At 43.8% G+C, this 72,089-nt stretch overlaps 1 protein-coding gene across 1 annotated transcript; it reads left to right on the top strand.

The window, feature by feature from the left end:
- The first annotated feature begins 13,150 nt into the window (after positions 1-13,150).
- Positions 13,151-65,924, top strand: spock2 (SPARC (osteonectin), cwcv and kazal like domains proteoglycan 2). Its single transcript, XM_014206411.3, has 10 exons — positions 13,151-13,481; positions 34,713-34,761; positions 54,151-54,265; positions 55,048-55,153; positions 55,624-55,735; positions 55,914-56,051; positions 56,498-56,716; positions 57,877-57,939; positions 64,490-64,627; positions 65,615-65,924. Exons 1-10 carry the CDS (start codon positions 13,293-13,295, stop codon positions 65,740-65,742), a joined length of 1,257 nt encoding a protein of 418 aa, XP_014061886.1. The 5' UTR covers positions 13,151-13,292; the 3' UTR covers positions 65,743-65,924.
- The last annotated feature ends 6,165 nt before the right edge of the window (positions 65,925-72,089 follow it).

The following is a 72,089-nucleotide window of genomic DNA, read 5'->3' as shown; positions in this document are numbered from 1 at the left end:
GCGTGGCCGCTGCCACTCTAACCTGGTGGTCCCAGTGCGCACGACCCACGTGGAGTTCCAGGTCTCCGGCAGCCTCTGGAACTGCCGGTCTGCAGCCAACAAGGCAGAGTTCATCTCAGCCTATGCTACCCTCCAGTCCCTCGACTTCTTGGCGCTGACGGAAACATGGATTACCACAGAAAACACTGCTACTCCTACTGCTCTCTCCTCGTCTGACCACGTGTTCTCGCACACCCCAAGAGCATCTGGTCAGCGGGGTGGTGGCACTGGAATCCTCATCTGTCCCAAGTGGACATTCTCTCTTTCTCCCCTGACCCATCTGTCTATCTCCTCATTTGAATTCCATGCTGTCACTATCACTAGCCCATTCAAGCTTAACATCCTTACCATTTATCGCCCTCCAGGTTCCCTTGGAGAGTTCATCAATGAGCTTGACGCCTTGATAAGTTCCTTTCCTGAGGATGGCTCACCCCTCACAGTTCTGGGTGACTTTAACCTCCCTACGTCTACCTTTGACTCATTTCTCTCTGCCTCCTTCTTTCCACTCCTCTCCTCTTTTGACCTCACCCTCTCACCGTCCCCCCCTACTCACAAGGCAGGCAATACGCTTGACCTCATCTCCACTAGATGCTGTTCTTCTACTAATCTCACTGCAACTCCCCTCCAAGTCTCCGATCACTACCTTGTATCCTTTTCCCTCTCGCTCTCCTCCAACACTACTCACTCTGCCCCTACTCAGATGGTATTGCGCCGTCGCAACCTTCGCTCTCTCTCTCCTGCTACTCTCCCCTCTTCCATCCTATCATCTCTTCCCTCTGCTCAATCCTTCTCCAACCAATCTCCTGATTCTGCCTCCTCAACCCTCCTCTCCTCCCTTTCTGCATCCTTTGACTCTCTATGTCCCCTATCCTCCCGACCGGCTCGGTCCTCCCCTCCTGCTCCGTGGCTTGACGACTCATTGCGAGCTCACAGAACAGGGCTCCGGGCAGCCGAGCGGAAATGGAGGAAAACTAGCCTCCCTGCGGACCTGGCATCTTTTCACTTCCTCCTCTCTACATTTTCCTCCTCTGTTTCTGCTGCTAAAGCCTCTTTCTACCACTCTAACTTCCAAGCATCTGCCTCTAACCCTAGGAAGCTCTTTGCCACCTTCTCCTCCCTCCTGAATCCTCCTCCCCCTCCCCCCCCCTCCTCCCTCTCTGCGGATGACTTCGTCAACCATTTTGAAAAGAAGGTCGACGACATCCGATCCTCATTTGTTAAGTCAAACGACACCGCTGGTCCTGCTCACATTGCCCTACCCTATGCTTTGACCTCTTTCTCCCCTCTCTCTCCAGATGAAATCTTGCATCTTGTGATGGCCGGCCGCCCAACAACCTGCCCGCTTGACCCTATCCCCTCCTCTCTTCTCCAGACCATTTCCGGAGACCTTCTCCCTTACCTCATCTCGCTCATCAACTCATCCTTGACCGCTGGCTACGTCCCTTCCGTCTTCAAGAGAGCGAGAGTTGCACCCCTTCTCAAAAAATCTACACTCGATCCCTCCGATGTCAACAACTACAGATCAGTATCCCTTCTTTCTTTTCTCTCCAAAACTCTTGAACGTGCCGTCCTTGGCCAGCTCTCCTGCTATCTCTCTCAGAATGACCTTCTCGATCCAAATCAGTCAGGTTTCAAGACTGGTCATTCAACTGAGACTGCTCTTCTCTGTGTCACAGAGGCTCTCCGCACTGCTAAAGCTAACTCTCTCTCCTCTGCTCTCATCCTTCTAGACCTATCTGCTGCCTTTGATACTGTGAACCATCAGATCCTCCTCTCCACCCTCTCCGAGCTGGGTATCTCCGGCGTGGCTCACTCTTGGATTGCGTCCTACCTGACAGGTCGCTCCTACCAGGTGGCGTGGCGAGAATCCGTCTCCGCACCACGTGCTCTCACCACTGGTGTCCCCCAGGGCTCAGTTCTAGGCCCTCTCCTATTCTCGCTATACACCAAGTCACTTGGCTCTGTCATATCCTCACATGGTCTCTCCTATCATTGCTACGCAGACAACACACAATTCATGTTCTCCTTTCCCCCTTCTGATAACCAGGTGGTGAATCGCATCTCTGCATGTCTGGCAGACATATCAGTGTGGTTGACGAATCACCACCACCTCACCACTGAACCTCGGCAAGACGGAGCTGCTCTTCCTCCCGGGGAAGGACTGCCCTTTCCATGATCTCGCCATCACGGTGGACAACTCCATTGTGTCCTCTTCCCAGAGTGCTAAGAGCCTCGGCGTGACCCTGGACAACACCCTGTCGTTCTCCGCTAACATCAAGGCGGTGACCCGATCCTGTAGGTTCATGCTATACAAATCAAATCAAATCAAACCAAATGTATTTATATAGCCCTTCGTACATCAGCTGATATCTCAAAGTGCTGTACAGAAACCCAGCTTAAAACCCCAAACAGCAAGCAATGCATGTGAAAGAAGCACGGTGGCTAGGAAAAACTCCCTAGAAAAAACTCCCTAGAAAGGCCAAAAACCTAGGAAGAAACCTAGAGAGGAACCAGGCTATGAGGGGTGGCCAGTCCTCTTCTGGCTGTGCCGGGTGGATATTATAATAGAACATGGTCAAGATGTTAAAATGTTCATAAATGACCAGCATGGTCAAATAATAATAATAATAGTAGTTGTCGAGGGTGCAACAAGCACGTCCGGTGAACAGGTCAGGGTTCCATAGCCGCAGGCAGAACAGTTGAAACTGGAGCAGCAGCATGGCCAGGTGGACTGGGGACAGCAAGGAGTCATCATGCCAGGTAGTCCTGAGGCATGGTCCTAGGGCTCAGGTCCTCCGAGAGAAAGAAAGAAAGAAAGAGAGAAAGAGAGAATTAGAGAGAGCATATTTAAATTCACACAGGACACCGGATAAGACAAGAGAAATACTCCAGATGTAAGAGACTGACCCTAGCCCCCCGACACATAAACTACTGCAGCATAAGTACTGGAGGCTGAGACAACATTCGCAGAGTACGACCCTGCCTTACACAGGAAGCGGCGCAGGTCCTAATCCAGGCACTTGTCATCTCCCGTCTGGATTACTGCAACTCCCTGTTGGCGGGGCTCCCTGCCTGTGCCATTAAACCCCTACAACTCATCCAGAACGCCGCAGCCCGTCTGGTGTTCAACCTTCCCAAGTTCTCTCACGTCACCCCGCTCCTCCGCACACTCCACTGGCTTCCAGTTGAAGCTTGCATCTGCTACAAGACCATGGTGCTTGCCTACGGAGCTGTGAGGGGAACGGCACCTCTGTACCTTCAGGCTCTGATCAGGCCCTACACCCAAACAAGGACACTGCGTTCATCCACCTCTGGCCTGCTGGCCCCCCTACCTCTGCGGAAGCACAGTTCCCGCTCAGCCCCGTCAAAACTGTTCGCTGCTCTGGCACCCCAAGCTCCCTCACGACGCCAGGACAGCGGAGTCAATCACCACCTTCCATAGACACCTGAAACCCCACCTCTTTAAGGAATACCTGGGATATAATATAGTAATCCTTCTAACCCCCCCCCCCCAAAAAAAGATATAGATGTACTATTGTAAAGTGGTTGTTCCACTGGATATCATAAGGTGAATGCACCAATTTGTAAGTCGCTCTGGATAAGAGCGTCTGCTAAATGACGTAAATGTAATTGTAATTATTTATATATATATATATATATATATATATATATATATATTTATTTTTTTCTTGGTGAATTTTCTGGGGGAAGCCTAGGAAGCTTCCCTTGGCATCCATGAATACACGCCACTGCTCTATACAAACAGTGACTTCAGAAAGTATTCATGTATAATAGAGCAAGATGGCGCCGACAGAGATGGGTCCCTCGATTCGAGTCCTTAGGAAACTATGCAGTATTTAGTTTTTTGTAATACATTATTTCTTACATTGTTAGCCCAGAAGATCTTAATTGTTACTACATACAGCCAGGAAGAACTATTGGCTATAAGAGTGATGTCAACTTACCAACATTACGATCCTTTGTTCGGACCACCACCCAGGACTTTGGATCTAATCCCAGAGGCCGACCCAAAACAACGTCACCGCAGAAGAGGTAGACGGAGCGGCCTCCTTGTCAGACTTCGAAGGCCCACCGCTTCCGAGTATATTACTCGCCAATGTCCAGTCTCTAGACAACTGATAAGGGAATTTATATGTTTAAGGTAATGTCTAAAGAATTTCACCCTGAAACGTAATTATTAGATTATGTAACATGTATTATGAATAATTAGACAACTTAACTATTAGTAATGATTAGATTATGTAACATGTATTATGAATAATTAGAGTGATAAACTTAAGTCCAATAAGGTTTGGTCGAGACTAGTAAGGGAGATAAATGTGTGTGTGTGACTAAGAAAATACAGAGGACAATTAAACTATTCATGACCTAACCTGGTTAGAACTCTAAGAAACTTACGACAGGAAAGGGAGTCCTGTCAAGGTCCCTCTAATCTCGGGAGGATAGAACTGCCAGCTTGGTAGTGATAGACGAGGAATGCGGACTGTGGGGAAAGATACAGCCCACCTACTGTTTGTGTGTGTGCGTGGAAATAGGTGGGGGTGAGAGTTATAAAAAGACATGTCTTTGCATTCTTGACTTTAGAACATTCTCTGAATAAACTGTACGGACCTTTTGCAAAAGAGTCTTTGCCTAATTATTATTAAACCCAGGGTCTTACAAACCTCGGGGATTGGTCAAAGCTTAAATAATTGTTAGTTATCATCATTGGGATTGAAAATTCTCGTGACAACAACAAGGTAGATAAAATAAGGGCAAGGGTTGCGTTCCAGAGAGACATCAGAGATTGTAACATTCTCTGTTTCATGGAAACATGGCTCTCTCGGGATATGTTGTCGGAGACGGTACAGCCACCTGGTTTCTTCATGCATCGTGCTAACAGAAATCCAAATCTCTCTGGGAAGAAGAAGGGCTTCATGATTAACGACTCATGGTATAATCATAACAACATACAGGAATTCAAGTTCTTTTGTTCACCTGACCTAGAATTCCTTACAATCAAATGTCGACCATATTATATCCCAAGAGAATTCTCACCGGTTATCGTCACAGCCGTGTATATCCCCTTTAAGCAGATCCCACGACTTCACTGGACTCTACGTAAACTGGAAACCATATATCCTGAGGCTGCATTTATTGTAGCTGGGGATCTTAAAAAAGCAAATTTGTGAACAAGGGTATCAGCACATTGATTGTAGCACTCGCGCGGGCAATACACTGGACCACTGCTACTCTAACTTCCGCGATGCATACAAGGCCATCCCCCACCCTCCCTTTGGCAAATCCGACCACGACTCCATTTTGCTCCTACCGTCCTATAGGCAGAAACTCAAACAGGATGTACCCGTGACAAGAACCATTCAACGCTGGTCTGACCAATCGGAATCCACGCTCCAAGATTGTTTTGATCACGTGGACTGGGAAATGTTCCGGGCAACCTCAGAGAATAACATCGATTTATACGCTGATTCGGTGAGTGAGTTTATAAGGAAGTGCATTGGAGATGTGGTACCCACTGTGACTATTAAAACATACCCTAACCAGAATGTGTGGATAGATGGTGGCATTCGTGCAAAACGCGAATCACTGCATTTAACCATGGAAAGATGACTGAGAATATGGCCTGAATATAAACAGTGTAGTTATTCCCCCCAAGGCAATCAAACAAGCGAAATGTCGGTGTAGGGACAAAGTGGAGTTGCAATTCAACGGCTTCTACACGAGACGTACTGTATGTGTCAGGGTCTACAGGCAATTACAGACTACAAAAAGAAAACCAGCCACGTCATAGACATTGACGTCTTGCTTCCAGACAAACCTAACATCTTCTTTGCCCTCTTCGAGGATAATACAGTGCCAGCGACACGGCCCACTACCAAGGACTGCGGGCCCCCCCTCTCCTTCTCCGTGGCCGATGTAAGACATTTAAACGTGTTAACCCTCGCTTTGCTGCTGGCCACGACGGAATCCCTAGTCGCGTCCTCAGAGCATGCGCAAACCAGCTGGCTGGTGTGTTTACAGACATATTCAATCGCTCCCTATCCCAGTCTGCTGTCCCCACATGCTTCAAGATGGTCACCATTATTCCTGTACCCAAGAAGGCAAAGATAACTGAACTCAATTACTATCGCCCCGTAGCACTCACTTCTGTCATCATGAAGTGCTTTGAGAGACTAGTCAAGGAACATATCACCTCCACCTTTCCTGCCACCCTAGACCCACTTCAGTTTGCATACCGCCCCAACAGGTCCACAAACGAAACAATCGCCATCACACTGCCCTATCCCATCTGGACAAGAGGAATACCTATGTAAGAATGCCGTTAATTGACTACAGCTCAGCATTCAACACCATAGTACCCTCCAAGCTTATAATTAAGCTTGAGGCCCTAGATCTCAACCCCACCCTGTGCAATTGGGTTCTGGACTTTCTGACAGGCCGCCCCCAGGTGGTAAAGGTAGGAAACAACATCTCCACTTCGCTGATCTTCAACACTGGGGCCCCACAAGGGTGTGTGCTCAGCCCCCTCCTGTACTCACTGTTCACCCACGACTTTGTGGCCATGCACGCCTCCAACTCAATCATCAAGTTTGCAGATGTCACAACAGTAGAGGGCTTGATTACCAACAACGACAAGACAGCCTACAGGGAGGAGGTGAGGGCACTCGGAGTGTGGTGTTAGGAAAACAATCTCTCACTCAATGTCAACAAAACAAAGGAGATGATCGTGGACTTCAGGAAACAGCAGAGGGAGCACCCCCATATCCACATCGATGGGACAGCAGTGGAGAAGGTGGAACGTTTTACGTTCCTCAGCGTACACATCACAGACAAACTGAAATGGTCCACCCACACAGACAGTGTGGTGAAGAATGTGCAACAATACCTCTTCAACCTCAGGAGGCTGAATTAATTTGGCTTGTCACCTAAAACCCTCACAAACTTTTACAGATGCACAATTGAGAGCATCCTGTGGGGCTGTATCACCACCTGGTACGGCAACTGCACCACCCTCAACCGCAAGGCTCTCCAGAGGGTGGTGCGGTCTGCACAACGCATCACTGGGGGCAAACTACCTGCCCTCCAGGAGACCTACAGCGCCTGATGTCACATGAAGACCAAAAACATCTTCAAGGACAACAACCACCCGAGCCACTGCCTGTTCACCCCACTACCATCCAGAAGGCAAGGTCAGTACAGGTGCATCAAAGCTGGGACCAAGAGACTGAAAAACAACTTCTATCTCAAGGACATCAGACTGTTGAACAGCCATCACTAACACAGAGAGGCTGCTGCCTACATACAGACTCGAATCATTGGCCACTTTAATAAATGGATCACTAGTTGCATTAAATAATGCCACTTTAAGAATGTTTACATATCTTACATTACTCATCGCATATGTATATACTGTATTTTATACCATCTATTGTATCTTGGCTCTGCCGCTCGGCCATCGCTCATCCATATATTTACATGTACATTCTTATTCCATCCCTTTAGATTTGTGTGTATTAGGTAGTTGTTGTGGAATTGTTAGATTACTTGTTAGATATTACTGCACTGTCAGAACTAGAAGCACAAGCATTTCGCTATACTCGCATTAACATCTGCTAACCATGTGTATGTGACCAATAGAATTTGATTTGATTTGATACCCCTTTTTCCACATTTTGTTACAGCCTTCATTTAAAAATAGATTCAATTGAGATTTTTTTCTCACTGGCCTACTCACAATACCCCATAATGTCAAAGTGGAATTATGTTTTTTTTATACATTTGTACTAATTTTATTCAAAATGAAAAGCTGAAATGTCTTGAGTCAATAAGTATTCAGTGCTTTTGTTATGGCAAGCTGTCCAGAGTAGTGATGCTGGATGGGCGAGCAGGTGCGGGCAGTGATCGATTTAATAGCATGCATTTAGTTTTACCTGCGTTTAAGAGCAGTTGGAGGCCACGGAAGGAGAGTTGTATGGCATTGAAGCTCGTCTGGAGGTTAGTTAACACAATGTCCAAAGAGGGGCCAGAGGTACACAGAATGGTGTCGTCTGCGTAGAGGTGGATCAGAGAATCACCAGCAGCAAGAGCAACATCATTGATGTATACAGAGAAGAGAGTCGGCCCGAGAATTGAACCCTGTGGCACACCCATAGAGACTGCCAGAGGTCCGGACAACAGGCCCTCCGATTTGACACACTGAACTCTATCAGAGAAGTAGTTGGTAAACCAGGCAAGGCAATCATTTGAGAAACCAAGGCTGTCGAGTCTGCCAATAAGAATGTGGTGATTGACAGAGTCGAAAGCCTTGGCCAGGTCGATGAATACGGCTGCACAGTAATGTCTCTTATCGATGGCGGTTATGATATCATTTAGGACCTTGAGCGTGGCTGAGGTGCACCCATGACCAGCTCTGAAACCAGATTGCATAGCGGAGAAGGTACGGTGGGATTCGAAATGGTCGGTAATCTGTTTGTTAACTTGGCTTTCGAAGACCTTAGAAAGACAGGGTAGGATGGATATAGGTCTGTAGCAGTTTGGGTCTAGAGTGTCACCCCCTTTGAAGAGGGGGATGACCGCGGCAGCTTTCCAATCTTTGGGAATCTCAGACGATATGAAAAAGAGGTTGAACAGGCTAGTAATAGGGGTTGCAACAATTTCAGCAGAACATTTTTGAAAGAGAGGGTCCAGATTGTCTAGCCCGGCTGATTTGTAGGGGTCCAGATTTTGCAGCTCTTTCAGAACATCAGCTATCTGGATTTGGGTGAAGGAGAAATGGTGGGGGCTTTGGCGGGTTGCTGTGGAGGGTGCCGGGCAGTTGACCGGGGTAGGGGTAGCCAGGTGGAAAGCATGGCCAGCCATAGAGAAATGCTTATTGAAATTCTCAATTATAGTGGATTTATCGGTGGTAACAGTGTTTCCTAGCCTCAGAGCAGTGGGCAGCTGGGAGGAGGTGCTCTTATTCTCCATGGACTTTACTGTGTCCCAGAACTTTTTTGAGTTAGTACTACAGGATGCACATTTCTGTGAAAAAGCTAGCCTTAGCTTTTCTAACTGCCTGTGTATATTTGTTCCTAACTTCCCTGACAAGTTGCATATCACGGGGGCTATTCGATGCTAATGCAGAACGCCACAGGATGTTTTTGTGCTGGTCAAGGGCAGACAGGTCTGGAGTGAACCAAGGACTATATCTATTCATAGTTCTACATTTTTTTGAGTGGGGCATGCTTATTTAAGATGCTGAGGAAGGCACTTTTAAAGAATAGCCAGGCATCATCTACTGACAGGATGAGGTCAATGTCATTCCAGGATACCCCGGCCAGGTCGATTAGAAAGGCCTGCTCGCAGAAGTGTTTTAGGGAGCATTTGACAGTGATGAGGGGTGGTCGTTTGGTCGCAGACCCATTATTGATGCAGGCAATGAGGCAGTGATCGCTGAGATCTTGATTGAAAACAGCAGAGCTGTATTTGGAGGGCGAGTTAGTTAGGATGACATCTATGAGGGTGCCCATGTTTACGGATTTGGGGTTGTACCTGGTAGGTTCATTGATCATTTGTGTGAGATTGAGGGCATCAAGCTTAGATTGTAGGATGGCCGGGGTGTTAAGCATAACCCAGTTTAGGTCACCTAGTAGCACGAGCTCAGAAGATAGATGGGGGGCAATCAATTCACATATGGTATCGAGGGCACAGCTGGGGGCAGTGGGAGGTCTATAGCAAGTGGCAACAGTGAGAGACTTGTTTCTGGAAAGGTGAATTTTTACATTTACATTTACGTCATTTAGCAGACGCTCTTATCCAGAGCGACTTACAAATTGGTGCATTCACCTTACGATATCCAGAATTTTTTTAAGTAAAAGCTCGAATTGTTTGGGTACAGACTTGGATAGCCTGCAGAGTTCTGTATTACTATCTTTGCAGTAGATTGCAACACCGCCCCCTTTGGCAGTTCTATCTTGGAGGAAAATGTTATAGTTAGCGATGGAGATTTCAGGGTTTTTGGTGGTTTTCCTAAGCCAGGATTCAGACATGGCTAAGACATCCGGGTTGACAGAGTATGCTAAAGCAATGAGTAAAACAAACTTAGGGAGTAGGCTTCTAATGTTAGCATGCATGAAACCAAGGCTTTTACGGTTACAGAAGTCAACAAATGAGAGCACCTGGGGAGTGGAGCTAGGCACTGCAGGACCTGGATTAACCTCCACATCACCAGAGGAACAGAGCAGAAGTAGGATAAGGGTACGGCTAAAGGCTATACGAACTGGCCGTCTAGCACGTTTGGAACAGAGAGTAAAAGGAGCAGGTTTCTGGGCTCACGATAGCATAGATTCAAGGCATAGTTTTCAGACAAAGGTAAGGTAGGATGTGAATACATTGGAGGTAAATCTAGGCATTGAGTAATGATGAGAGAGATATAGCCTCTAGAGATGTTTAAACCAGGTGATGTCATCGCATATGTAGGAGGTGGAACAACATGGTTGGTTAAGGCATATTGAGCAGGGCTAGAGGCTCTACAGTGAAATAAGACAGTAATCACTAACCAGGACAGTAATGAACGAGGCATATTGATATTAGAGAGAGGTATGCGTAGCCAAGTGAACATATAGGTCCAGTGATTGGTTGGGCTGACTGGGGACACGGCGATTCAGACAGTTAGCAGGCCGATGCTAACAAGCTAACAGTTACAAGCTAGCAATTAGCAGACCGGGGCTGGCAAGCTAGCAGTTAGCAGACCGGGTTAGCAAGCAGTTGGCAGACCAGGGCAGGCAAGATAGCAGTTAGCAGACCTGGGCTAGCAAGTTAGCCTTTGGGGGACGTCGCGATGGGGCTAAGTCTGTTTTTGCCTCCTCGTGCGGTGACGTCGATAGACCAGTCGTGGAATTAGTAGGGTTCCAAGTAGCTCTAGATAGCTAGCAGGCCGGTTAGCAGAATGGGCCTTCAGCGGACGTCGCGCCTGAGGGGCCTGTTGGAATACTCGGGCAGATTATGTCGGTATTCCAGTCGTAGAGGATCGGCGGGGTTCCGTGCCCCGTACCGGCACGCAAAAATATATTTTACAGTGGTTTAGATGGTACAATGATTCTCTACACTATACTTGCTTGTTTTGTCACATAAACTGAAATTAGGCGTACGATTAGAATTTTAGCAACCAGATGTTGGAGCAATTTCTGCATAGTGCACCTTTAATGGCTGTAATAGGAGAAAACTGAGGATGGATCAACAACATTGTAGTTACTCTATAATACTAACCTAAATAACAGGGTGAAAATAAGAAAGCTTGTACAGAATAAAATATTCCAGAACATGCATCCTGTTTGCAATAAGGCACCAAAGTAAAACTGCAAAAAAATTGACAAAGAACTTTATGTCCTTAATACAAAGCGTTATGTTTATGGCAAATCCAACACAACACATCACTGAGTACCACTCTTCATAATTTCAAGTATGGTGGTGGCTGCATCATGTTATGCATATGCTTGTCATTGGCAAGGACTAGGGAGTTTTTTAGGATAAAAAGAAACGGAATAGACCTAAGCACAGGCAAAATCCTAGAGGAAAACCTGGTTCAGTCTGCTTTCCAACAGACACTGGGAGACAAATTCACCTTTCAGCAGGATGATAACCTAAAACAAATATACACTGGAGTTGCTTACCAAGATGACATTGAATGTTCCTGAGTGGCCTAGTTCCAGTTTTGACTTAAACCGGCTTGAAAATCTATGGCAAGACTTCAAAATGACTGTCTAGCAATGATCAACAACCAACTTGCCAGAGCTTGAAAAACGTGCAGACATTGTACAATCCAGGTGTGCAACATTTTTAGAGACTACCCAGAAAGTCTCACAGCTGAGTTTAACATGTATTGACTCAGGGGGTTGAACACTTATCTAATCAAGATATTTTAGTGTTTTATACAAATGTTAGAACTTTTCTTCCACTTTGACATTAGAGTATTTTGTGTAGATCATTGACAACAAAAATGACAATTAAATCAATTTTAATCCCACCTTGTAACACAATAAAATGTGAAAAAAGTAAAGGGGTGTGAATACTTTCTGAAGGCACTGTAAGTACTTTCCCTCCACTTGCAGTTTGTGATGAATGTGAGACATGCAAAGTCTTAACAATAAAGAAAAACCCGCGATAGGCTTTATGTAGGCCTACTAGTCAGTCACAATTCCCATCTGAATTCAATTTAGCTCTGTTTACTCGTGTGTGCGTTTTCAATCTAAACGTTTTTCTCCCCCCTCTCTCTCTTTTGCTTGAAAACTGATTGCTTTCTGTGGAGAGATTAGATTATCCCCTTCGAATACTGGTTTAAGAGAGAGGAGCAATAAAATGGTATATTCAGCGAAGGAATAGTAAAGACGGCATCAGTTAATCCTGTATTATAATTACAGCGCGTCTACAACAGAACTCCCTTGGGGCTGGCTTGTCCCACCTAGCTCAGCAATATGCAGGTAGGAAAGTGATAGAGGAAATTAAATAGGCATGATAGTAATAGATAGGAGACTGATATAAAGTGATAGGCGATTCCCAGCTGTGAATTATTTGCACAGACTCATGATATCTGTTACATCTGAACATGACCAAACGGGTATTGGGTTGTCCGTGTACCTCGAGAGTGACTGTGTTATCCCACTGAGCTAAAGCAAATGGCAGTGGCACTGACTTTGCTGATAACTGATTTATTGAGGAAAAATGTACTTACTACGACTGTGATGTGGTTATCTTCAGATGAATGCACTAACTGTAAATCGCTCTGGATAAAAGCATCTGCTAAATGACTCAAATGTAAAATGAGTGGTCACAAGAGGACGTTTTAACTGAATGATGTATTGCTTTCTTTAAGACAAGTGGTATATTCAGATCATAGGCTACAGTTAATCAGTTAAATGAGGTAAGATATGAGTACACCATCCACCCTTTATCAATTGATGCATGTGTAATGTCCCTAAATAGGTCATATTCAATGAGAGGGAATGGCGTAACAGTAGACATTATTGTACCTTTAATGCGTAACCTCGCCAGGTGCTATACATTTCGTAACACATGAAAGCGTCCCCCCCTCTCTTTCTCCCTCTACTTTCTCTCCCCCCTCTCCTTTTCGCGGTAGCAGTAGTAGGAAGGCGCATCTCCGCAAACAGGTCACATTTCACTCTAGTCGCATCCTCGTCTTCTTCTACAGAAGAGAAGCTATATCGAGTGCCGCGCGCCTTTTCTAAGCGCTTACCATGGTGATAATGACCGAATTGGGGGTCCTTCTCGTCCCGGTGATGATGCTGGTGGGATCCACCTTGCAGGTGGAAATTAAGAACGGGAAAGAGGCTGAAAAAACTGGGAATTTCATGGAAGACGAGCATTGGCTGTCCACCATTTCACAGTACAGCCGCAAGATCAAGCACTGGAATCGCTTCAGAGACGTGAGTCGCTGTTTTGGTTGATTGAGAGATCCGCGGTAATGCGGTAAGCTGTGTTGATAGGGCAACGGATGCCCGCGGTAGGATTCCGCCCGAGGCAAGTCTTTATAATAACCATGTAGTTATTAAAAATATCGCCTAGTCAGACCATTATTACTGTTCCAGCTGGCTGATATGCTTTATTATAGGTAATGTTAAAGGGATTCAGCGGGATTTTGGCAATGAGGCTTTTTATCTACTTCCCCAGAGTCAGATGAACTCGTGGATACCATGTTTTATGTATCTGTGTCCAGTATGAAGGAAGTTAGAGGTAGTTTCGCGAGCGAATGCTAACTAGCATTAGCGCAATGACTAGTTGATGGGTATCTGCTATGGTGCTTATTTGCAAACAGGGACAGTTTCGTTGCACACAATACACACTGATTTGGCATTGGATAAATGATAAGATTAACACAGGCATATATCTCTATCCATTCTTAGCCTGTAATTTCAGTAATTTGTGTGGTATAAAAAATATTCTGCTAGTAAAATTATGTAGAATTGCATGGAATGTTTATAAAAGGCAATTGTTTTCTCTGATCGGCAAATACGATGATAGATGCTATGATTTTACTATAAAGGAGATCTATCCACCCCTACTGTTGTCCATGGTGGTCTGTGAACCCGCAACCTTCTGGCCCGCAGCCCTGTGCGATATCAAAATTCCTGCGTTCACATGTAATGCTGACAAGACGAAGAACAGTTTCTTAAACTGCATATCTAAGGCTCTAGTCTGTCCAATAAATGAGGGTAAATGGTAGACGTTCTCTGCTATCCACTTTGTTTACATTATAATTTTGGTTATAGGGGATCATCACTTGTTTTGTTTTTCAAGCGTTCAGGGAGGGTTTAGGTAAAATATTTCCCTGAAGGGAGCGCCATCCATTTTCATTTTTGAGAGGTCTGATTTTCTCCAGGTAACCCTTATTATAAATAACGTTCACTCCTCAACCTTTAATTAGCATACTTCTTCAATTCCCGACTTGGAAAACAACAGGTCTTATAAACTTCCACACAGAATTCGGCACAGAATCTGCAATTCTCTTGTAGTGTGATATGTGCAACGACAAGTTTTGAGAACGGTGATTGATCAACAATAGCCAATGACAGCTCAGCAATGGCCCATGAGAGCCAGTGAATAAAATAATAATAATAATATCTATTTTTTGGGGAACTCAGTCAGGGTCTGAACATAAGTAAGAATAGTATTCTGAACTAAAATATAAACGCAACATGCAACAATTTCAACGATGTTTCTGAGTTACAGTCAATTGAAATAAATGTACTAGGCCCAAATATATGGATTTCTCATGACTGGGAATACAGATATGCATCTGTTGGTCACATATACCTTAAAAAAAAGGTAGGGACATGGATCAGAAAAACAGGCAGTATCTGGTGTGACCACCATTAGCCTCATTCAGCGTGACACATCTCCTTCGCATAGAGTTGATCAGGCTGTTGATTGTGGCCTGTGGAATGATGTCCCACTCCTCTTCAATGGCTGTGTGAAGGTGCTGGATATTATCGAGAACTGGAACACGGTGTCGTACACGTCGATCCAGAGCATCCCAAACATGCTCAATGGGTGACATGTCTGGTGAGTATGCAGGCCATGGAAGAACTGTGACATTTTCAACTTCCAGGAATTGTGTACAGATCCTTTCGACATTGGGCCGTGCATGAACATGCTGAAACATGAGGTGATGGCGGCGGACGAATGGCACGACAATGGGCCTCAGGACCTCGGTGTCTCTGCATTCAAATTGCCATCGATAAAATGCAATTGTGTTCATTGTCCATAGCTTATGCCTGCCCATACCATAACCCCACCGCCACCATGGGACACTCTGTTCACAACATTGACATCAGCAAACCGCTCGCCCACACAACGCCATACATGCTGTCTGCCATCTGCCCGGTACAGTTGAAGCCGGGATTCATCCGTGAAGAGCACACTTCTCCAGCATGCCAGTGGCCATTGAAGATGAGAATTTGCCCATTGAAGTCGGTTACGACACCGAACTGCAGTCAGATCAAGACCCTGGTGAGGACGACAAGCACACAGATGAGCTTCCCTGAGACGGGTTCTGTTGTCTGACAATACTGCACATTTTAGAGTGGCCTTTTATTGCCCCCAGCACAAGATGCACCTGTGTAATGGAGAAATGCTCACTAACAGGGATGTAAACAAATTTGTGCACAACATTTGAGTGCAATTTTGAAATGTGGTTGTGCATCAGCAGTTTTTCTTTTGTTATGTCAGGCACTGATAGTCAGCTAACAATTTGTTGATCGCAATTTGTTCCCCTTTAAAGCACTGCACCCACATTCACCCCTTATACGGTTTGTCACGTCCACTTTCTCACAATATGCATTCTGGCCTGCTGTCATCCTGCTATTGACTCAGCCAAGTGTTTGCAAATGATCTGTTACAAACAGAATAGGCACAATGCAATAATGCAATTATAATACAAGTTCTGATCATTGATTACCAAGGTAATGCAGTTAGCTTCAAACTGAATCCGGCTGTACCGATACAATTTTAGCCTAAATGGCATGTAGATATTGCTTTGTCTACGAATATTGTGTGTGTGTGTATGTGTGAAATCCTGCCTCTATCCTGCCTCTATATGATTACCAACGATCACAGCATGACTTGGACGAGAGGCCTATTGGATTATACACTGAGTGTAGAAAACATTATGAACACCTGCTCTTTCCATAACATAGATTGACCAGGTGAATCCAGGTGAAAGCTACAGTATGATCAACTCAATATTATGAATGTGTTCTTAATGTTTTGTACAGGCATATATCTCTATCCATTCTTAGCCTGTAATTTTCAATAATTATATTCCCTCAGAATCCTGTTGTTTTAATTGATCCCATATCTAGGTTGAGGGATTATGTCTTAATTGGAGCATACAATACAATACCAGCTTTTTTTTCTCTGAGTTAATTATTGCAAGGAAATGTGCGGAAATAGTCCTTATTTCTGTATTGAGGAGATGGTTGGCCCCCTCCATGTCCAAAATAATTCAATAATGTGTCATTGTAAAGGGCAATTCCACATTAAAGGAATTACGCTTTGACTCAGATTTTCCACTTTAAAATCTCTTAGATGTAAAGTCCCCTGTTTAGGGTACCTGCGTGGTTCTGGTACCGGTTCCGACTGACATTTTTGCTTAAAAATCGATCGGTGGACACCGTAGATAAAAATGGCTTGGTTTGAGCGATGTCCGCGGGAACCAGGGCTATCAAAGAAAGCACCAGAACCACGGCGAAATCATTGGGATCTCGCATTTTGCAACACACGGTTTGAAAAAGCATGTGATCAAACAAAGCTTCGGACATCATTGATGATGTACTTCTGATAAAGTGATACACGCATCGGCACACTGCTTCAAAGTTAGCTGCTTACGCTTAAATAGTACGCAGCATCATCTGGATATGTATGCAACAAAAGTTCAACATTCACCTTCTGCTATCATTTCTGTCAAGCAGTTTATGCATACAGTTTGACACATATGTTGATAAATCCAACGTATGTACCGAGCGCACCGCAACTGCCTCTGCAACACAATGCTGCAAGGCAAACGCAGCGTTTCATTGGAAATTAATGTACTTCTGGTGTACCAAAATGCAATGACCCTGTCGGTGTGATTGAAGCGTTAGCGATTTCGATGCATGCCTTGGAGCTCCGGTATCAAACGGAACATCACTAGCCAGCATCCCATATGCCTAATGTTTGAAGCTATCTCTGCCACGGGATAATATATTATCTTCCTCAATTATTTAAGTTGAAGTTATTGCCTTAAAGGTAGACTCAGTGAAATGACGTTGCCATGAGCAGCACCGCAGATATTGAGATGAGCGAGATGCAAGACTTCGCTCTCACACATAAACATACTATCTGCGCTTGTGCACAAGTTCGCTTCAAGCTGTTCACAGCGTGTTAGCCAGGGCACCAAAACAGCAGAGAAGTTGAACCTTGCGCTTCAACACTTAGTTGTTGCTGAAATTGACCCTCAAACTCATTCCATGGCAGGCCTAGTGTCTGCGGGTTTTGGGGTTTTCCTTTCTATTAAGACAGACAACCAGGTGAGGGGAGTTCCTTACTAATTAGTGACCTTATTTCTTCAATCAAGTACAAGGGATGAGCAAAAAACCTGCAGATACTCGACCCTTTGTGGAAAGAGTTTGACTCATGCATTATGCTGTTTACTTTCTGCATCTAGGTCATATCGCTGAGTATACCATTAAAAGGGCCAGTAGTTGATTTTGAAGGTTTGCCATGTTTCTTTGAGTAAGAACATCTTTTGGGACCTGAAGGTTCCCCAAGCTACCTGTCAAGCCTTTAGAGTTAAATAAATCCCCATTTGAGAACGGAATTGCCTTGTCTGACTCTTGGTTTTGCACTACCACACATGTGACACGGTCCTCCACCTATGGAGTGGTGACACATCTTTGAACAGAAATAAATGGAAAATGCAAACAACTGGAAACGAGTTAAAAGGCAGTTTTTCAGGAAATTACTTGGTTATTCTATGAAGGATCACCCATGACACTGTTAAATAAGACAAATTACTCAAATGAATGCTGACCCTCCTTTGAGGGGCAGAAAGTTTAATATTAATGCAACAATTGAAAACAATAATTATAAGCAGATCATAAGAACATGCACACAAATATGCTTCGCACACACAGTATATACACACACAACCACAGAAACATACATGAACATTAAATATGTATTCTATTTAAAAATGCAGACCTACAGTATGCAGAGCTTGCAGAGCTTGCATTGGATTGTTTGCGGCCGACGGCTGTTTCGCTTTTGATAAAATCTCATCCCCCAACTCTTAAATAGACTTGATTCTTGTTCTTTCTATATTCCTGGTGTAGTCAGTGTCTTCTGTACCCTAGCGTGATTCACGGTTGAGCCAACATGCTTTATCCCCTGGCCTCCTCTTCAAATGGCCATTGTGATGATGAAACAGTCCATTTGCACTCAATTAGTAGTCCATGTTCAATTTGAACTCTTAACACAAAGCAAACGGACACTGAAAGAGGCTGTTGATCCTGCAAATTAAATTGTATTGGTCGCATACACATATTTTGCAGATGTAATCGCAGGTACAGCGAAATGCTTATGTTTCCTCTTTGTCTCAAACTCCATTAAATGTCTCAAACTCTCCTTTTCCACCCAGGTTTCACAGTCACACAAACTTGTCAAAATGTTAATACGGTAAGATGTTCAATGAGACTCCATTATAGGGGTGATGAGCTATGATTGCTGTTATTACTCTATCAACCTGGATCAAATTCAGATAGGCTCATCCGATGAGTCCGTCTATGTCTTAAATTGCACCCTATTCCCTATGTAGTGCACTACTTTTGACCAGGACGTATAGCACTATATAGAAAATAGGGTACTATTTGGGATGTAACCTCCATCATTGTGCAGCAGCTTACCAGTCCAGCCACCATCTTATCCATTCTTGTTATAAAAATAAATTAGATGACACTGCATTATTGAAATTTCAGTCATTCTGCACGTTATGCATAATTTATCGGATTTAGTCTCTCTGATTGCAGAAGCCAAATCAACAGTGAATACAATTTTATGCTCAACTAACTTCCCCTTATTAACGTCACATTGTGAAGTCATACTTTCGAATCAGTTCGATCAGCATTGGAGACAGTGGTCTTGTCCCAAATGGCACCCTATTCCCTACATAGAGCACTACTTTTGGCCAGAGCCCTATGGTGTTTTCTATCGTTGATGATGACATAGAATAGATCAGTTTAGAATGTTCACCAGACTGCTAATGAGACACACCTGTGGGAGAGGATCACACATACTCATTCTTTTTAGGAGAGTGTGTAGTGGCACCGAAACACACGAATGCACTCACACAGTAGCACACTGTTGGAATAAAAACAAGCAGAGCTGACCTATCCTTAGGTCTCTCTCTCTCTCTCTCTCTCTCTCTCTCTCTCTCTCTCTCTCTCTCTCTCTCTCTCTCTCTCTCTCTCTCTCTCTCTCTTTCTCTCTCTCTCTCTCTCTCTCTCTCTCTCTCTCTCTCTCTCTCTCTCTCTCTCTCTCTCTCTCTCTCTGTCTCTCTCTCTCTCTCATCGAATGAATTTGCATTCCCCCTCTAACAATTCTTCCCTCTTTCTCTCTTTATATCCTACTCCTCATCACCCCTTTCTCTCCCTCTCTCTCTGTGTGCTTGTTAGAAGTAGCAGTAGCACTAGCTCGTTAGAGCGCAGCTCTCTTCCACAGCAGCGGGCCAGAGCTGTGCCACTAAGTCCCTGCCTGCACCTGTTCTTCTCCTCCACTTCATTTTTAATGAACAAAAAACGTTCTGTGCATTCACACAAACCTCAGTCCCCCATGCAGTCGATGCCAGCCAAATAAAAAATTCAGGATGGCTGGGCACGCAGGTAGGTGGGGGGGTGTAGACAGTTTAGTTGTCGAAGCAAAGCTCATTATGAAGATTCAGTGATTCAGGCCCGGATGTGGTCATGATGGTGTTGGGTTCAGTGGGTGTCTGTTGTTTGCCAGCTTGATCATCAAATCATTTGGATGTCGTTTTGCTTGTGTTTGTGAACCGTTAAAGCTAGAAAGCAATGCAAGCAGTTGGCTTGGTGGCTAAAGCAATATAACCTGCCACATGGAGCCTAGCGTTCACCTGGGCTCCGAGACCATGATCTTTATGTCAGGGTGGTTGCATGACACATATAGGCTGCTCCCAAATGGCACCCTATTCCAGATATAGTGCACTACCTTTGACTAGAGCCCAAGTACGGAATAGGATGCAATTTGGGATGCATCCACACACACTCTTGGACGAAACAAAACACACACAAAACAAAGGTTGTTTGATAAACGCCAACCATGGCACCTGTTCCTCTTCTTGTTTGATGTTGGCACAACAAACACCCGCCCCTTCAGTCCCCCAAACAGAAAATGTTAAGACCACACCGTAAAATGGAAACAGAACCCATTGGCCTTATTCAAATACTTCAGAAATTACTTTCACCAATCCAACCAAATGAGATCTGTGATTACTTCAAGGAAGGATGCATTTCTGAAGTATTTGAATAAGGCCAATGGGTTCTGTTTCCATTTTACGGTATGGTCTTAACAATTTCTGTTTGGGGGACTGAAGGGGCGGGTGTTTGTTGGTGACAGTGCAGCCAAATACTCCATTTAAGATGATTCAGGAGATTACTGTGTGGGTGATGTCAGGGAATTATTACTGTACCAGTCCTGGATATTGCCCTTGTTCGGAATGTCACAGAGAAACTCTATGCATACTTTCCCTTTAACAGCTATTTATTTCATTATTATTTATTTTTAAAGTATGTTTATGTTTTTAGATTGAGATATTTCATGTACTTCCCTCATTTGGTTAATATTTACAGCTTTGTCAAGAAAGATCCCCCTCACCAACATTTTGTTGTCTTGTGAACATAGATCAGCAGCCATGGCGTAGTAGATAGTGTGCCTAGATCAGCATCTAGATAGCGCCGTTGGGTGTCTTGGCCCAGCACCAGACGTTGTGGGCTCTTGGGAAGTCTGCGTAGATAGACTGTGCCTAGATCAGCAGGCATGGCGTAGATGGAGGGCACCTAGATCAGCACTGACAGAGAGAGGGGTTGAGAGCATCGTGCTGCTCTGTGGGGTGTTTAGGCTCGGCATCAGAGGTTGAGAGCACAGTGCTACACTGTGGGGTGTCTTGGCCCAGCACGAGAGAGATGGGTGGGATGTAATTGAGTGAGAACAAAACAAAATATCCTTTCATCATCCTCCACTATGCACTCCCACACAGCATTCCAAATGACACCCTATTCCCTGTATAGTGCACTACTTTTGACCAAGGCCCATAGGGAAAGACACAATAATAATTATTGTGAATTGCTGTAATTTCCTGGAAAGACACAATAATTCATAATAGGTGTCCTAGTCGGTCTCTGAAATGCCACTGAAGTTGTTGTGTTCTTTTGCCTTGAGGCACTTGGGCCCTGGTCAAAAGTAGTGCACTGCATAGGGTACAGAGTACCACTTGGGAGACAGCCTGTGTTTCAGTGCAGGCTGTTGTGTTGTATGAAATGTAGACCTTTCTGTTCCTCTTCCTCCCACTGTGTGTGTTGTGAAGACAACTGCGCTGTATGTGTGAAATAATTCAATAGTATTGAAATATTCGCAATGCTCAATATTTCACAACTGGATTAACCAAGTATTCTTGTTTGTTCTACTTGTCTTTAATCTTACTATACTACCCTCTGTCACTATTGTAGCATTAATGCAGGGAAGGGTCATACACTCCTGTGAAATGGTATCAGGCCTGATTCGATGTGAATCACTTTAATTCCCTTGCTGAGTCCAGAAAGGGTTCTAAATTCAGCAGTATTTAGGATGGCCTGCCCGGCCGAGGCTGCAAGCAGCAGCAGCAAGACACGCAATCTATAATCAATTACAGCTGGATACTGTGACAGTACTGTGTGTGTGTGTGTTTGACAGCACTAGGGGACATTAATAACACAGCATGGGGGAAATGGAAACACTTAGAGGATTTAAAATGTTCAATCGCTTTCTGCTCTTTTCTTTTTTCTTGTTTTTCTCTCCTCTCCTCTCTCTTGCTCTACCGCTCTTTCTCTCTCATCCCTCTTTCTCTCTCTCTCTCTGCCCCCCTTCTCTCTCACATGCTCCCTGTCACTCATTCACCCTCTTTTTCTCTTCATCTCTCCTTTTCCCACTCTCCCTCTGTATTCTCTCAGTCCGACTCCCCCAGAGGTACTGAACACCTCTCACCTCGCCGCTCTGACAGTTCTCATATAGCCCTCCCTAGCCTCTACTCTCTACCTCCCCACCCTCCCAGCCCTCTAAGCCCTCCCATGATCCCCCCACACAAGACCTGACCCTGCCTCCCTTCACCTCCCTACAGCCAGAGGGAGGTGTATAGATTTATATATTCTTAATTCCATTCCTTTACTTAGATGTGTGTATTGGGTATATGTTGTGAAATTGTTAGATATTACACCACTGTCGGAGCTAGAATCACAAGCATTTCACCACACCCGCAATAACATCTGCTAAACAAGTGTATGTGACCAATAACATTTTTTATTTTTATTTGATTTGAGAAGAGGAGTGGGCTGGTGCTGCTGCTACTGCAGTGTGTGATCTGCCTCCATTCACTCCACACTTTTAATCTGGAAACCCCTGGTTGGAAACGAGGGAGACCCCTGTGTCCATATATACACACATCCATGCATATCGACCAATTAGTAGGCTCTAGTGATCTTTAACCTTTTTTAAAATTTGTTTTAGATCACAACAGAATCACAACAAAATATATATACATTTACATTTAGGCTCCCGTGAGCAAATCCGTGCTTCACAGCTCCTGTGAAGCAACACACTGCTGACATAGCAACACACTGCTGACATAGCAACACACTGCTGACATAGCAACACACTGCTGACATAGCAACACACTGCTGACATAGCATAACATGTTGGAGGAGAGAAGAAAGTATACAATGTTCTGGAGTCCAGGGAGGATGTCCCATGTGTTCTCCTCTTGGACCATGACTGGTTAGATCCACAATCAAAGGGAGGAGTCTGTCTGGTTCTCAGGAGACAGGAATATAAGAACATGATGTAGCACAAAGCCTGTACATATGTAGCAAAGCAGTACTGCAGTAGAGGCTCCTACAGATGGAACTGAAGGTTTGGTTCTAAACTTTGATCTATTATCAAATCAAATTTTATTGGTCACATACACATGGTTAGCAGACGTTAATGCGAGTGTAGCGAAATGCTTGTGCTTCTAGTTCCGACTATGCAGTAATATCTAACAAGTAATCTAACAAATTCACAACAACTACCTTATACACACAAATACACACAAATGTAAAGGGATGAATATAATATGTACATATAAATATATGGATGAGCGATGGCGTGTGGCATAGGCAAGATGCAGTAGATGGTATAGAATACAGTACATACAGTTGAAGTCTGTAGTTTACATACACCTTAGCCAAATACATTTAAACTCACTTTCACAATTCCTGACATTTAATCCTAGTAAAAATTCCCTGTCTTAGGTCAGTTAGGATCACCACTTTATTTTAAGAAAGTGAAATGTCAGAATAATAGTAGAGAGAGTGATTTATTTATTTCAGCTTTTATATCTTCCATCACATTCCCAGTGGGCCAGAAGTTTACATACACTAAATTAGTATTTTGTAGCATTGCATTTAAATTGTTTAAGTCGGGTCAAACATTTCAGGTAGCCTTCCACAAGCTTCCCACAATAAGTTGGGTGAATTTTGGCCCATTCCTCCTGACAGAGCTGGTGTAACTGAGTCAGGTTTGTAGGCCTCCTTGCTCGCACACACTTCTTCAGTTCTGCCCACAAATGTTCTATAGGATTGAGGTCAGGGCTTTGTGATGGCCACTCCAATACCTTGACTTTGTTGTCCTTAAGCCATTTTGCCACAAATTTGGAGGTATGCTTGGGGTCATTGTCCAATTGGAATTCCTATTTGAGACCAAGCTTTAACTTCCTGACTGATGTCTTGAGATGTTGCTTCAATATATCCACATAATATTCCTTCCTCATGATGTCATCTGTTCGGTGAAGTGCACCAGTCCCTCCTGCAGCAAAGCACCCCCACAACATGATGCTGCCACCCCCATGCTTCACGGTTGGGATGGTGTTCTTCGGCTTGCAAGCCTCTCCATTTTTCCTCCAAACATAACAACGGTCATTATGGCCAAACAGTTCTATTTTTGTTTCATCAGACCAGAGGACATTTCTCCAAAAAGTGCGATCTTTGTCCCCATGTGCAGTTGCAAACCGTAGTCTGGCTTTTTTATGGCGGTTTTGGAGCAGTGGCTTCTTCCTTGCTGAGCGGTCTTTCAGGTTATGTCGATATAGGACTCGTTTTACTGTGGATATAGATACTTTTGTACCCGTTTCCTCCAGCATCTTCACAAGGTTCTTTGCTGTTGTTCTTGGATTGATTTGCACTTTTCGGACCAAAGTACATTCATCTCTAGGAGACAGAACGCGTCTCCTTCCTGAGCGATATGACAGCTGCGTGGTCCCATGGTGTTTATATTTGCGTACTATTGTTTGTACAGATGAACGTGGTACCTTCAGGCGTTTGGAAATTGCTCCCAAGGATGAACCAGACTTGTGGAGGTCTACCATTTTTTTCTGAGGTCTTGGCTGATTTCTTTTGATTTTCCCATGATGTCAAGAAAAGAGGCACTGAGTTTGAAGGTAGGCCTTGAAACACATCCACAGGTACACCTCCAATTGACTCAAATGATGTCAATCAGAAGCTTCTAAAGCCATGACATAATTTTCTGGAATTTTCCAAGCTGTTTAAAGGCACAGTCAACTTAGTGTATGTAAACTTCTGACCCACTGGAATTGTGATACAGTGAATTATAAGTGAAATAATCTGCAAACAATTGTTGGAAAAAATACTTGTGTCATGCACAAAGTAGATGTCCTAACCAACTTGCCAAAACTATAGTCTGTTAACAAGGTATTTGTGGAGTGGTTGAAAAACGAGTTTTAATGACTCCAACCTAAGTGTATGTAAACTTCCGACTTCTACTGTACATATGAGTAGAGTAATGTAAGATATGTAAACATTATTAAAGTGGCGTTATTTAAAGTGACCAGTGATACCGTTATTAAGTCCATTTATTTAAGTGGCCAGAGATTTGTGTCTGTATGTTGGCAGCAGCCTCTCTATGTTAGTGATGGCTGTTTAACAGTCTGATGGCCTTGAGATAGAATCTGTTTTTCAGTCTCACGGTCCCAGCTTTGATGCACCTGTACTGGCCTCGCCTTCTGGATGATAGCGGGGTGAACCAGGGTCAGGGTCTCGCGCTTAATGACGAGTTTGGAAGGTACTATGGTGTTAAATGCTGAGCTGTAGTCAGTGAGCAGCATTCTTACATAGGTGTTCCTCTTGTCCAGATGGGATAGTGCAGTGTGCAGTGTGATGGCGATTGCATTGTCAGTGGACCTATTGGGGCGGTAAACAAATTGGAGTGGGTCGAGGGTATCTGGTAGGGTGGAGGTGATATGATCCTTTACTAGTCTCTCAAAGCACTTAATGATGACAGAAGTGAGTTCAATGGAAGATGAACCAAGGGGTACGGTTACAACCTCTACTCAACGGCTGGATCAGTGTTAAACTGGGACTGTATGTTATCATCAGTGATAGAACATGAGAGAGGGAATGAAAGAGGGGAAGAGTAGTATGAGATGCAGAGGAAGGAAGATGGGAATTAAGAAAGAGAAGAGGGGGATGGAAGAGAGGTGAAAGGGGATGAGATAAAAGAGAGTGAGAGAGAGAAACAGAAGGAAAGAGAAGACGGAGAGCATCACCTATAGAGAATAAAACCGAGACGGCGAGAGGTATGGAAATGAGGACAGTGCAGACTGCAGAGTCTTACATGGTCTAAAATCATCTTTGGGCTGGCGGTCGGGTGCCAGGCGAAATGAGAGCTGCCCAGCAGGTAGTGTGAAGCAGCAGGGTGGAACTGAATTTAGTCCGAAGCAGAGAGGCAAAGCAGAACTCACTTTATTTTCCTCTCTCTGTCATCTCAAAGGGTAATAGCTTCTATAAAGAAATAACCCCCATTTACCTCAATGATGAGTGGTTGTAGACTTAGTTGGTAAGAGTGTGGTGCTCGCAACCCCATGGTTGTGGGTTCACTTCCTGCAGAGAACAAATACACATACTGATACTGCAGTCCGTCATTGAGTAATGCTAGAAAGGAAGGCGTTGAGAAGGTCATTCCCTATGAGATTAGTGTTGCTAATTGCTCGTGTTTTAAATGCCTCCTCTGATAAGTTACTGATGTTTTCTCCTTCCTCGTCTACACATGATGGAAGACCTTTTGGATCACCAATAGTGTATGGATAGTCATGCATACATAGATTATCATCGGAGGTGCATGTCCCACTACCTTCTGTTTTGGTATTGTGATCCACCCCATCCCCAGTGTTTTCTTTGGGACAACTGAACAGGATACAGCATGTGACAGCTGACGTCTACTTACAAATACCTGTCATTCACAGACAAACATGTGCACGTGAGCACATCCACACACACAGGCTGAGTCTCGTCCCGGTAATATGAGGGATTATAACCTGTCAGTCAGGGTGTGGATACACAGCAAGGGGTGGAGCTGTCTGCCATGTCAGATACTGAGACACCCAAAGTTAAGTGGATTCCTGTCATATACATGTAGCTACCTCCACACACACACAGAGAGAGAGAGTAGATATCACTGAGGGATTCTTACATGACATCAGGTGTTCGGCCCATTCATTTAAAATGGTTCAAACTGACAGTTTTACTATATCCCGCTTTCAATAGACTTGGGATACAAGTGGATGTTTGTCATAATTGTTTTTTTTTTGGGGGGGGGGGGGATTTTGTGTTAGCTGCATGCATGCATATGCATCCTTGAAGATTGGCAGGCATTTGCATACCAGAATGATTTGTGATATCGTGACACTCTTTCACCCTTTTGACATTGCCTAGTTGCCACAAACTGCAATTAAACCTTGTGACATTTCCCCAAATGATAATGTCACCTTGCTACCGTGTGCACTTTAGCCACTATATGTGTTTCGCAGTCGATGTCCATGATACATGTACACAAAATAATACATTTTCCCTGAATAACTGTTTTGTAGCCTTCCCTTCATAAAAACATTGATTTCCACTTCTTGACAGAAGGACACCTATTACACTGGGCCTGGCAGAATACCAAAAACCACAAACACACACACTCACAAACACACTTTAAATAATGCACGAGCTGCAGCATCAATAACAAGAACATCAGAGGTGTCCGATTTAATGGTTGGGTCATAAACTCTGTGACACACACAAGGCCCAGCTAATGTGTGACTCCATCAGGTCCGGATAAGGTTAAACTACGAGAGCCAAAAATTCACAGAGCCAAACAGCAAAGGTAGATTTAAAGGGAATGTACAGTCAAAATTATGTTTTTCATGAAATTGGATTATATTTAGATGAAACCAAAGTATGATGACCAAAGTCAGAAAAATGACTGTTGCTTCTACATTGATAAAGTTTGTTCATAAAGTTACTGGTCCGATCCCCCGTCTCAAACATTTGGATTCAGGAGGCGGGATTGTTAAGAGGATAGGATGACATGACCTTAACTCTCTCATTTTAATACACCAATTGTAACATGCATGTTTGCAAAGGGGCGTGGTTTATATAGCTAGATACAGTGTATTCGGAAAGTATTCAGACCCTTTGACTTTTTCCACATTTTGTTACATTACAGCCTTATTAAAAAATGTATTACATTGTTTCCCCCCCTCAATCTAAACACAATACCCCATAATGACAAAGCAAAAATCTATGAAAATAGTCCGGGTGGCCATTTGATTAATTTTGCAGCAGTCTCATGGCTTGAGGGTAGACGCTGTTAAGGAGCCCTTTTGGTTCTAGACTTGGCGCTCCGGTACCGCTTGCCATGCGGTAGCGGAGACAACTGTCTATGACTTGGGTGACTGGAGTCTTTGACAATTATTTGGGCTTTCCTCTGACACCGCCTAGTATATAGGTCCTGGATGGCAGGAAGCTTGGCCCCAGTGATGTACTGGGCCATACGCACTACCCTCTGTAGCGCTTTACGGTCAGATGCCGAGCAGTTGCCATACCAGGCGGTGATGCAACCGGTCAGGATGCTCTCGATTGTGCAGCTGTAGAACTTTTTGAGGATCTGGGGACCCATGCCAAATCTTTTCAGTCAATTTTCATAAGTATTCAGATCCTTTACTCAGTACTTTGTTGGAGCACATTTGGCAGCGATTACAGCCTCGATTCTTCATGGGTATGACGCTACAAGCTTGGCACACCTTTGGGTAGTTTCTCCCATTCTTCTCTGCAGATCCTCTCAAGCTCTGTCAGGTTGGATGGGGAGCGTCGCTGCACAGCTATTTTCAGGTCTCTCCAGAGATGTTCAATCGGGTTCAAGTCCAGGCTGTGGCTGGGCCACTCAAGGACATTCTATCAGGCTTGAAGGTAAGACCCAGATGTAAACTGTGTCGGAGTAACAATGTTTATTACAGACAGCAGGGCAGGCCAACGACAGGTCAAGGCAGGCAGGGGTCGATAACCAGAGTAGTGGGGTAATGGTACAGGACGGCAGGCAGGCTCAGGGTCGGGTCAGGCAGAGGTCGGTAATCCAGAGGTGGGGAAAAGATACAGGATGGTAGGCAGGCTCAGGGTCAGGGTCAGGCAGAGTGGTTAGGCAGGCAGGCCCAGAGACGGGACAGTCAAGGGACAAAATCAGGAGGGCGAGAAAAAGAGAGACTGGGGAGAAGATGGAGCTGAGACGAAAAGCGCTGGTTGACTTGACAAACAAGACAAATTGGCAAAGACAAACAGAGAACACCGGTAGAAATACACAGGGGATAATGGCGATAATGCAACCTTTATGGCGCCACTATCAACATTTTGGTCCTCAAGTAAAACGGATATATATTTTTTTATTTATTACCTTTTTTTGCCAAATTTGGTCTTTAATAAAGGGCAGACAAACAAGTTCCCTACCTTCTTCCACTTGCCTCCTCCATTTTTGCGGTAATGCTGCAATCAGTTGGTTGTAATTTGGATAGAGCAAACATTTCCATATATTTTGGTTAACTGTACATGTGACATTACTCCACCTTTCCTATTCATAATATCATTAACAAAGATAGTTCGTGTTTTTTTTATGTTTCCATAAATAATGTATTTTTTTCATCAATTTGTATATTTTAAATTAATATTTATTTTCTGAAGGATGAAACTGGAATTGCAACCAGCTTTGTATGACTTGTTTTACAAATGGCGATAATTTAAATATTTTCAGATAACTGAAAGTGAGAGGTTGTAATCTGGATAAAGAGAAAAATACCGTATTTGAACAAGGGGTAAGCCATTCTTACTAATCTACTGGAGAACCAGTTTGGGTTTAATTATAACTTTTGTATGCTTTTAGTGAGAGGCTTAATGCTTTAATATTTAATCACTTTAGCCCCCCAAACTTATTATCAGTATATAAATAAGCATGTTTAATTTTGTCTTGCTTTCCGTTCCAAGTAAAGTTTTTTTTTTCTCAAATCATTTTAAATTATACAAATCTTTCGTAAATAGGTAAACTGGGATATATCTAAGTAATTAATCAGGTTGATTTTTCCATAAATAGACAAGTATTTACCTTTCCATGGTAGCAAGATCTTAACTCTTCTCAACGAGCAGCGGGTGCTGCCATGGGCCCCACCACCATCCCCATCCCAAAGCACTCACAGGCGTCTCAGTCATCGCGCCCCTCCGCGTCCAGACAGCAAATGAATCGCGCATGCGGGAAGCCGCCGCTGGCTGATCCCGCCCTGGCTTACATTCAGGGCTGGATGTAAATGTAAAATGTCCTTTGTCTAAAATAAATCACTGCACAAAAATGAATCACTGCATTTGACTCACACAGCCTCAGTCACTTACTCACCTTGTCCACTGTGTGTGTGCCTCTCTGTGACATAAGCTAAACATCTAGCTGGCTAGCTCATCATGTCTCAGTCTAAACTGTACACTCAAAAATACAGAAAGGAGTGGGAATCAAACCCTAAATTCAAAGGCTGGTTGAACTGCCTGTATTGTAAGGTTGATTTCTACGCCAAACTTAGTGATGTAAAAAAAACACAAAACAAGCTGCCATTTATAGTTAAAAAAACTGACTCTGCAAAAAAAGCTGAGGCCACCATGGCATTACAGTGAGGGATTTTTTTGTTGTTGATCCCCTGCTGATTTTGTACGTTTGCCCACTGACAAAGAAATGATCAGTCTATAATTTTAATGGTAGGTTTATTTGAACAGTGAGAGACAGAATAACAACAAAAAAATCCAGAAAAACACGTCAAAAATGATATACATTTATTTGCATTTTAATGAGGGAAATAAGTATTTGACCCCCTCTCAATCAGAAAGATTTCTGGCTCCCAGGTGTCTTTTATACAGGTAACGAGCTGAGATTAGGAGCACACTCTTAAAGGGAGTGCTCCTAATCTCAGTTTGTTATCTCTATAAAAGACAACTGTCCACAGAAGCAATCAATCACTCAGATTCCAAACTCTCCACCATGGCCAAGACCAAAGAGCTCTCCAAGGATGTCAGGGACAAGATTGTAGACCTACACAAGGCTGGAATGGGCTACAAGACCATCGCCAAGCAGCTTGGTGAGAAGGTGACAACATTTGGTGCGATTATTCGCAAATGGAAGAAACACAAAAGAACTGTCAATCTCCCTCAGCCTGGGGCTCCATGCAAGATCTCACCTCGTGGAGTTACAATGATCATGGGAACGGTGAGGAATCAGCCCAGAACTACAAGGGAGGATCTTGTCAATGATCTCAAGGCAGCTGGGACCATAGTCACCAAGAAAACAATTGGTAACACACTATGCTGTGAAGGACTGAAATCCTGCAGCGCCCGCAAGGTCCCCCTGCTCAAGAAAGCACATATACATGCCCGTCTGAAGTTTGCCAATGAACATCTGAATGATTCAGAGGACAACTGGGTGAAAGTGTTGTGGTCAGATGAGACCAAAATGGAGCTCTTAGGCATGAACTCAACTCGTCGTGTTTGGAGGAGGAGGAATGCTGCCTATGACCCCAAGAACACCATCCCCACCATCAAACATGGAGGTGGGAACATTATGCTTTCGGGGTGTTTTTCTGCTAAGGGGACAGGACAACTTCACCGCATCAAAGGGACGATGGACGGGGCCATGTACCGTCAAATCTTGGGTGAGAACCTCCTTCCCTCAGCCAGGGCATTGAAAATGGGTCGTGGATGGGTATTCCAGCATGACAATGACGCAAAACACACGGCCAAGGCAACAAAGGAGTGGCTCAAGAAGAAGCACATTGAGGTCCTGGAGTGGCCTAGCCAGTCTCCAGACCTTAATCCCATAGAAAATCTGTGGAGGGAGCTGAAGGTTCGAGTTGCCAAACGTCAGCCTCGAAGCCTTAATGACTTGGAGAAGATCTGCAAAGAGGAGTGGGACAAAATCCCTCCTGAGATGTGTGCAAACCTGGTGGGCAACTACAAGAAACGTCTGACCTCTGTGATTGCCAACAAGGGTTTTGCCACCAAGTACTAAGTTATGTTTTGCAGAGGGGTCAAATACTTATTTCCCTCATTAAAATGCAAATAAATGTATAACATTTTTGACATGCGTTTTTCTGGATTTTTTTGTTGTTATTCTGTCTCTCACTGTTCAAATAAACCTACCATTAAAATTATAGACTGATCATTTCTTTGTCAGTGGGCAAACGTACAAAATCAGCAGGGGATGAAATACTTTTTTTCCTCACTGTAGCTATCGCTGAACACTGTTCCATGCTGGCATGTGATCACTTTGGAGAAGCATGTAGAGCTGCTTTCTCAGATTCCACTGCTGCTACCCACTTCAAAATGCACAGGACAAAGTGCACAGAAATGATTAATGGTGTTCTAGCACCATACTTTCTGAAAAAGTTGGTCGCAGATGTGGGTGACCAGCGTTTCAGCCTCCTCGATGAGTCCACGGATGTAAGTGTTTCTAAATACCTGGGGGTTGTGATAAGGTACTTTAGTGACACCAAGCAGACAATTGTGTCAACATTTCTGGGGCTTGTTGAGTTGGAGGGAGGAGATGCCAAATCTATAGCCTGTGCTGTTGTGACTTTCCTCGAGAAGTGTTGTCTTAAAAAAGAGAAACTCCTGGGGATAGGGACTGACAATGCCTCTTTTATGACGGGGATTAACAATGGGGTCCATAAAGTGCTGAAGGAGGAGTGTGGCCTCAAATATCTGGTTCTTATTTGCTGTGTGTGCCACTCTCTGCAGCTTGCTCATTTGTAGTTCTAAACATATTTAGGGTGTTTTTTACTCACTTTTTGTCTCTCCCACGACGCTATTCCGCTCTCCTACAGCGTCCATCACAGTTACATGCACATGGCCAATTATGTAAATTAGGTGATGATGTCATTTAGAGACTTCTAGGGACTTTTAGGACAGCCAACAGCTACTTTCCTTACTGAGGAGTTGGCAACACTGTCTACAGGTAGGCTAGTCTACTTGATGAGATTATTATCGATAAGAGCTAAATATTTTTTTTTGTCAAACGGCAACCAAGCATCGATCATCATGTCACCAGAATAAGACCCTTAATATTTATTGAAATCAGCATCAAGCTCATCACCCTGTGAAGTTCATCATACCTTATTTCATCTGTAGACTAATAAACTGCATGCTTTCCCGAGTCGTCGTGGGAGGACCACACACCATATCATCTCGTGACTCCAATTTTACTTCGATATGATGGTTAATATATAAATATTTGTTCATAAAAGCAATTCCACTGCCATTTCTCGCATATTTAATTTTACAGACACAAAAAGATCCCACTTTGTATAGCGTATTTTGTTTTGCTGTTTCCATCAGGCCTGTCGTGTCATTTGTTATCCGACATGTACTTTACTCTCATAGAAAGGTTGGATGGAAACCTGGTTATAGACGGAAAATATTTACCTCCATGAAAACAGCCCCAAGGAGCAGAGAGGGGAGACCCCAGTACGCCTTTATGAGGGTGTCACGCTTTATTGCTTCCATTGGGAGCTTTCTGGCACCTCTTCTTCCTGTACAGTAAATGTTTATGGTGATGTATTTCCTACCGAGTATACCATCGCTAAGGAGGGAGACTGTATATTTCACCAAATGGCTGCTATTTACTGTTCTGAGGCCAAGAGAGGCCTACGCCAATATGCTTAATTTCTTTGCTGTTTGCTATAGAGCATATTCACAACCAAATAGATACAGGGAGGATATCACAATGTAAATCTGTGTATATTTCTTGATACTGGAGAAATATGCTTGCTCTTTCTTTTACTTCTGTTGTGCATTCTGTTTTATGAGGATACAAATGCTTTGAACAATATTGTTTTTCTCTGCCTGTTGCAGAAGCAATTATATGTGAAGTCACTGCTAACAAAAGCTGGTTGTTATTTATTGTCTTTGTGGAGACCTTAGCAAGAATCAAGTGACGCTGTATACTGAAGACGGTGATGAATGTTGATTAATACACTTCGAAATATTTGATGTTACACTTCTTATCCTCAAACTATCCCTCTGTTTTCTTCTCTTTTGCATCTCGTTCTACCAGGAAGTAGAGGTCAGTTTCTTTTTAATCTATATTCTACTCTTCCCTTTTTCTTTTGTCTGATGTCTTTTAAAAAATACTTGGAACTCACTTTCATTGTGTCTCTGTCTCTCTCTTTATTGCAATTTCCTCACTCTCTGTCCCGCCCGCCCTAGACACTTTTTTTCTCTCTCTCTCCTTCAATTTGTCCATTTTAATGAGGATGGTTACTGTTGTCATGAAAGGAAAAATCACTCCACAACTATCTTTTGGTATTTTGTTCATTAGTCCACTGTTGATACAGTCCCAACATGTTTTGCATGTCAGCAACGACATTTTCAAGATATAGGACTTTCAAAAAGCAAATTGTCATTTGCCGCATCATCGGGATGATGCTAATGACTTCATATGATGCAAAATGCATCATTATGATGATGTGGCAAATGACAATTTGCTTTTTGAAAGTCCTGTATCTTGAAAACATCATGAAAAAACATGAAAAAAATACCAAAAGATAGTTGTGGAGTGTTTTTCCTTTAAGTATAAAATGTAAGGATTACAATTCAAAGCCCGCTTCCCCCTGAAGCCATATGTTCCACAGCCATTGGATGCATACCAAATGCATCCAGACTCCATTCCCTATATTGTGCACTACTTTTGACTTTACACCAGAGCCCCATGGGATAAGTAGTGCGTTATATAGGGAATAGGGAGCCATTTGGGGGACACAGTGTGTACAAGACTATTCTGGTGAATTACTACAGGCTGCCATGCTGCTCCTTAAATCCCCATGCAGACCCATAGGGCTCTGGTCAAAAATTGTGCATTAAATACCGAATAGGGTGCCATTTGGGAAGCAACCATTGACTCACTCACTCAGTTAATCATGATGCTTATTTTACTGTGGGTTAACTTGGAACTCTCTGTCTCTGCAGGATGACTATGTGCGGACCTTGGATGAGAATCAGGGAGGCTCTAATGAAAGTACGTTTCACCTAAGTTCTTTCAAGTACCCTTTTATCTATTACAGTGCCTTCAGAAAATATTCACACCCAAAGTTTGTTGTGTTACAGCCTCAATTTACATGGATTACATTTCGATTGTGTGTTCCTGGCCTACACACAATACCCCATAATGTCAAAGTGGAATTATTTTTGGGGAAATGTTACAAATTAACAAAAAATGAATGCTGAAAGTCTTGAGTCAATAAGTATTCAACCCCTTTGTTATGGCAAGCCTAAATAAGTTCAGGAGTAAACATTTGTTTAACAAGTCACATAATACATTGCATGGGCTCATTCTGTGTGCAATAATAGTGCTTAACATGATTGTAGCCCACACATACAATTATCTGTACACAGATTCAACCAAAGACCATGTAGGTTTAAACAATGCCTCACCTATTGGTAGATGGGTAAAAATAAAAAAGCAGACATTGAATATCCCTTTGAGCATGGTGGTTACTAATTACTTTTTGGATGGTGTATCAATACACCCAGTCACTACAAAAATGCATGCGTCCTTCCTAACTCAGTTGCTGGAGAAGAAGGAAACCGCTCAGGGATTTCACCGTGAGACCAATGGTGACTTTAAATCAGTTACATAGTTTAATGTCTGTGGTAGGAGAAAGCTGAAGATGTATCAACAACATTGTAGTTACTCCACAATACTAACCTAAATGACAGTGAAAAGAAGGAAGCCTGCTTGCAATAAGACACTAAAGTAAAACTGCAATAAATGTGGCAAAGAAATTAACTTTTTGTCCTGAATACAAAGCGTTATGTTTGGTGCAAATCGAACACAACACATCAATGAGTACTATTTTCAAGCATGGTGGTGGCTGCATCATGTTATCAGTACACTTGTCATTGGCAAGGACTAGGGAATTTATTTAGGATAAAAATAAACAGAATGTCGCTAAATAGAGGCAAAATCTTAAAGAAAAACCTGGTTCAGTCTGCTTTCCAACAGACACTGGGAGAAAAAAATTACCTTTCAGCAGGACAATAACTTAACACCCAAGGCTAAATTTACACTGGAGTTGCTTACCAAGACAGCATTGAATGTTCTGGAGTGGTATAGTTACAGTTTTGGACTTAAATCGGCTTAAAAACTATGGCAAGACTTGAAAATGGTTGTCTAGCAATGATCAACAACCAACTTGACAGAGCTTGAAGATTTTTTTAAAAGAATAATGTGCAAATATTGTACAATCCAGGTGTGCAAAGCTCTCAGAGACTTACCCAGAAAGACTCACAGCTGTAATCTCTGTGAATACTTATGTAAATGCAATATTTCTGTATTTAATTTTCAATCAATTTGAAAAAAATACAAAAAAACATGTTTTCACTTTGTCATTAAAGGGTATTGTGTGTAGGTTGGTGAAAAAAAGATTTAATCAGTTTTGAACACAACATAATGTGGTATGAATACTTTCTGAAGGCACTATATGTTTGTGTGCTGTCCATGTAATTTACTATGAACTTTATTTAGGACGATGCATCGCCCAATCAGTTTTATTTTCTGAATCAAAAAGGGGCTTCGGTGGTGGGCATGGCAGGGGTGGTCAGCGCAGCTACATTTTTGAGAAAATGTTTGAATCCCCCATCTGGGCAGTGTAGAGACATTTTTGCATTTACAAGCCAATTTCCTGTAATTCTATACATTTTGCCATGCAGCTGCGAGAGAACTTTGCAGTTTTAAAGCAAATTTCCTATGATTCTACATATTCTGCCATGGAGATGAGAGAACATTTAGCAGTTGTAAAGCTATTTTCTTGAAATTCGATGCGTTGTACCATAGCTAATGCTGTGTTCTATTGATCAAACATAATAACATAATTTATACTGGTACATGCGTTTATTTTGTTATTTTCCCTGACTGTCTATCTTTATATTTTGGTGGTTGTTTGTTCTCAAAGATTATATTACAAATATATATATAGGTCCATTATCTTTTCTACATACTGTACATCTGTTTTTAGTTGTTTAAGTTAACAGTGAAAGCGTTTTTCCATCCCAAAAATGAATTTCAACCCCCCCCCCCCCCAAAAAAAAAATATATACTGCATTCGGAAAGTATTCAGACCACTTGACTTTTTCCACATTTTGTTACGTTACAGCCTTGTTCTAAAATTGATTACATTCGTTTTTTCGCTCATCAATCTATACACAATACCCCATAATGAAAAAGAAAAAACTGATTTTTAGAAAACGTATTGTACATTTACATAAGCACTCAGACCCTTTACTCAGTACTTTGTTGAAGCACCTTTGGCAGCGATTACAGCCTGAAGTCTTCTTGGGCATGACACTACAAGCTTGGCAAACCTGTATTTGGGAAATTTCTCCCATTCTTCTCTGCAGATCCTCTCAAGCTCTGTCAGGTTGGATGGGGAGCGTTGCTGCACAGCTATTTTCAGGTCTCTCCAGAGATGCTCGATCTGGTTCAAGTCTGGGCTCTCGCTGGGCCACTCAAGGACATTCAGAGACTTGTCCCGAAGCCACTCCTGCATTATCTTGGCTGTGTGCTTAGGGTCGTTGTCCTGTTAGAAGGTGAAGCTTTACCCCAGTCTGAGGTCCTGAGGGCTCTGGAGCAGGTTTCATCAAGGATCTCTCTGCACTTTGGTCCATTCATCTTTCCCTCGACCCTGACTAGTCTCCCAGTCCCTGCCGCTGAAAAACATCCCCACAGCATGATGCTGCCACCACCATGCTTCACTGTAAGGATGGTGCCAGGTTTCCTTCAGACGAGACACTTGGCCTTCAGGCCAAAGAGTTCAATATTGGTTTCATCAGACCAGAGAATCTTGTTTCTCATGGTTCTGAGAGTCGTTTAGGTGCCTTTTGGCAAACTCCAAGCAGGCTGTCATGTGCCTTTTAACTGAGGAGTGGCTTCCGTCTGGCCACTCTATCATAAAGGCCTGATTGGTGAAGTGGTGCAGAGATGGGTTACCCATCTCCACAGAGGAACTCTGGAGCTCTGTCAGTGACCATCGGGTCCTTGGTCACCTCCCTGACCAAGGCCCTTCTCCTCCGATTGCTCAGTTTGGACGGACAGCCAGCTCTAGCAAGAGTCTTGGTGGTTCAAACTTCTTCCATTTAAGAATAATGGAGGCCACTGTGTTCTTTAACTTGTTTTGGTACCTCGACACAATCCTGTCTCAGAGCTCTACGGACAATTCCTTCGACCTCATGGCTTGGTTTTTCTCTGACATGCACTGTCAACTGTGGGACCTTACATAGATAGACAGGTGTGGGCCTTTCTAAATCATTTCCAATGAATTGAATTTACCACCGGTGGACTCCAATCAAGTTGTAGAAACATCTCAAGGATGATCAATGGAAACAGGATGCACCTGAGCTCAATGTCCAGTCTCATAGCAAAGGGTCTGAATACCTATGTAAATAAGGTATTTCTGGTTTTATTTTTTTTGTATAAATTAGCAAATATTTCAAAAAATCAGTTTTTGCTTTGTCGTAATGGTGTATTGTGTGTAGATCGATGAGTAAAACATTGATTTAATAAATTTTAGAATAAGGCTTTAACGTAAGAAAATGTGGAAGAAGAGAAGGGGTCTGAATACTTTCCAAATGCACTGTATTTACACCGTTTGGACTTATGCGACCCCAAACAATGCTTAAGTGGCCTGACAAAGGATTTAAATGGCAGAAAAAAATCCTGCCAACCACTCTTGAGAGCTGACTAAATCAGTGTAGGCTAGCTAGCTAACCAGCTGAGAGACCGGTCAGCAACATCACAAGGACCAGTGCTGGGCATGAAACTGGGGGTTGAAGATCACTGGGTTTATCAGACACGACACGGTACATAGGAATGAGAATCAATGCACCACGACGCGCTCAAGCCCAGGTTGGATAAAATGGAGCAAAAAGGTGCTCAACTGAGGAACGAAACGCTACTCTGGTGTATTAGACACAACATGGTGAATGTTTGTTTACAATCCCATTTGTATTCTCGGGTCAGATGTTGTCCACACGTGTAGTGGCCTCTCAGTGAAAAGTTCAAGTGATGTTAGAGATGTAAACTCACTGTAGCAGCAGTCGTCTGGCTGTCTCTCTCTCTGTGGAGGTTCTGAGCTCTGCTGTCGACCACCTACCAATCAACATTGAGTACCCTGTGTTTTCTCCACTCCTCTGTCTTTAATTCAGCCACAGGCAGATAAAGTCATGACATCCAGGCTGCATCCCAAATGACACCCTATTCCCTATATGGTGCACTACTATGGGCCCTGGTCAAACATAGTACGCTATTTAGGGAATAGGGTACCATTTGGAACATAGACTGAAATCATGTCCATGACCATTGTCTTGATTTGCAGCTCAAATAAAGTAGTGGGAATGAAATGGCTGAGTCCATTAGTACTGCTATATCTCTCCGAGCTTAATTAGTGGGTAATTATGACTTCCTGTAGAGGGCTGGAGAGAGAGGGGGAGAGGAGGGAGAGTGGAGGAGGTAGAGGGGGAGAGAGAGATTGTCTTGCTGGAGTCCATTTTGTGTCCATTGTATTTTATTATAATCAATAATTGAAATATCAAATGATGCTGTAGAAATTGTTGGAGCTCTCATCTTAATAATCTATTGACAGGCTTTCCTCTAAGGCTGGCTTAATGAGGCAATGGAGAGAGGGATAAAGGGGGAGAGAGAGAGGGAGGTAGAAAGAGAGAGGGGAAGAGAGATTGAGATACAGAAAGAGTGAGAGAAATTTAGAGGGGGAGAGATTTTGTGCCTCAGACATATCTAGTCAGTGTGATGTCTTCACTGTAGAGCCAGGCTGATCAGACACCATTTCAGGCCTCGTTAGTCTAAACCCAGAGAGGATAGACAACCAACCCCACTCAATACTGTCACACACAATGGCTGTGTTAACACAGATTTTTCTTCCATAGGCCTATCCTGTCTTTTTTACTGACTGTCCACACAGAGTTTTACATTTGCCCTATTACAGATTTGCTCACTCAAAAGATGTAGCATCTGAAATAGCATACAGATGCTATGCTCATTTCCTGTCACTGTTCCTTTAAATGTTGAGGGGGTTGTCTTGGTAACGGTAGGTTATGTGCAACAAAAAAATATATATGCTTCATAGCAAAAAAATCTGATCTGAGAATCCAGACAGAAGTCACATGTGGAGGATCGGGTTTGTATCAGGATTTAAATCCACATATAGAGGTGGTATAAATCGTAAGTAAAAAGATCAGATTCCATGTGTTTTTTTTTTGCTGTTTACACATTAGTGAAAAGATCAGATAGGTATCAGATATGCAAGTAATTGGCAAAATAATTGGGCTGAATGTAGTATAAATCGGAAGTCAAAAGATCATGGAATAATTGTTATTTAGTAGACTCAATAGACACAACTATTGTAGAGAACGCAACACTGTCACAAAAGCAGGAAGGCACTGCCAGATCACAAATAACATTGTCTACATATAGGCTACAGTTATACACATAAATAATATCACCCCAATACATCCCTCCATGCAACAAATATAATACCTATGGCTTTTTCATCAGCGTTTTCGTGATCATGTGTAGGGCTTTTAAAGCTGGAGGATTCGTCTAGTCCTCTAGGTCCCTGATAGCAATCTGCTTATCTTTGTTTACTCAGCAACTGGTTTGACCCAGGGAGGACAGGTGAGCGGACGTTCACTCTCTGACTAATCAATGACCTTGAATCAATTTCCTTAAATCAGTGACGGTGAAACAATTATGTACTCTTAGGAGGTAGGGAAACTAGCTGACTCTGCAGCCCCCAGGTCTATAGTTTAATACCCCTGCTATAGGGACTGTAGGGTGTCGATATGTTAACAGTTTAATACCCCTGCTATAGGGACTGTAGGGTATCGATATGTTAACAGTTTAATACCCCTGCTACAGGGACTGTAGGGTATCGATAAGGAGGCAGGTCATGGTGTATGTGAAGGCTGCTTAGAAACACACAACCATGGTTGAGTGCCATGTATTTGTGTGTGTGTGTGTGTGTGTGTGTGTGTGTGTGTGTGTGTGTGTGTGTGTGTGTGTGTGTGTGTGTGTGTGTGTGTGTGTGTGTGTGTGTGTGTGTGTGTGTGTGTGTGTGTGTGTGTGTGTATTTCTATGTGTGGTTCTGTGTATGTGCGGTTATACACACACGTGAGTGAGCACACACTGTGTGTGTTCATAAACTAAAGATATCTGAGTAATAGCTCCGTTTATCTATTTCCAGGAAAAAGCAATATGCAGAAGCTGATGACATTAGTAGCAGAGAGTTTGTAAACAGAGGATGAGAGATGATGATGAGGCAGTGGCCTGAGCTGAGCTCCCCATTCTCCAGCCCCAATATGCAGGGATTAGCCTGATGATAATCTGTATTAGGATGGATATCCACATACAGGGCCTAATTTGGAGAGTTTATAGCAGCACACTCTTATGGCATAACAAGGATAGAGATGGAGAGCGATGATGGGAAGAGGACTGAGAGATGATTTGAGGAAAATACAGAGGGAGAAGGGTGTAGAGTGTGAGACTCGGGATGTAATAGAGACTGTTGAGAGAGACTGTGATAAAGAGAGAGTAGATGTGGAGACAGAGAGACAAAGGGAGATGGTTGTTTAAAGAGAGGGAGCGTGGGAGGAAGAGGAAGGGGGGGACAGGGGGTACTGAGAGGGAGAGAGTGAAAGAGAGAGTTCTCAGTAATATAGCAGATTGAGCTGCAAATCACAGTCAGTCCAAAAACTAGACCCCCATCAGACCGCAGTGCACAGAGCCTGTTGCCATGGAGACGTCATCGTTGTGGTGCAGGCACTACTTTAATCCATGGAAGCCTGTTAAATTATCACTGGGCTAAGGCAACCACCTTATGCTATTGTACAACACACAACGCAACTCCAAGCCTGCCAGCGCCAGTATTGTGGTGGCTGCTATACCAACAAGATTTATTTACAAATGTTTTCTATAAACATTACGAGGATTGTCTTTTCTATTTGCATGTATTTTCTTATTTCTTTAGCTAAGGTAAAGTCCTCTGGAGGGAGGGAGGGAGGGAGGGAGGGAGGGAGGGAGGGAGACAGACAGACAGACAGACAGACAGACAGACAGACAGACAGACAGACAGACAGACAGACAGACAGACAGACAGACAGACAGACAGACAGACAGACAGACAGACAGACAGACAGACAGACAGACAGACAGACAGACAGACAGACAGACGATAATGACCAGTTGATGACAGACTGAAAGGGTGAGGATCTTGGTCATTTTGTAAATATATACTGCTCAAAAAAATTAAGGGAACACTTAAACAACACATCCTAGATCTGAATGAAAGAAATAATCTTATTAAATACTTTTTTCTTTACATAGTTGAATGTGCTGACAACAAAATCACACAAAAATAATACATGGAAATCCAATTTGTGGCGTTGGTGGATGTAGCGAGACATGATGTCCCAGATGTGCTCAATTGGATTCAGGTCTGGGGAACAGGCGGGCCAGTCCTTAGCATCAATGCCTTCCTCTTGCAGGAACTGCTGACACACTCCAGCCACATGAGGTCTAGCATTGTCTTGCATTAGGAGGAACCCAGGGCCAACCGCACCAGCATATGGTCTCACAAGGGGTCTGAGGATCTCATCTCGGTACCTAATGGCAGTCAGGCTACCTCTGGCAAGCCCATGGAGGGCTGTGTGGCCCCCCAAAGAAATGCCACCCCACACCATGACTGACCCACCGCCAAACCGGTCATGCTGGAGGATGTTGCGGGCAGCAGAACGTTCTCCACGGCGTCTCCAGACTCTGTCACGTCTGTCACGTGCTCAGTGTGAACCTGCTTTCATCTGTGAAGAGCACAGGGCGCCAGTGGCGAATTTGCCAATCTTGGTGTTCTCTGGCAAATGCCAAACGTCCTGCACGGTGTTGGGCTGTAAGCACAACCCCCACCTGTGGATGTCGGGCCCTCATACCACCCTCATGGAGTCTGTTTCTGACCGTTTGAGCAGACACATGCACGTTTGTGGCCTGCTGGAGGTCATTTTGCAGGGCTCTGGCAGTGCTTCTCCTGCTCCTCCTTGCACAAAGGCGGAGGTAGCGGTCTTGTTGCTGGGTTGTTGCCCTCCTACGGCCTCCTCCACGTCTCCTGATGTACTGGCCTGTCTCCTGGTAGCGCCTCCATGCTCTGGACACTACGCTGACAGACACAGCAAACCTTCTTGCCACAGCTCGCATTGATGTGCCATCCTGGATGAGCTGCACTACCTGAGCCACTTGTGTGGGTTGTAGACTCCATCTCATGCTACCACTAGAGTGAAAGCACCGCCAGCATTCAAAAGTGACCAAAACATCAGCCAGGAAGCATAGGAACTGAGAAGTGGTCTCTGGTCCCCACCTGCAGAACCACTCCTTTATTGGGGGTGTCTTGCTAATTGCCTATAATTTCCACCTGTTGTCTATTCCATTTGCACAACAGCATGTGAAATGTATTGTCAATCAGTGTTGCTTCCTAAGTGGACAGTTTGATTTCACAGAAGTGTGATTGACTTGGACTTACATTGTGTTGTTTAAGTGTTCCCTTTATTTTTTTGAGCAGTGTATATTATTTTCTGGAATTACTACATTTACACAACTCATTGTTATTCAATTATTAGAGAAACCCATTGTTTTTGCACCCACCTTGCGTCATTTCCGCAATGGTCATGTGAGGTGAAATGTGGATATTTTGGGATGTGAGCACTCAGTTGGTTTGTTTGATCTGACGAAGAGCTGTTTCGGATGAAAACGTCAATAAAGCGGTGAATTGGGAGCTTCAACAGTGTGCGGGCCTTCTTGTTCTTTACAGGCTGGATCTTCACCATGACTCTTCTGTGGCTCTGACGTGTGCACATGCATGCAACTGTGAGGCACAACAGGCCCGTGGCGGACGAATAGGGGGTGTATTGTTTCGGATTTGCTTTTCCAATCTGATCTGTGGGTTTGCTCTGATAATCTGCTATGATAATCTACTATGATAATCTGCTGCAGAACTCTGTTTTACTGATTTAGTCTTCTTCATCCTACAATGCCATAACATGAGATGATACCGGTCACCACAGGCATAGATATAAGATGACTATGTGTACATGTGAATACAGTATGCCTCTGTGCATCACAACATCTGCTCTAAATGTGCCATAAGAGCTGATTTAGAAGAGAAGAGAGAACAGCAATTCTGTTATGAGAATGCTTGAGATGTGAGAATGAATAGAAATGTCAAGGGATTTAAGTCTTGCTAATTGATAAAGCACTAAGTGGTATTGTGTTGTAAGGACCCAGTTCCTGCAGTAGCCTACGGTATTGATGGATAGTGTGGCTGTATAGAGGTGGGGGAGGGAGAGAATGTGTCATCCGGTTCAGGATTTGGTGGGCTTGGTAGTTGCATACAGTGGTAACATATAAGTGTGTGCGTCTGTGTGTGCATCATCCGGGTTCAGCCGGTTGGGCCTGTTAGGAAGACGTATGAGTGTGTGTGTGGTGCCGACACACAGCCACTGGCGTACCAGACCCTCCCGCAAGGGGGGGTTGACCTTTACTGGTACACAATAGCAAGTACACATTCTTGGTCCCAGGCCCCAGTATGCCCACATGTGTTCGGAGAAAACAGTGCTCTGCTCACTGGTGCTTCTGATGACTGCTCTGCTGTCTCTCTGATCAATATGATGCACACTTGGGTGAGTTTGGTTACATACACTGCATTTGAGACGCCTATTGCAGTCTCTTGTGCCCACTTGACAAGCAACCAAAACAAATTCCCTTTTCCTTTAGGAAACCAATCCTCTCCCTGTGGCTCCTTTTCCTAAGTTGTCGACACAGCTCCAATTTGTGACGGCCGTTACACAATAGACATGTGATGTGTTGGGTTGGGGGGGGGGGGAGGTTGCTGTGGTGATGACATGCTGGTAGCAAATCTGTTCCCTGTGGATTTGTGAATAGACGTGTGAATGAGCCTCGATGGTTGGCCTTTGACTCATGCTTCTGGATTGTATAGGATCTATTCTCACCTGTTTTTCCATCAACAGGATGAGATCAAGTAGTCTAGCGCGCCTTCTCCTGTAACTCACAAGCAACTGACCTCCACCTCTCCCTGACTTTGTAGGGTAATTACAGGATGATGTTCTTTAAGCTGGAGGCCAGATCCATCTCGTCCATGTCTTCCATATCTACCATTACATTACAACAACCTTGCTACACCGGCCAGAACATCTGCTAAATATGTGTATGTGACCAATACAATTTGATTTGATTTGAGGTATAATGCATAGGCCTGTAATGCCTTGTGGTCTTCGGATTTGATCCTAGGCCAACTAAAAGCCTTCTCCATGCATTGGCAATCTTGTATTCATTACCGTAGTTCTCCTTTAATAAGCCCTTGGCATTCTGATAGCCTTATCTGGAGCCATATGTTGGCAACTCCTAACCAGCTCTCGAGGCTGCCCTCTGGTTTACTGTTCGAGGAAGTGCCGTTTGTGTTGACTAGTTTGGCCTATATACCATGTTCTAATGACTGAATGAAGGACCTGTACTGTAAAATGTCACCATCAAAAAGAGTAATTTCTCTGGGTGGCAGAAAGGAATGATGTTGCTGTTGACTAGCATAGCAGTAACTTCATTCTGTCTTTGGAGAATGGTGATGAGAGGTTTTCTATGTTTTCCTGTGACATGTCCTGAGCACCGTCCTGTGAATTGGAAAGTCTTGACTGTTCTCCCCTTGGCCCTCTATGTGAGTTGGTCTGCACAGAGGGGCCTTGTCCTGTATAGGCCTGCAAACTTGGGTTTGAGTCTTGTGCAGCAGTGTGCTCTCCATGGGCTGCTGTCTGAATCCCACTGTGTCCTGATTGTTCTGATTGAGCTGAAACACTGTGAGCCTGGGCTGATTGAATGTCAGTGTGCTCAATGAATTGGGGTCCTTCTTTGGGATGCATACTTGGTGCATGCCTGGCAGAAGTGTCCCTCTGCCCTGTGTGAAATTCAAGGTCAGAGATCTTGTATCTCTCTGCCGTTTCCTCAAAGAAGTCATTCATGCCATCTATTATTGAGTTGGCCTATCTCTCCCTACAGATGTCTAGACTATGAGCTTTGCTGAGGCAACTGCTATTTCAGTTTGCAGCTCAAGAGTCTCCCTTCTTTTCCTCAGTTCCATCTTTTGTTGGTTTAATTCTTCCTCCCTATCCTCTAGAAGGTGTTTGAACTTGAGAGCAGCAGCCTTTTGTTATTAATGCTGCTCTGTCGGCCTCTGGTCAGATGCAGGCTGAGGATGTAGAGGGTTCACCTGAGCATGAACTCCTGTTAGACCGGCGGCTGGAGGTTTGGCTGGAGGTTTGGGACACACTGTTAGTAGGTTTAACATCTTTCTCATCAGTGCATTCATCAGGTTTCTCTGGTGCTGGGGCTGGGGCTGCACCTGCAATCCATTTCAAATAAAATCACATTTTATTGGTCACATTCACATATTTAGCAGATGTTATTGCGGGTGTAGCGAAATGCTTGTATGTTGGACACAGAACTAGAAATGCGTGAATATGCTGCCATTTGGGTTCATACCAATTCAGCATATCATTTTTTATTTCATCCTCAGGTATCATGTGATGATAGGAATTAATCAAATCTTTGAATCCATTCAACATTTCATTGAACTGAAGCATGCTTTTTTTTTTTACAACTTCAATATTCTTATTGTCAGTCATCAGATCAGTAACAATGTTAATTTTTCTAGTCAGCATTGCCAGTTTACTTCTGGATTTGCACATTTGGGAAACGTTCTCCTTCAAGGCCTTTTCTAATAAAGGCTCCTCCACTAGCGACATATCGCCCCCATACACGACTCTATCTGCAGTGGTAGAATTCTCTTCAGCCATATTCCATCATATTCCATCATATTCTATCACAGTAATATCTATATCAAGAGATGCATATGTGTATTCCCTGTCATGTGAAATCCATAGATTAGGGCCTCATGAATTTATTTCAACTGACTGATTTTCTGATTTCCTGTAACTCGTTAAAATCTGTTTATATTTTTGTATTTCCCCTAATGTTATTAGTCTACCTCCTCTTTCTCTCTCTAGTGTTGCTTCATTCCTTCCTCACTTTCAACAGTTAAATGAAATACGTTTTGTTGTCCTTATTTTCATCATTCTAATGTCATCCTTTAATAATATTGGACTAGAATTAGATGCAGAAGGCTTTCACTTCTCTTCAAGAAGAATGGTTATGGGTCTGAATAAATAACTGCTATAGCCTACCGCCATCACGCATTCGCTCTTCTTTCAAACTACCCGTGAGTTCTAATGGCTGCTGTATTAAACATTCATCAAACAAGAGCTTGCGTCCCTCTTCGAATAGTCTGTTGGTAGAAGAAATGCTAAAAAAAAAAATTGGTCCAGCAAGCTATTCTAGTCTAGCTTTTCCTGCATTGGACTTGCTGTGTTGTGTTCATCACTGATTGTCTAGTATAGCATCCATGATTCGTATCATTGATTGGACAGTCTATTTTGTTTATATGTTTTTTTTAATCTGAAATGACTAGGTGATTTGGTGGTTCTATTTATGTAGTTCTTTTTTTATTCTACTCATTGAGATAAACGTCAGCTTCAACTGAGAACAAGTGTTTATTTTGTATTTTTTTTAAACATAACATTTGGCGAAAGTGGATGGCTGAAATTATTTCTACAATATCCCTACCTCCACCGGAGCAGTTCTTTCCTCACGTGGGTGAACCAACAATCCTATGGGACAGATGGAAGTTGTCGTTTGAGACGTACATGCTAGCTACCAGACTGGATGTGGTTAGCCCTGAGAGGAAAAGGGACATTCTTCTCCGCTGTCTCGGCGCCGAGGGCCTGCACATCTTCCAAACGCTCAGGGAAGCACACACATATGATGCAGCTGTTGAACTTTTGGATGGACATTTAGCAAAGAAACAGAGTGTTCTTCTGAAGAGGCTGCATTTTCGGTAGTGCGCACAGTGCGTGGGTGAGTCGGTGACCTTAAAAGGGCTAGCGCAGTCATGTCAGTTTGTTTATCTTAAAGATGAAATGATCAGGGAAAGAATCTCCAGCTCACTCGAGGCTTCTCCTTGAAGATGATGATCTGACTTTAGTAAAAGCTGTAGCCATAGCTTCCCAAGTGGAATCAGCAGCTCACTGTGCAACTAAGATCTGTGAGGCACAGACACGTGCTTCGATGTTCAAGCTGTGCAGCAGTCTCAGTGCTCAGACTGTAGATGTCACTCAGACATGAGTGCCTCAGTGCAGTTGATGAGAACCCAGGGGCGTCAACGGTGTGCCAACTGTGGTTCCAATAGACACAGTTCACGTGCCCCTGACTGCCCTGCTCGTGGACAGACATATAGACGATTTCAGAAACCAAACCATTTTGCAAAGTGGTGTAGGTCAGCTCCAGCCCCCCGTGCACCAACGCTCACGCCCCATGGACACTCCCCCTGCTGTCAGTCACACTGTTGGCTCAAACCCAGCTGGGTTTTCCACCTGTGCTGTATACCTGGGTGACTCCTGCATTCCTCTCATGCTAGACACAGGAGCAAAGGTGTCGCTCTTCAACATGGCTACCTACGAGCAGTTCTTGTCCCACCTGCCACTCCAGCCACCCAGCCTTAGCCTGTACAGATATGGGTTCTCTGTGATTGATGTTATCGGCTTTATATACTCACCTGTGCAGTATGGCAACAAGGCCTTCACAGTTCCCCTACCACATCACACGGCCATGGCACTAATATCTTACGTTTACAGCTGTTCACCAGCCTGGGGTTCTCTCTGTTGGCAAGAGCTATGGCCCACCCTCTTCAATGGCGTAGGTGCCCTGACAGCATTCACACATAAGCCCCTCCTCGACCCTACGGTGACTCCAATCATTCAACCTCTACGCTGTATTCCACTGGCTGTATATGTGAGGAGAAGTCTGGAGAGCTGCGGGTCTGCTTGGATCTGAGAGTGGCCAACAAGGCCATCATTCCTGATCGGTACCCACTGTTGACTATGGAGGAACTGACCACTCACTTCTACGGGTCGACGGTCTTCACAAAGCTGGACCTTCTCAAGGGCTACCTCCAAGTTCACCTGACAGCCTTCGTCACTCATAATGGTGTGTTCCCCTACACCCAGAGAGTAGGAACCTGACAGCCTTCGTCACTCATAATGGGGTGTTCCCCTACACCCAGAGAGTAGGAACCTGACAGCCTTCGTCACTCATAATGGGGTGTTCCCCTACACCCAGAGAGTAGGAACCTGACAGCCTTCGTCACTCATATCGGGTGTTCCCCTACACCCAGAGAGTAGGAACCTGACAGCCTTCGTACTCATATCGGGGTGTTTCGCTACACAAGGATACCTTTTGGTCTCAGTTTTGCCCCCAGCTGTTTCCAGAAGATAATGACCACCATCCTTGCCAGGGTTTCTGGAGTGGCTGTCTACTTGGACAACATTGTCGTCCATGGTAAACGTCTGCAAGCAGCCTTCACAGCACTCAGTCAACACAACCTCACACTCAACACTGAGAAGTGCCTGTTCTGAGTGCCAGAGATCGACTTTGTCGGGTTCAGCGTGTCAGCCCGAGGGCTCTCGCTGCTGCAGTCAAACGTGGAAGCCACCCATCGTGTCCCAGAACATACATCTGCTACACAACTTGTCTCATTTCTGGGAATGACAGGTTACTACATGCGCTTCCTGCCCCAGTACTTGGCAATCACTTCCCCTCTGTGTCAGCTGTTGAAGAAGGAGGTGTACTGGGCCTGGACACCTGACTGTGCACAGGCTGTCCACCCTCTCAAAGAACTGCTGACCACCTTCTGTCCTGGCCCACTTTAACCTCACCAGCCCAACTCTGGTCACCAGTGACGCGTCAGCCGCAGCAGTGAGAGTGGTTCTTTCTCAGCTTCAGGACGGCGTTGAGAAACCAGTGGCTTGCGCATCTAGCCCCACCGAACAGAAGAACTCCATTCAAATCAAATCAAAGTTTATTTGTCACGTGCACCGAATACAACAGGTGTAGACCTTACAGTGAAATGCTTACTTACAGGCTCTAACCAACAGTGCAATTTCTAAGTAAAAAAAAGGTATTAGGTGAACAATAGATAAGTAAATAAATAAAAACAAAGGGTAAAAAAGACAGTCAAAAATAACAGTAGCGAGGCTATATACAGTAGCGAGGCTATAACAGTAGAAAGGCTATGTACAGGCACCGGTTAGTTCGGGCTGACTGAGGTAGTACAGTGGGGGGGAAAAAGTATTTGATCCCCTGCTGATTTCGTACGTTTGCCCACTGACAAAGCAAGGATCAGTCTATAATTTTAATGGTAGGTTTATTTGAACAGTGAGAGACAGAATAACAACAAACATATCCAGAAAAACGCATGTCAGAAATGTTATAAATTGATTTGCATTTTAATGAGGGAAATAAGTATTTAACCCCCTCTCAATCAGAAAGATTTCTGGCTCCCAGGTGTCTTTTATACAGGTAACGAGCTGAGATTAGGAGCACACTCTTAAAGGGAGGCCAAGACCAAAGAGCTCTCCAAGGATGTCAGGGACAAGATTGTAGACCTACACAAGGCTGGAATGGGCTACAAGACCATCGCCAAGCAGCTTGGTGAGAAGGTGACAACATTTGGTGCGATTATTCGCAAATGGAAGAAACACAAAAGAACTGTCAATATCCCTCGGCCTGGGGCTCCATGCAAGATCTCACCTCGTGGAGTTGCAATGATCATGAGAACGGTGAGGAATCAGCCCAGAACTACACGGGAGGATCTTGTCAATGATCTCAAGGCAGCTGGGACCATAGTCACCAAGAAAACAATTGGTAACACACTACGCCGTGAAGGACTGAAATCCTGCAGCGCCCGCAAGGTCCCCCTGCTCAAGAATACATATACATGCCCGTCTGAAGTTTGCCAATGAACATCTGAATGACTCAGAGGACAACTGGTGAAAGTGTTGTGGTCAGATGAGACCAAAATGGAGCTCTTTGACATCAACTCAACTCGCCGTGTTTGGAGGAGGAGGAATGCTGCCTATGACCCCAAGAACACCATCTCCACCGTCAAACATGGAGATGGAAACATTATGCTTTGGGGGTGTTTTTCTGCTAAGGGGACAGGACAATTTCACCGCATCAAAGGACGGGGCCATGTACCGTCAAATCTTGGGTGAGAACCTCCTTCCCTCAGCCAGGTCATTGAAAATGGGTCGTGGATGGGTATTCCAGCATGACAATGACCTAAAACACACGGCCAAGGCAACAAAGGAGTGGCTCAAGAAGAAGCACATTAAGGTCCTGGAGTGGCCTAGCCAGTCTCCAGACCTTAATCCCATAGAGCATCTGTGGAGGGAGCTGAAGGTTCGAGTTGCCAAACGTCAGCCTCGAAACCTTAATGACTTGGAGAAGATCTGCAAAAAGGAGTGGGACAAAATCCCTCCTGAGATGTGTGCAAACCTGGTGGGCAACTACAAGAAACGTCTGACCTCTGTGATTGCCAACAAGGGTTTTGCTACCAAGTACTAAGTCGTGTTTTGCAGAGGGGTCAAATACTTATTTCCCTCATTAAAATGCAAATACATTTATAACATTTTTGACATGCGTTTTTCTGGATTTTTTGGTTGTTATTCTGTCTCTCACTGTTCAAATAAACCTACCATTAAAATTATAGACTGATAATTTCTTTGTCAGTGGGCAAACGTACAAAATCAGCAGGGGATCAAATACCTTTTTCCCTCACTGTAGAAGTGATTTAGCTTATTTGGTAGGCTTGTGTCACTGGGCAGCTCGCGGCTGTGCTCTCCTTTGTAGTCTGTAATAGTTTGCAAGCCCTGCCACATAAGACGAGCTTTGGAGCCAGTGTAGTACAATTCAATCTTATCCCTGTATTGACACTTTGCCTGTTTGATGGTTCGTCGGAGGGCATAGCAGGATTTCTTATAAGCTTCCGGGTTAGAGTCCCGCACCTTGAAAGCGGCAGCTCTACCATTTAGCTCAGTGCGAATGTTGCCTGTAATCCATGGCTTCTGGTTGGGGTATGAACGTACAGTCACTGTGGGGACGACGACCTCGATGCACTTATTGATGAAGCCAGTGACTGATGTGGTTTACTCCTCAATGCCATCGGAAGAATCCCGGAACTTGTTCCAGTCTGTGATAGCAGTCCTGTAGTTTAGCATCTGCTTCATCTGACCACTTTTTTATAGACCGAGTCACTGGTTCAATCAAACCCTGAAAAATGGACTGAGGGCTCACCTAGCTCAGGGTTGCTCCTTCACTGAGTCTTTGTCGCAAACTCTGCTGCACTATAGAGCTGCTCTGCACCTTCTTGTCAACATTGTGTCAGCTGGGCCCAGCAACATTTCAACTGACTGACGGCTCTCGCTGGCATGCCAGCCAACTGAGGAAGGTGCCACCTCCTGCATGTCCCCACTCTGCCATTGATGCCACCTTGAGTGGTTAACTACTGGTGGCAGACGTTCCCTTGGCCCTAACTGAAGTACATGTGCCAGCCCCACAGGCACCTGTTGCTGTCGCTGCAGCACCCGTTCTGAAACCTCTAAGGGTGCGCTCTAGACCTGTTCACCTTCACTTTATCACCTCCTTTCATGCCTATTTTAAAAGGGGTGGGGGGGGGATCACTGATTGTCTAGTATAGCGTCCATGATTCGTATCATCAATTGGACGGTCTATTTTTTGTATGTTTTTTATCGGAAATGACTAAGTGATTTGGTGGTATTATTTCTGTTGTTTTTTGAGATGCTACTCTTTGAGATAAACGTCAGCTTCAACTGAGAATAAGTGTTTGTTTGTTTAAAAAAACAAACATAACAGGACTCGCTAAGAAGCGTTTTTTAAGGAGAGAGGCCAGCATGTGTATTGCTGAAGAGACAGAGGCTGTACATTAGAAGCTTATTATGCATTATATTACTGTAGAATAGGCTATGCTGCAGCAAATGTAGGCCTACCTGTCACAAGGAAAAAGGTTACCATGATGAGATAGCTCTACATGCATTGTGAACTGTGCTCCATACTGAGATGGGCTGTCTGTCCGCACCCGCAGCGTTGATGATTCATCATGCAGAGACAAGGCCGTAGAGAAGCCAGATGTAGACATTGCATATCATTTAACAGTTCCATTTCATGTTATGCTGTTCATATAAATAATTTATTATAATTTACCGGTTTCTCACAGTTATTTATTCCGGGAAAAGGGAGTGGTTTTGGGCCGTAAATCTCGGCAACCAGGTTCAAGCCATTCAACCCTAGTCTGGTATGGTCAAAAAACTGTGTGCTGCCATTCCAGTCACTCCCAGTAGGCCTTGGAGCATTTTTATTTTTTATTTCACCTTTATTTAACCAGGTAGGACAGTTGAGAACAAGTTCTCATTTACAACTGTGACCTGGCCAAGATAAAGCAAAGCATTGCAACACAAACAACAACACAGAGTTACACATGGGAAAAACAAACGTACAGTCAATAACACAATAGAAAAGTCTATATACAGTGTGTGCAAAGGAAGTAAGATTAGGGCGGTAAGGCAATAAATAGGCCATAGTGGCGAAATAATTACAATTTAGCAATTAAACACTGGAGTGATAGATGTGCAGGCCTTGGAGCATGTATTCCTTTTAACAGTGTTCTCCATTGGCCTGTAGAGGGGGTACACATGCTTGACAGGGGATTAGTGGCAAACATACAACTGAAATTCATCATGAATTGGAATAATTGGACCAATTTAACCTATTTGGCTCCTACACCGTTCACAGCACAAACAAATGGTGCACTCATAAGTTTAATGCAACAGCAGTAATGGAGTTTATAGAAATGGAAATGTTTATACTTGGCAGGCATGAATGGAGAATGGTGGTTCAACGTGATTAGAGAGCTTGTATCATCACACAAGCCGTTGTTTATAGGGATTATATCTGTCTCATAATTGGCCTGGACTATTGTTTGCATTCAAGACCAGGTCGTTTTTATTGCTCTGTTTGTCCCTGTCAGAGTAGCCACTCATTTCCGTTAGTTGTGTGGTATTAAAAAGTATTATGCTAATATCATCTATCATCCATCATGTAAAAAAAAGAAATACAGACCCTGCAAAAAAAAATTGGAGAAAGTGAAACAGCAGAAGGTTTACGTCAAGCATGGAAAGAGGCAAGCGAAGAGCGAAAGAGAACTGGATAGTCACAGGAAGAGAGAGCTGGTGAGAAACATACATACTGTAGGAAGAAAGATTGCTCTTCTCGTTTCCTCAGAAAAGGGCACAGAAAATGAGATGGATAAAGGGGAGGGAGAAGGCGAGAAACACAGAGAGATTTCTATCGTCTGATCTCCTTGTCTTTCCATAGATGTTGACACCACCAAGGACCCCTGTCAGAAGGTGAAGTGTAGTCGACACAAGGTGTGTATCGCCCAGGGATACCAAAGGGCTGTGTGTGTCAACCGCAAGAAGCTTGAGCACAGGTGAGTGTGTCTAGCCCTCAAGAAAGATGGTTGATGAATTTGACTTGCCATGCACTCAAAGAGATAAATGTGTGAGCGCACACACACATACTAACGCAAGCAAGCACGCACACATTCACATGCACACACGCACACACACACACACACTGTGGCCTTCAAGGACTAGATACAGTATGCTGTCACAGAATGAGAGTCTATTTCTATGGTTAGCGCCCTAAAAGTGCTTTTCCCTCATTACAGTCTGAGGTTGAAGGATTCTGCTGCTGTGCTGTAGATGGATGATTAAACACCTCTAGGCGTACTGTACTGCACAGTTACTGTACCTTCCCAGGTTTAACTCTAGCTCTATAAATACCCTGTGGTTGTTATGATACGAGGAAGGATCCTCAGGACATGTCTGTGGATGTGTTACCGGGTAGAAAACAGCACAAGCTTTCACTAAATCTAATATAAATATAGAGTATTATTATGAGGTGGAATTCATTCAAAACAAACTGATGTATACAACTCAGTTTACTGTAATGGTTCACGGGGGAAGTACTTTATTGTAGCCACCAAGCCATGGTAGGCATTAGAGTACCTCTGTTCCCTCTGTGTACTGGGTGAGGCATCCAGCTCAACTACTGTGTGTGTGTGTGTGTGTGTGTGTGTGTGTGTGTGTGTGTGTGTGTGTGTGTGTGTGTGTGTGTGTGTGTGTGTGTGTGTGTGTGTGTGTGTGTGTGTGTGTGTGTGTGTGTGTGTGTGTGTGTGTGTGTGTGTGTGTGTGTGTGTGTGCTCTGTAGACTGAAGCAGCCTTCCCTGAGGTCTCCTGAAGGAGGATGCCAGCCCTGCCCCATCTCCTCCTCTGTTCCTGTGTGTGGCTCTGACGGACACAACTACGCGTCACAGGTATAGCAACACACATAGTGACGGGGGAATTTAGTTAAATCCCAGATACAGATTAAATATTCATCAAGGGAACTGTCGACTGACTGTACGCCTTAATTCGGATCTCTCTCTGAAACAAGCCTTTAGATGAATAGAGCATAGGCATTTCATTTCCTGTTTCCTCTTCAACATATCATTTCTCAACAAGGTCAGAGACAGTCCCAGAAGACAAAGCATAAATCACTAAAAACACATGCGAGAGATGCCTCACCACAACAACCCTCTGGTCCTCCTGTTCCTCTGAGGCTATTTATCACGACCCTTTGTCATTGTGTTGTATATCTCTGGACACTGTTCACCTCTAACAGTATTTATACCATTAAGTACATGTTCTAGATTCAGGAGAGACAACACAACAGCCGTGTTTTAATTCACCGATAATTACCACAAAACCCAGAGAAACATAGCCTGATAAGAGATGTGTGTTACAGTGTAAACTGGAGCAGCAGGCGTGCCTCACAGGGAAGGAGCTGACTATGAAGTGTTCAGGTCTTTGTCCCTGTCCAACCACAGCGCCCATCACGGAGACAGAGGTCAAGCATGGTAAGTACGCACATGCAAACACACAAATGTGCACACACGCCCAAATGCACACACATGCTCACACACACACAAAACTGCAATGCTATACAATTTCTTTCTCTCTCTCTCTCTCTCTCTCTCTCTCTCTCTCTCTCTCTCTCTCTCTCTCTCTCTCGCTCTCTCTCTCTCTCCTTTTCAGAGAGTTGTACAGGGCAGGACCTCTCTGATCTGGGGGAGAGGCTGAGGGACTGGTTCCAGCTGCTGCAGGGCAATGCCAAGCTGAACAACAACAGCAAGACTGGAGGCAGCAACCCTGCAGGAGCTAACACTGGATCAGGTAAGAGATAGAACCGATGCAGAGCCTGGGGTCTAGAGGTAACGTATACTCCTCTCCCCACCAGAGATGGTGGTTCAAATTACGCTCCAACCCTTTCATCTCCTTATCCCACCTGTCTGTCTCACCCTATGTCATTGCATAAATGTCTCAATAAAGTAAACAAATACAGTAGATAAGAAGAAGGAAAAAGAGACAGTTAAGTTATTATAGGGCCAGCACTGCATCAGGTCAGATTAAAATAGGACCAGCAGCATACTGTATCAGATGCAACAGTGAAGACATTCTCCTTTCTTTTGCAATCTAGTGACATTTTGACTCAGCGTAATCCTGACGTCTACCACTGTTATAAATATTTGATCTGTATATGTGGATTATAACTCATTCCCCCTCCCCCTTTTCACTGTGTGTGTCTCTCTCTAATATGTGTCTCATATCTCTGTCTGTAGTCATGGACAGGAACGTGGTGGCCAGCTGTAAGGACTCTATAGGTTGGATGTTCTCAAAGCTGGACACCAACAGTGATCTGTATCTGGACCAGGCCGAGCTGGCAGCCATTAACCTGGACAAGTATGAGGTCTGCATCCGACCCTTCTTTAACTCCTGCGACTCCTACAGGGACGGGAAGGTGTCTACAGCCGAGTGGTGCCTCTGCTTCTGGAGACAGAGTGAGTATACTGTGGGGAGAGGGGTGTGTGTCTGTGAGGGAGTGACAGAGTGTGTGTCACTGTGGGTGTGTGTGTGTGTGAGAGAGTGAGTATACTGTGGGGAGAGGGGTGTGTGTCTGTGAGGGAGTGACAGAGTGTGTGTCACTGTGGGTGTGTGTGTGTGTGAGAGAGTGAGTATACTGTGGGGAGAGGGGTGTGTGTCTGTGAGGGAGTGACAGAGTGTGTGTCACTGTGGGTGGGTGTGTATGAGAGAGAGTGAGTATACTGTGGGGAGAGGGGTGTGTGTCTGTGAGGGAGTGACAGAGTGTGTGTCACTGTGGGTGGGTGTGTGTGAGACGGTAAGGTCTGCACCGTTGCCTGGTAACTCTGTTTCCGGAGAGAGTGAATATGGGGGATACTGTGTGTGTAGATGGGGGGTGGAGTGTGTGTGTGTCCGTGTGCAGTTATGTGTGTTTTTCATGTAACCTGGCATTCAGAGTTCCCTACTGTGACCATGGCTACACAACGTACAGGTATAGAAAACTCTGTGTCCTCTCCCCTCTCGCCTCTCTCTCACCCCTCACCCTTTTTCCCCTCTCACGGTCCGTCACAGTTTGTCTCCCCCATTGTTGTTTTGGGGGAATGGCCACCATTGTGCAGTAACAACATGACTGTAGCTTGTTGACAGGCTGGTCCTCCCAGAACTCTCACAGACGGTATGTGTGTCAGCCAAGCAGCCGAGCAGAAACCAGACGAGACTTGTGTTTACCACTGGACCTGGCTGGTGCCACTGACTGTGTTCCAAATGGCACCTTATTCCCTGTGTAGTGCACTACTTTTGGCCAGAGCCCATTAAAGTAGTGCACTACAGTATGTAGGGGATAGGGTGTCATTTTGGGCACGCTTCTGTGGAGTCCAAGTCCACTGCATAGCCTACAGAGTGGGGAACCTGAGAAACACAGTTGTTCAAAGTAGAATTTAAATCATGCATAATAATGGGAGATTTGTGTGAATGTTTGACTTCTGAATTCTTTTCTACAGATTTCCTAAGCCTTGATTTCAAAGTTTACTGTTGACTTACCAATAAAAGCTCAACCCAATGTGTACACACGCACACGTGTGCTTTAGTGTTTGTGTGTATTGGAGTGATGTACTGAAGCATTGATGTGTTTCCCTCTCAGAGCCCCCCTGCCTGGCTGAGCTGGAGAGGATCCAAGTACAGGAGGGAGGCAAGAAGAAATTGGGTATGCGTTATGTTCCTGCATGATTCACATTTCCCAGTTGAACATGTGTGCTCTGTGCTTGAGTGAACATTTGTGTGCCAGTGTGTGCCACACGTTAGTGTGTGTATGCGCACAATATGTGTGTGTGTGTGTGTGTGTGTATCACTGATAGAGGAGTTTCATTAAACAGATGCCAAGCAGAAGGCAGGGATAATCCCCTGATCAGCCCGGTGGATTATAGCTCAATACAGACAAACGGCTAGGGTCTGCAGGAATCAGGGTGTGTGTGTGTGCAGTGGTGGAAAAAGTACTCAATTGTCAGTAAACGTAAAGATCCCTTAATAGAAAATGACTCAAGTAAAAATAAAAGTCACCCAGTAAAATCTACTTGAGTAAAAGTCTAAAAGTATTTGGTTTTAAATATACTTAAGGATCAAAAGTAAATGTAATTGCTAAAATATACAAAAGTATCAAAAGTACAAGTGAAAATATATGTTTCTTATTCCTTATATTAAGCCAACCAGACAGAAAAAGTATCTTGTTTTTATTTATTTATGGATAGCTAGGGGTACACTCCAACACTCAGACAAAATTGACAAATAATGCATTTGTGTTTAGTGAGTCTGCCAGATTAGAGGCAATAGACCAGAGATGTTCTCTTGATAAGTGTGTGAATTGGACTATTTTCCTGTGCTGCTAGGCATTGAAAATGTAACAAGTACTTTTGTGTGTCAGGGAAAATGTACAAAGTACATCATTTTCTTTAGGAATGTAGTGAAGTAAAAGTAAAAGTAGTCAAAAATATAAATAGTAAAATAAAGTACAGATACTCAAAAAGGTACTTAAGTAGTACTTCAAAGTATTTTTACTTAAGTACTTTACACCACTGTGTGTGTGATGCTAACCACATGGCAGTGTGTGTCTGTGACACAATGCGGACTGTGCATGTGTGTGTGATGCAATACACTGAGTGTACAAAACATTAGGAACATGACATAGACTGACCAGGTGAATCCAGGTGAAACCTATGATCCCTTATTGATGTCACCTGTTCAATCCACCTCAATCCGTGTAGATGAAAGGGAGGAGACAGGTTAAAGAAGGATTTTTAAGCCCTGAGACAATTGAGACATACAGTGGGGGAAAAAAGTATTTGATCCCCTGCTGATTTTGTACGTTTGCCCACTTACAAAGAAATGATCAGTCTATAATTTTAATAGTAGGTTTATTTGAACAGTGAGAGACAGAATAACAACAAAAAAATCCAGAAAAACGCATGTCAAAAATGTTATAAAATTATTTGCATTTTAATGAGGGAAATAAGTATTTGACCCCTCTGCAAAACATGACTTAGTACTTGGTAGCAAAACTCTTGTTGGCAATCACAGAGGTCAGACGTTTCTTGTAGTTGGCCACCAGGTTTGCACACATCTCAGGAGGGATTTTGTCCCACTCCTCTTTGCAGATCTTCTCCAAGTCATTAAGGTTTCGAGGCTGACGTTTGGCAGCTCGAACCTTCAGCTCCCTCCACAGATTTTCTATGGGATTAAGGTCTGGAGACTGCCTTGGCCACTCCAGGACCTTAATGTGCTTCTTCTTGAGCCACTCCTTTGTTGCCTTGGCCGTGTGTTTTGGGTCATTGTCATGCTGGAATACCCATCCACGACCCATTTTCAATGCCCTGGCTGAGGGAAGGAGGTTCTCACCCAAGATTTGACGGTACATGGCCCCATCCATCGTCCCTTTGATGCGGTGAAGTTGTCCTGTCCCCTTAGCAGAAAAACACCCCCAAAGCATAATGTTTCCACCTCCATGTTTGACGGTGGAGATGGTGTTCTTGGGGTCATAGGCAGCATTCCTCCTCCTCCAAACACGGCAAGTTGAGTTGATGTCAAAGAGCTCCATTTTGGTCTCATCTGACCACAACACTTTCACCAGTTGTCCTCTGAGTCATTCAGATGTTCATTGGCAAACTTCAGACGGGCATGTATATGTATTCTTGAGCAGGGGGACCTTGCGGGCGCTGCAGGATTTCAGTCCTTCACGGCGTAGTGTGTTACCAATTGTTTTCTTGGTGACTATGGTCCCAGCTGCCTTGAGATCATTGACAAGATCCTCCCGTGTAGTTCTGGGCTGATTCCTCACCGTTCTCATGATCATTGCAACTCCACGAGGTGAGAGTTGAGGCATCCAGTCTTGCATGGAGCCCCAGGCCGAGCGATATTGACAGTTCTTTTGTGTTTCTTCCATTTGCGAATAATCGCACCAAATGTTGTCACCTTCTCACCAAGCTGCTTGGCGATGGTCTTGTAGCCCATTCCAGCCTTGTGTAGGTCTACAATCTTGTCCCTGACATCCTTGGAGAGCTCTTTGGTCTTGGCCATGGTGGAGAGTTTGGAATCTGATTGATTGATTGCTTCTGTGGACAGGTGTCTTTTTTACAGGTAACAAGCTGCGGTTAGGAGCACTCCCTTTAAGAGTGTGCTCCTAATCTCAGCTCGTTACCTGTATAAAAGACACCTGGGAGCCAGAAATCTTTCTGATTGAGAGGGGGTCAAATACTTATTACCCTATTTACAATGCAAATCAATTTATAACATTTTTGACATGCGTTTTTCGGGATATTTTTGTTGTTATTCTGTCTCTCACTGTTCAAATAAACCTACCATTAAAATTATAGACGGATCCTTTCTTTGTCAGTGGGCAAACGTACAAAAGCAGCAGGGGATCAAATACTTATTTCCCCCACTGTAGATTGTGTATGTGTGCCATTCAGAGGGTGAATGGGCAATACAAAAGATTTAAGTGCCTTTGAACGGGGTATGGTAGTAGGTGACAGGCGCACCGGTTTGAGTGTGTCAAGAACTGCAAAACTGATGTTTTTCACGCTCAACAGTTGCAGGTGTGTATCAAGAATGGTCCACCACCCAAAGGACATCCAGCCAACTTGACACAACTGTGGGAAGCATTGGAGTCAATGTGGGCCAGCCCATCTGTGGAATGCTTTCGGCACCTTGTAGTCCATGCCCCGACGAATTGAGGCTGTTCTGAGGTCAAAAGGGGATGCAGTTCAGTATTAGGATGGTGTTGCTTGTTAGTACACTCGGTGTATATTGTGTGTGAGGTTTTCGGGTTTGTTTGTGTTTGCATGTTCGTGCGTGCTTGTGCATGCATATCGTGGGTACTGTGTGTGTGTGTGTGTGTGTGTGTGTGTGTGTGTGTGTGTGTGTGTGTGTGTGTGTGTGTGTGGTGTGTGTGTGTGTGTGTGGTGTGTGTGTGTGTGTGTGTGTGTGTGTGTGTGTGTGTGTGTGTGTTGCTGACTTGGCTAAGCTGTGTATCAAGGCTCTTCAAGGACACGGAGTGGAGCAGAGAGGAGGCTGGGCAAATTGTGATACTCAGACACAGTTCCCTTGAAAGCCAATCACTCAGGGACTAGAGGGCTACCTCAGCTGATAAGAACACAACCCAATGCAACGTTATGTCATTTATTTACATGAACACATTTTTCAACTTATTCTGCATTTACATTATAGAAGTCCTATGACATCCTATCCCAATGTCATTCCTTTTTGGGGAGCAAATTCTGACCCTCTGTAGGAGGCTGTTCAAATAGTAATGCATATATTATATTATTATAACATACAGTAGATGCTGATGTATTCCAAAGTGTCTCAGCAGTCTTGTAAAGGTTAACTAGTCCAGATTCAGGGCATGTCTGTCCTTGTTCTCTTGTCATTAGCCAGCCCCTTGGTGCAGCAGTAGTATGCTGACCATAGAGTATTAGAATTAGATTGTCATTCTATCTCTATGGTAGTGACTACAGTTATTCACCTCCATCTCCTGCCTCCTTAATGAATGGATATGTGTGCAGGAAATGTGAAATATGGCTGATGGTTTGCCAGAATGTATAACTTACTGGCCTACAGATGAAGGATCTTAATCACCCTGTTGCAGGAGAACGTTCCTGCAATACATGACATTTCTAACTTGTATTGTGTTTAAGGTTTAGAAAGGCTTTTAAAGTTTGTAATTTCGACTTTTTCCATTAATTATTTTCCTGCTGTAGCAAACTGGCTCAAATTAAGATCTGTATGCAGGTCTAACTGTAGATGTTAACCTGCACACATCAGCAAGTCAAATTCTTTTTGAACATGGATAAATTAAGAAAAATTAAACTCACAATTAACATTTTATTTACAAATAGCCTATTTCTCCAACAGTGATAAAAAATAAGCACCAAAGACCGAAAATAACAAACAAAAAAAGAATGAACAATGCAGTAAGGTGCCAGGAACAGGTGTGCCAGTTGAGAGTTGCTCTCTGTTCTCATAAGTTTTGCAGGGCAGTAATTTTCCTGTGTGGTTGAAGGTGGCGATGCCTCTCAGGTACTCAGCCAGTGGTTTATTCTGGTAGTCCTCCACGAGCTGCTTCAATTCCTGCTGGCTGCTGTGCAGACGTTGCAACTTTAGTAGCGGTTTACTACCAGCGAGGTACTGCTCCTTCTGCAGTGTCATCCTATGCTGCTGTAGTTGCAAGGCATCGAAGAACTAACAGATTGTGGGTTTTGTCACTGTGGAATAAGGTAATATGCCCCACAAATGACCGACAACAGCCCTTTGTGATGTTATTGGCCTTCCCCATGTCCTTCAGGACAGCATCTTAGTAGTTCCACATTTCTGAAATCAAAAGATCGAAACATGTCCGCAAAAAAATACAAAATAGTAGGCTGTTGTATGTTGATGTATACCCCCCATTCAAAACCATATTTTATGGTTTTGAATGCATCACTAACTGAAACTACCAATTTCCACTAGCATTGCTATGTTCTCCAAAAATGCTAGTCAGATTCGTATTCTTATTCTCAACCATGCTAAATAACCAGCTAACAAATGTTTTAAAGGTTTGGAGGAAACAACCACAGCCCAGGGATGTCGAAAATGAGCAAAAAAAAGAAAAAAGTAAACTATCCCTTTAAAACAACTTCAATAGGCTAGTGAATGATGATGCCTACCTCAGAATTATCAGGCAACATAATAATGGCTGCTGCAATCACGTGCTCCTGTCGCATCAGGTCGTCTTCATTTGGTGAATATGTGGGAATTCCGTGGATGGTATACACCTGCTGGAACAGACGTGGGACCTCCTTGAATGTTCCATTTGCAAGCCAGGGATCGCAGTTGCACAGGAATTCCAAGTTGTCTTTGGTTGTTAAGATCAGAAGCCTGTCTGGGCCTGGCCCACTGTTGTGCTGGAGGAACAGGTCTTGACAATGCATGGTTTGGTAGATCTCAGATATTACCAGGTTGGATAGGGTTGCAGGTCTAACCTGGCCTCCACCCACTGCCGTACCATTGCCCCCAGGAACTGGACGCAGTACCGGCGAGATCTGCTTGTCTTTGTTCTTTTGCCAGTGCCTCTGTATACACCTTTTCAAGTTATTTTCTGAGGGCAAATAATGCCTTACAACACCTGTTACGGCCGATGTAGCAGGCTCCAAAACACGCAGCGTGCTTTCCTCAGTCTCCAAACTCCTCTTCTTCAAGTTTTTCAGTACCTGTCGGACTTCTATCTGCTTTCCATCCGGGATGTGGTTGTGGTCTCCAGATACCTTGGAGATAACCCTGTCAGTGAGGACAATGCAATCTCGGCACGAGTATGAATGGTACTCGATGCATTTCCAGATTTATTTGTTGGCCGTGATCTCGTTTCTTTCTATAGGTGTATCCGCCATGCCCCAGGATTCTGCTTCCACGCACAGAGGACAAACTTGAGTTCTGTAGTTCCAAAGTTGGGTCTCATTGTTGCTCCATTGGACCTCCTCAGAAATTAAAGACTGCTGAGGAAATATTTTTTTTGTTAAAAAATCTTGGGGTTATTAGCATACTAGTGATTTGCCGGTCTATTGTTGGACTATCAAGGTCCCTCCACACAATGGGCATGTGTCTATTCAGTATGCATTATGTTCCTATTCAGATGCATTTCAGAAGTGTTAATGTTGGGAAAGAATGTGCACCTATAGCTGCACCCACAGCAGTTAGGCAGTTAGGCCTATTATAGGCCACAGGTGTTCATGTTTGGATCACCTTCATGACTATATATATTACTTTCTACAATCATGTGAAAATGAGCCTTTTTATCATGTGAAACGACCAAGCTGTCTTCTAATGCAAACCACAAAATGTATAATTAAATATATAAAATCATAGGATAATGAATAGTCAGTAATAGGCTTAGAAACACAGTGCTTGATATGTTTTTTATTTAACCAGACAAGTCAGTTAAGAACAAATTCTTATTTACAATAACGGCCTAGGAACAGTGGGTTAACTGCCTTGTTCAGAGGCAGAACGACAGATTTTTACCTTGTCAACTCGGGGATTTGATCTGGCAACCTTTCGGTTACTAGTCCAACACTCTAACCACTAGGCTACCTGCCACCCCATATATGTAATGGAGTAGGCTAATGAAAATGTAACATCACATACACCGCAATGCAAATATAGATTTATTCGGTCTAAAAAAAGCATCTGTGCCTCCGTATGTAACTTCCCTTTGGTTGTGTGTGTCGTAGGTCTGTTCATCCCTAGCTGTGATGAGGATGGATACTACAGAAAGCTACAGTGTGATCAGGCCAGGGGAGAGTGCTGGTGTGTCGACCAACACGGTGGGGAACTGGCCAGCTCCAGAATCCATGGCAACCCTGACTGTGGTAAGACACCATCAGGGTTCAATTGCTCTCAAATCTCAAACTGATGGTGAAAACCCTGGCACACACTCCGTATAGAACCTCACTCACATACTTGGGTTGGCTACAGACCATCACACGCAAGCGGTACGCAAAAACACACACACACCCTCACACGCTCAGTATTGATACCCATACACTGTCGAATGATCAGTATTGATCCATCACACACACTCTGTACCCCAACACATGCTCACACACTCGTTGCAGAACCTCGACACACACACAGATCCCTACACACACTCAGTACAATGCACCCTTTATGCGTCAGCTAGGGCTTAGGTCCACAGTACCACTAGCAGTCAGACACAGTGCCACATTCAAATCATGTTGTCAGGGATCATTTGCATTCTAAAGGGCCGCTTGTCGCTGAGAGAAAAGTCTTCCAAGATAAATGGTTGTCTGGCTGGACGGAACCTGCTCCTGATAAGAATGGCTCCCCTGGCAGGGTCCAAAAATAGCCATTAAAACCCAGACAAAGTCAAACACATGCCCTTTACTTCACCACTGTCAAATTCACTCAGTGCTTTTTTTTAACAAATGTATTTCTCAGATTAAATAGATGGAATTGATCAAAGCCGGGAAGTATACATGCAGGGAACAGAAGTCAACTTTGAATGAAATGTCATATTTGGATACAGGTACATTGATTAATTCAATCTCTCTCTTCCTTCTCCCATCCCTCTGTCTGTCTCTCTTCCCATCCCTCTGTCTGTCTCTGTCTCTCTTCCTCTTCTCCCATCCCTCTGTCTGTCTTTGTCTCTCTCTCTTCCTCTTCTCCCATCCCTTTGTCTCTCTGTCTCTCTTCCTCTTCTCCCATCCCTCTGTCTGTCTCTGTTTCTCTGTCTCTCTTCCTCTTCTCCCATCCCTCTGTCTGTCTCTCTGTCTCTCTTCCTCTTCTCCCATCCCTCTGTCTGTCTCTGTCTCTTTGTCGCTCTTCCTCTTCTCCAGATGAGGCGCTGACATATTCAGGTGATTTTGGCAGTGGGGTCGGATGGGAGGATGAGGAAGAGAAAGAAGCGGAGGAGAATGAAGAGGAAGAGGAAGGAGAGGCGGATGACGGAGGATATATTTGGTAGAGGTGAAGAAATAATGGAGTCTAGCTGGTCCAACATTACTACCGGAGCATCTCAACTTCTCTTGCTTTCTCTGTCTCTTACACACACACACACACACACACACACACGCACACACGCACACACACACACACACACACACACACACACACACACACACACACACACACACACACACACACACACACACACACACACACACAAAATGATCCCGAAAAACCTGAAGAGAAAACACACTCTGAACAACACTGAATCAGTCCTGGACTAAGGGAGGGGGTTGGAGGGACAGATTGGGGGTGGGGGTGGTGGCGTGACAATGTGTGATATCAATAGCTAGCAACTGTGGTCTGACGAGTCAGGAGATGTGTCCTAAATACCTGGGAATATCTTGGCTCTTTTTTCTGTTGTATGTACAAGACAACTTTCTCATGGAGCAGTTTTTAGCAGCTTAAAATGTTTTATTAAAGGCAGGAAGCAACTGGAGGTTATGTGCTCATGTTAGGAACTGGAGACACAATTGGGTGCATCTCAATAGTCAAAAGTGGTGTCCTCCCCTTGCTTCCGTTCCTTAATTTCCTCCTTTCTCTGCACTGATGTGAACAAACTGGACAGGTAATTATAGTCAGGCTTTCACCTTACTGTTTTCACCAACCCGGGGCTTTCAGATCAGGGCAGATGGAGAGGAGACAAAGAGAGGAGTCCACTTTAGACTAATTGCATATTCCTATTGCATCCTTTGACTTTCCCCATTCCATCCCGTATGCTTCACCTCATATGACAGTAGTGCTCTGTCTCATCAAGTCTAATAGAATAAAGTTTCTCACGCTACACTCCTAAATGTGAATAAACTGTGTATCTGAAGACAGATTTGCCACTATTATTATTATTATTATTAGTCCTGTATTGCTAATGCCTTGAGAGACTGGCAGACTGTACTGCTTGATTGACAAGTGTCCATTGTATTATCTGCAGATCAACATTGTGTTTAATAATAAAATTAATTGGTTCTATGTGGCCCAACAAGGCCACCATATTCCTCTGTCATACTGTCCTTCCCTTGTGTAAAAACCGATGCCGGAGATGAAAAGCAGGTACGGGAAGTTGGAACATTTAATGTAGGACAGACATGGAACAGGACAAGAACAGCGTCAGAACCAGGTAACAAAATGACATACGAACATTAATGCAGCTGTGGGGAACAGAGCTGGGGAACTGACAAATACAGGGGAGGTAATAAACAGGTGATTGTGTCCAATAAATCACTGATGCGCGTGACGAGATGAGGGAAGGCAGGTGTTTGTAATGATGGTGGCAGGAGTACATAATGCAGGGCAGCCTGGCGCCCTACATTTCGCATAACCTTTTTCTGCAGTTTCTGAGGCTTAGATCTATAGGAGGCTAGAAAACATATTACATTGTATGTAAATAATGTCGTTTTTTTTTGATGGAACATGATCTAGGTCGTATATTGCACATCTGCAATTCTAGCAAAACAATACCATAGATGCCCCTTCTACCCAGCATCCTGAAGGCATTTCGCAGCTCCTTTACCTGTAAACTACTGCCATGTAAACCAGTAACCGTGGCGCTTTATGTTGTCATATGTAAGTATGAGCCTTCAGCTTTCCCAGTCCTGTAGCTCTACTGCCTGGTATTGTGCTATTTGAAATGGACAAGTAATCCATCCTTTTAAATCATGTTTCTCAGCATCATATTTCTGCCATGATGGAATCCGGTAATGGCCCGGTGGGGTCAAGAAGAAGACATAACGTAATGTATGTTACCTCAGTGTCTACAACAGATCTGGATTCAAATGCTATTTCAAATCTTTCAAAAACTTTGAGCATTCATGAAGTGCAAGTTGGGTGAGGTTTTCAGTTTTGTGACTATTCTATTGGTCCTTTGCATCAGGCAAGATCAATCAAGCCAGGCTAAAGTATTTTCAATTACTTCAAATAGTACTTGAACCCAGGTTTGGCGTCTGACGCTCCTCTCCGAGTGCAGGGGAGAGAATAACAGATGTGTGACAGCTTTTATATCTGAGCTACCCAAAGATGCCAATCAGTCTGTGCAACATGTCAGATAATCAGATTTCTCGTCCCATCCCGCCTGGCCGGATGGACGTGTAACGTTACCAGGTGTAAATGTCACACTTGAGAGGTCGATGCGATGGTTTTAGTTTTACCTCCAGACTGAAGTGCACGGTACAGTATGAAAGTAGAGAAGATGAGATGGTGGAAAACACTGAAAGTGTTAGATACTAATCTGTAGCAGAGATTGTGTATCTAAAGCTTTATGTGTGCTCTCATGCTGTGAATACTCACTACAGCTAGTTTTAAAAGCCCTTATATGCTAGGCACCTGTGTGTATAGTCTGTTACATATGAAGATAGTGTCACTGGATCAGAAAGCAGAGAGTAATATGAATGAACCATGTATGTACAAAAGTCAGACCCATTTGCAATACCAGTATTTTAGCTCTGGGACCAGTTTCCTAAAAACATCTTTAGGCTACTTTTAAGCTATTTTGGAAATACTTAGCATGTTAGCTGACCCTAATCCTAACCTTAACCCTTTTAGCTATCCCTTCACCTAATCCTAACCTTAACCATTTTAGCTAACCCTTCCCCTAACCTTAACCCTTTAACCTGTTATGGATAGGGGGCAGTATTTTCACGGCCGGATAAAAAACTTACCCGATTTAATCTGATTATTACTCCTGCCCAGAAACTAGAATATGCATATAATTAGCTTTGGATAGAAAACACTCCAACGTTTCTAAAACTGTTTGAATGGTGTCTGTGAGTATAACAGAACTCATTTGGCAGGCCAAAACCTGAGAAGATTCTGTACAGGAAGTACCCTGTCTGACCATTTCTTGGCCTTCTTGATCATCTCTATCCAAAACAGGGGATCTCTGCTGTAACGTGACACTTCCTACGGCTCCCATAGGCTCTCAGAAGGCGGGAAAAAGCTGAATGATGTCTTTGCAGGCCCTGGCTGAAAAACATTAGCGCTTTGGTAAGTGGTCGATCAGAGTACAATGAGACTGAGGCGCGTGCACGAGGCGACACCATGTTTTTATTTTCTCTGTCTTTTAACTAAAACAGGGTTTCCTGGTCGGAATATTATCGCTTTTTTACGAGAAAAATAGCATAAAAATGTATTTTAAACAGCGGTTGACATGCTTTGAAATACGGTAATGGAATATTTAGAATTTTTTTGTCACGAAACGCGTCGGGCGCGTAACCCTTCGTCACCCTTGGATAGTGTCATGAACGCACGAACAAAACGCCGCTATTTGGATATAACTATGGATTATTTGGAACCAAACCAACATTTGTTATTGAAGTAGAAGTCCTGGGAGTACATTCTGACGAAAAACAGGAAAGGTAATCCAATTTTTCTTATAGTAAATCTGAGTTTGGTGAGGGTCAAACTTGGTGGGTGTCAAAATAGCTAGCCTGTGATGGCGAGCTATCTACTCAGAATATTGCAAAATGTGCTTTCACCGAAAAGCTATTTTAAAATCGGACACCTCGATTGCATAAAGGAGTTCTGTATCTATAATTCTTAAAATAATTGTTATGTTTTTTGTGAACGTTTATCGTGAGTAATTTAGTAAATTCACCGGAAGTGTTCGGTGGGAATGCTAGTTCTGAACGTCACATGCTAATGTAAAAAGCTGGTTTTTGATATAAATATGAACTTGATTGAACAAAACATGCATGTATTGTATAACATAATGTCCTAGGCGTGTCATCTGATGAAGATCATCAAAGGTTAGTGCTGCATTTAGCTGTGGTTTTGTTTTTTGTGACATTATATGCTAGCTTGAAAAATGGGTGTCTGATTATTTCTGGCTGGGTACTCTGCTGACATAATCTAATGTTTTTCTTTCGTTGTAAAGCCTTTTTGAAATCGGACAGTGTGGTTAGATAAAGGAGAGTCTTGTCTTTAAAATGGTGTAAAATAGTCATATGTTTGAAAAATTGAAGTTTTAGGATTTTTGAGGAATTTGTAATTCGCGCCACGCCTATCATTGGATATTGGAGCAGGTGTTCCGCTAGCGGAACGTCTAGATGTAAGAGGTTTTAACCTAACTCCTAAACTTAACCCTAACCCTTAGCCACCTAGCTAGAATTCGTAACATATCATACGTTTTGCAAATTCGTAACATATTGTACGTTCGCAAATTCGTAACATATTGTACGTCTGCAAATTCGTGACGTGGTACTTTTTGCAAATTCGTAACATATAATATTAATTGTAATTCGTAAAATATCAAAGGGGTGATGGACATCCACATATTAATACATACCATACAAAACATAACATATCATACTAAATGGAGAGTCCAGGATTTCCGTAAAGAATAATACAAAATGCTCTGAGACCAGGTTGCCCAAAACCATTGCTATTAACATTGCACTTAAAAATGCTAGTAATCTAACGCCTACCTCTGATCACTCGTAGAACAGCTAAGTACATCGTTAGATGCTTTTTGCCCTTTATTAACAGAAGATCTCAGAGAAAATAAAATCACATTGTTATCAGTCTCTCTGTGAACACTGATACCTTCAGAACAAAGTTGACCAGAAATGCAAAGTTGCCATTATCTTTGCAATTGATACAAACAAGCGACGTGAGCTATAAAACGATGCTTCAAATGAAAACCGAGAAGACTGCATTCTAATATAAACAGTTGGCTATCGACCTATCTCAATCATATTGAAATACAATGAACAAAAATAGAAACATAACATGCAGCAACTTCAAAGATTTTACAATTGTGATTGTTGTCCGTAGCTCATGCCTGCCCATAGCATAACCCCACTGCCACCATGGGGCACTGTTCACAATGATGAAATCAGCAAACTGCCATCTGCCCGGTACAGTTGAAACCGGGTTTAATCTGTGAAGAGCACACTTCTCCAGTGTGCCAGTGGCCATTGAAGGTGAGCATTTACCCACTGAAGTCGGTTACAACGCCGAACAGCAGTCAAGTCAAGACCCTGTTGAGGAAGCCGTGTGTGTGTTGTGTGGCAAAACTGCACATTTTAGAGGGGCCTTTTATTGTCCCCAGCACAAGGTGCACCAGTGTAATGATGATGAGGTTTAATCAGCTTCTTGATATGCCACACCTGTCAGGTGGATGGATTATCTTGGCAAAAAGAGAAATGCTCACTAACAGGGATGTAAACACATTTGTACACACAATTTGAATGAAATAAGCTTTTTGTGCATGTGGAAACATTTATAGGATATTTTATTTCAGCTCATGAAAAATAACATATAAATGCAACACTTTACATGTTGCATTTATATTTTTGTTCAGTATACAGTTGAAGTCGGAAGTTTACATACACTTCGGTTGGAGTCATTAATTCTCGTTTTTCAACCACTACACAAATTTATTGTTAACAAACTATAGTTTTGGCAAGTTGGTTAGGACATCTACTTTGTGCATGACACAAGTAATTTTTCCAACAATTGTTTGCAGACAGATTATTTCACTTATAATTCACTGTATCACAATTCCAGTGGGTCAGAAGTTTACATACTGTCACGTCCTGACCAGCAGATGGAGCTATTGTATTAGTTTTGGGGTCAGGACATGGCAGTTTTTGTGTATGTGAATGATTGTGTTGTTGATTGGGACTTCCAATTGAAGGCAGGTGTGTTGAGTTGCCTTTGATTGGAAGTCCTATATAGGTGTGTGTGTTTTTCTTTGGGGTTGTGGGTGGTTGTTTTTGCACTGCGTTTAATAGCCTGCAGAACTGTTGCTGTTGTCACCTTTATTGTTTTGTTAAGTGGATGCTTTACTCCTTTTTTGAAATTAAATATGAGTATTCACATACCTGCTGCGCCTTGGTCTTCTCTCCATGACAACTGTCGTTACAGAACCACCCACCACCAAAGGACCAAGCAGCAGAAGAGGAGGAAGCCACAGGAGAAAAAAAGGGAGGAATGGACATGGGAGGACGTCCTGGACGGCAAGGGAGCCTACACCTGGGAAGAGATCCTGGCCGGAAGGGATCGCCTCCCATGGGAACAGGTGGAGGCACTCAGGAGAGTGGAGGCAGCTGGACAGAGGAACCAACGGGAACGTTATGCTGGAACACGGTTGGGTAGGAAACCCGAGAGGCACCCCCAAGATTTTTTTTTGGGGGGGCACACGGGTAGCTTGGCCAGGCCAGGGAAGAGCCGTAAGCCAGCTACCCGTGACTACAGGGAGGTGCGTATGCTGGTGGAGGGCGCCATGTTACGCTGAGGTAGGCACCATCTCGCCTATACGGACGCACAGCCCAGTCCGCCCGGTACCAGCGCCCCGCAGGTGCCAGGGCAAGG

Source organism: Salmo salar, chromosome 01 (assembly GCF_965601325.2).
Source record: "Salmo salar chromosome 01, fSalSal1, whole genome shotgun sequence".
Classification (NCBI taxonomy): Eukaryota; Metazoa; Chordata; class Actinopteri; order Salmoniformes; family Salmonidae; genus Salmo; species Salmo salar.
Note: the sequence above shows the minus strand (reverse complement) of the source record. Positions and strands in the feature narration are given on the sequence as shown.

Coding starts and splice junctions, on each gene's coding strand:
- spock2 (XM_014206411.3), top strand. CDS start 13,293: ATGGTGATAATGACCGAATTGGGGGTCCTTCTCGTCCCGGTGATGATG. Junction 34,762..54,150: donor TCAGGGAGGCTCTAATGAAA/GTACGTTTCACC, acceptor GTCTTTCCATAG/ATGTTGACACCACCAAGGAC. Junction 54,266..55,047: donor CGCAAGAAGCTTGAGCACAG/GTGAGTGTGTCT, acceptor TGTGCTCTGTAG/ACTGAAGCAGCCTTCCCTGA.